General features: G+C 40.2%; 1 pseudogene; it reads left to right on the top strand.

Annotated features, from left to right (window-relative positions):
• Nucleotides 1-22,298: 22,298 nt before the first annotated feature.
• On the top strand, nt 22,299-22,927 carry LOC143665222 (dihydrofolate reductase pseudogene; annotated as a pseudogene).
• Nucleotides 22,928-72,089: the final 49,162 nt, after the last annotated feature.

Below are 72,089 nucleotides of genomic sequence, written 5' to 3'. Positions count from 1 at the left end.
CTGCACTAAGGGTTCTTTTTCTTACTCTATCAGAACTACCAAGTTTAGCTCAGGAAAGAAAATTTCCTAGCAGATGTGGAGGGGGAGGGGCTGGTAGACAGCCCTGGACCTCAAGTTGCACCCTTCTCTTTGAGTTCTTTCACTTTAATGCCTCTGGCCCCCAGAGGGACCCCTTAAATATTCTGTCTTAAGCGAAGATCAAAACCTTTCCCTGGGTTCCCCTGAGCCAAGCCAACACTGAATGGAGCTTTCAAATAATTTGCTATAAGTGTAAAGAGAACAGAGAAGAAATGAACACAGAAAATACAAGAAACTAGTAAACTGCCCAGTTCTATCAGCTCTTTCTCACTCTTGTCTCAAGGAGTCAGCTTCTCAGACACCTTGACTACAGCCCTCACTCCCTGGTCCAGCTTGTCCCTGTTCAAAGGGTGCTTGTCTTAATACTCATCATCCAGGAACTACCTGCAGGATTTCCCTTTTACCTGGGTGAGAAGGATCCGGGGCCTTTGTTTTAAAGAACCTCATTCAGGGGCTTCCGGGAAGAGGATGGACTAGAGTAGCTCGACATTAGCCCCAATATATGGAAAAGTTAGAGAAGGAACAGGAAATGACTGAGGCAGCAATTTGGGAGTGCGGATGACCTGGGAGAGCCTTCTCCACCACATGTGGCAGTCCTGGTTGCAGAGGCTGAGGAACTGAGAGGCAGAAAGCTGGAGCCTGGCATGGAGGCATGGAGTGGAGGAGCCCACCGGAGTGCACGAGACTAGGAAGTAAGACACGCTGTGTTGCTTCAGCATGCTACCCTCATCAGCGCAGCCCCATGACCAGCGACTCACCCCACACCCCACGCACTTGAGAACCCTATCACCCGCTCCCATTCCCCGTGCTCCAGGTGTCCCCACCCCCCCACCCCAAGTGCACCCAACCCACCTCCCCTGCACCCCTCCGGAGCACTGTTGCCAGCACGTAAAGGCTGTGGGCACTAACCTCCATACCTAGGCTACCCCTGCCCTCCCACCCATAGTGTCACACAGCCTCACCTGCCCTCTCTGAGCTCAGCACAACCGTTTATGGCACTCCCAGGCCCACGCAAGCACATTGGCCCCAATCACATCTTTCAGCTCTGGCAACCACACTGTACAGCAGTCCTAGAACAGCTCATGTACACAGCCCTCATCCTCACTTCCCAGCTCTGAGAAAGTGCCGACCTGCACAGCCGGATCACATCTACCCCCAATCCATGAAGGTGTAATGCCGACCTGCTGCCATAGCTCTACACATGTGCACAAAGGGCCCTGTGCTTTAGACCAACACACACCAGGGTTATGCCCCCAAGACCAGTGCACCCACACAACTACATCCTCCCTGGCCGCTGGGCACCCATGTTCACAAGCATCAGTGTAACATCCCCAACCTGTACCCATACCTGCCCTGAAGCAAATCATGGTACTGAGTGCTACACCTTGTGCCCTGCTCCCTGCTGTACAACCGTCCCACAAACACAAGGCCTTAGACTACTGAAAGAAATCAACTCCCAAAGTAAATCAATCAAGATATTTACATGTGACAAAGACAGCAGAAAATCGCTAAACATATCACAATGCAGACAGATATCGCCCTGCCTAAAGAACAAATTAAAAGACCAGAGGAGACAGTGTTGTTAAAAGACGTTGGAACAACTAATCAAAGATGTTCATACAACTCTACTTAATAAAATAAATGGGATAGCAAATGACATAAAGGAGATCAAGAAGATAGTAAAAGAGAACAAAGAGGAATCTGAAAGAACAAATAGAAAAATAGCAGAAATCACAAAGATTAAAGACTCTTTTCACTAAATAAAAAACATACTGGGGCACACAAACCAGATTTGAAGAGACAGAAGGAAAAATGAATGATATAGAGGACAGGATAATTGACTTCAAAGACTCAAAACAGCAAATGGCAAAAAATATGGAAAAAAAAGAATGGGAACTCAGGGAAATGATAGACAAAACAAAGTGTACAAATATAAGAATCACTGGTGTCCCAGAAGGAGTAGAGAGGTGGAAAGGACTAGGAAGAGTAGTTGAGGACATAATGGGGGGAAATTCCCAACGCTTATAAAGGACATAAATATGCAAATCAAAGAATCCCAAAGAACTCCAAACAGAATAAATCCAAATAGGCCTTCCCCAAGGCACATACACTAATCAGCCTGTCAAATGTTGAAGAGAATAGAAAATCCTGAAAGCGGCAAGAGAAAAACAATCTACTACATACAAGGGAAATCAATAAGACTGAGTTCAGACTACTCAACTAGTACCCTGGAGGTGAGAAGGCAGGGGTATAATATATTCAAGATCCTGAAAGAGAAAGACTTCCAGCCAAGAATTCTTTACCCAAATTGTCCTTCAAAATTGAGGGAGAGATTAAAGTTTTCACAGATAAAGAAGTCCTGAAAAAAATTGTCAACAAGAGACTGGCTCTACAAGAAATACTAAAAGGAGTTCTGGTGGCTGAAAAAAGAAGACAGTAGAGGGAGGTCTGGAGGAGGGCACAGAAGTGAAGAGTAGCACTAAAAGTAATTTAAATAATACAAAGAGAAAGAGGAAAAAGCATACATAGATCTGACAAATAAAATCAAAAAGATAAGATGGTGGAATCAAGAAACACCTTTTCAGTAATAAGTTTGAATGTTAACGGACTAAACTTAATAACTAAAAGATAAAGATTGGCAGAATGGTTTAAGAAACATAATCCAGCTATATGTTGCTTATAAGAGACTCATCTTAGACACAAGGATACAAATAGATTGAATGTGAAAGGATGGAAAAAGATTTTCCACACAAGTTGCAACCAAAAGAAAGCAGGAGTAGCTATACTAATATCGAATAAAACAGACTTTAAATTAAAGGCATCAGAAGAGAAAAAGACACAGTATACTAATTAAAGGGTCAATTCACCAAGAAGATATAAAATCATAAATGTTTATGCTCCCAGTCAAGGATCTCCAAAGTACATGAGACAGACATTGGCAAAACTAAAGGGAGCAACAGATGTTTCAACAATAATAGTAGGAGACTTCAATACACCACTCTCCTCTATAGATAGAACAAGCCAGACAGAAGACCAGCAAGGAAATAGAGAAGTTAATTAATTGATAAATGAATTAGACCTAACAGACATGTATAGGTCATTGCACCCCAAAGCACAAGGATATACATTCTTCTCTTGTGCTCATGGAACAAGCTCCAGGATAGATCATATGCTGGGACAAAACAGGTCTTCATAAATTTAGAAACATTGAAATTATTCAAAGCACTTACTCTGATCAGAATGGGATGAAGCTGGATCTCAATAACCACCAAACAGTGAGAACATTCACAAATATATGGAGATTAAATAATGTACTCTTAAACAATCAGGTTGTCAAAGAAGAAATTGCTAGAGAAATCAGTAGCTATCTGGAGATCAATGAAAATGAGAACTTATCAGAACTTATGGAATGTGGTAAAGGCTGTGCTGAGAGGGAAATTTATTGCTCTAAATGCCTATATTAAAAACAAGAAAGAGCAAAAATCAAGGACTTAATGGCAAACCTGGAGGAACTTGAGAAAGAACAGCAAACTAACCCCAAAGCAAATAGGATAAGAGAAATAACAAAGATTAAAGCAGACACAAGTGAATGGGAGAACAAAAGAACAATAAAAAGAATCAATAAAGCCAAAAGTTGGTTCTTTAAGAAAACAATAAAATTGATGGGCCACTAGTAAGACTGACAAAGAAAAAAAGAGAGAGGATGCACATAAACAAATCAGAAATGAGAAGGCGTGCATTACCACAAACCTGAAGAAATAAAAGAAATCATAAGAGGATACTATGAACAACTATAGGCCAGCAAACTAGACAACTTAGATGAAATGGACAAATTCCTGGAGACAAACAAACAAGCTACACTGACTCAGGAAGAAATAGAAGATCTCAACAAAACAATCACAAGTAAAGAGATTCTATCAGTCATAAAAAATCTTCCTACAAAGAAAAGCCCAGGGCCAGATAGCTTCACAGGGGAATTTTTTCAAACATTCCAGAAAGAACTAACACTAATCCTGCTCAAACTTTCCCAAAACTTTGAGGAAAAAGGAACTGTACCTAACTCATTAATGAAGCTAATATCATTTTAATACCAAAACCAGGTAAAGATGCTATAAGAAAGGCCAAATCTCCCTAATGAATATAAATGCAAAAATTCCCAATAAAATATTAGCAAATCGAATCCATCAGCACATTGAAAGAATTATACACCGTGACCAAGTGGGGTTTATACCAGGAATGCAAGGATGGTTCAACACAAGAAAATCAGGTAATGCAATACAGCACATTAACAAATCAAAAGGGAAGAATCACATGATCATCTTGATTGATGCTGCAAAAGCATTCAAAAAAATTCAGCATCCTTTTCTGACAAAAACACTCCAAAATATAGGAATCAAAGGTCACTACCTCAATATGATAAAGGGAATATATGAAAAGCCAATAGCCAGCATTGTACTCAATAGAGAGAGAGAGACCGAAAGCCTTCCCTCTAAGATCAGGTACAAGACAAGGATGCCCACTGTCACTACTATTATTCAACATTGTGCTAGAAGTTCTAGCTAGAGCAATCAGACAGGACAAAGAAAAAAAAAGGCATCCAAACTGGAAAGAAGGAAGTAAAACTCGCATTATTTGCAGATGATATTATACTATATTTGGAAGATCCTGAGAAATCTACAGCAAAGTTACTTGAGCTAATAAACAAATTCAGCAAGGTCGCGGGACATAAAATCAATACACAAAACTCAGTAACATTTCTATACACAAGCAACGACCTAGCTGAGGAGTCAGTTAAGGAAAAAATTCCATTCAAAATAGCAACTAAAAGAATCAAATACTTACGAACGAACTTAACTAGGTACATAAAGGGCTTGTACACTGAAAACTTCATAATATTGCTAAAAGATATCAAAGGAGACCTAAATAGGTGAAAAGACATTCCCTGCTCATGGATAGGAAGTCTAAATATAGTTAAGATGTCAATTCTCCCCAAGTTGACCTACAGATTCAACACAGTACCAATCCAAATTCCAACAACCTACTTTGAAGATTTGCAAAAGCTAACTACCAAAATCATCTGGAAGGGAAAGAGACCCCGAATAGCTAAAAGCATCCAAAAAAAGAAGAACGAAATGAGAGGATTAACAATCCCTGACTTTAAAAACCTATTATAGGGTGGGCCACAGTGGCTCAGTAGGTAAGAGTGCTTGCCTGCCATGCCCGAGGACCCGGGTTTGATTCCCGGTGCCTGGCCATGTAAAAAAAAAAAAAAGAAAAAACATATTATAAAGCCACAGTGGTCAAAACAGCATGGTACTAGCACAAAGCATTGACCAATGGAATTGAATCAAGAGTACAGAAATAGACCACCAAATCTATGGACAACTGATTTTTGACAAGGCCCCCAAATCTTCTGAACTGGGACAAAATAGTCTTTTCAATAATTGGGCATGGAAGAAATGGATATTGATAGCCAAGAGAACGAAAGACGACCCCTATCTTACACCCTACACAAAAATTAAGTCAAAGTGGATCAAACACCTAAATATAAGAACTAGCACCTTAAAGCTTCTAGAAGAAAATGTAGGGAAACATCTTCAAGACCTAGTATATGGAGGTAGCTTCCTAAACTTTACACCCAAAGCACAATCAACAACAAAAAAAATAGATAAATGGGAACTCCTCAAAATCAAATGCTTCCGTACCTCAAAAGACTTTGTCAAAAAGGTGAAGAGGCAGCCAATTCAATGGAAGAAAATATTTGGAAATCACATTTCAGACAAAGGTTTGATTTCCTGTATATACAAAGAAATCACACAAATCAACAACAAAAGAGCAAACAATCCAATTATAAAATGACTAAAGATATGAATAGACATTTTTCTGAAGAGCAAATACAGATGGCTCAAAAGCACATGAAGAAATGTTCATTTTCACTGTCTATAAGGGAAATGCAGATCAAGACTACAATGAGATACCACCTCACACCTATAACAATGGTTGCTATTAAACAAACAGGAAACTATAAATGTTGGAGAGCATGGTGAGAAACTGTGACACTTATGCACTGCTGGTGGGAATGTATAATGGCACAGCCACTATAGAAGACTGTTTGGCGGTTCCTTAGGACACTAAATATCGATTTGCCCTATGACCCAGCAATAGCACTACTTGGTAGACACCAAAAGAGCTGAAAGCAATGACACAAACAGACATTTGCACCCCGATGTTCATAGCAGTATTATTAACAATCACCAAAAGATGAAACAAACCAAATGCCCATCAACAGACAAATAGATCAACAAAATGTGGTATATATATATATATATGATGAAATATCACGCAGCAGTAAGACAAAATGATGTCCTGAAGCACATGACAAGATGGATGAGCCTTGAGGGCATAATGCTGAGTGAAGTCAGCCAGACATAAAAGGATAGATACTGTATGAGTCCACTTTTATGACCTGCAAAAAGGTATAATCAGAGGCTTATAATACAGAAAATAGGGGACTTAGAGATACATGGAAGCTAGAGATGGGTGAACCATTAGCTAAGGAGGTTGAACTCCAATGTAAGGGAATAGATAGGAGCAAAGGTGATTTTCTAGTGGGTTTAGAAGTAATATTACCATACTGAAGATGAACAAGATTGAAAGGGGTTGTATAGACCGACATGTCCCACTGACTAACACTAGAAACATGAATGAGTTCTCGTAAGTATTACTTCAAAGATATGATTCTTGTATAAAGAATGTATAAGTACAGGGTACAGGGTGAAAACTGCTATTGCATGCTATGAACTGTATTCAAAAGGAAACCATCAGTAATACCACAGCAACAGCAGACGTAAATAATGGGGTGAGGGACAAGTGTTGAGGGGAGTTTTAGATTTCCCATTTGGTGAGGGTGTGTTTATTGGTTTTCTGTCTCTTGGGAACAATGAAATTATCTAAAATTGAGAATGTTGATGGACTGTAGACTTTGAGCCCTGTACATGATGCCCGGTGAATGCAGGTGGCTGAAGAATGCATTGAGGGAGAAGTAGATTGGTGGACGATGGTGTATACTTATGAATGAAGGCTGTGCTGCTACAAAAAATGAGCAATGTCTTGAGACATGCAACAATGTGAATGAACATGTGGGACATTTGATGAGAATAAATAAGCCAGAAACAAAAGAACAAGAATGGTATGTTCACCTTTAGAAAATGCTTATAGGAAAACAGGGGCCTAGACTGTAAGCTTTCAGAGCAGACACAGTAAGTCTGGAGTGGTGATTATTATTTCTGGATTTTGAGAGGCTGTTTTATATATATAAACTGATATTTAGAGATAAGAATGAAGCTGAACAGGTTGAGGTTAAAGAATTCAGAACATAGGGGTAAGGAAGACAGTGTCTATATTTTAGAACCACACATACTCTTTGAGACTAATGGAAGAAAGGTTTATTTGACCTGGAACTGAAATTTTCTGTAGTGCATAATCAGATTCAACTTATCTGTATTGCTCATTTGAACAACTGAAACACAAGAAGCACAGAATAAGAAAGAAGTCTTTTAATACCTTATAGATTACTGTCATGCCTGGATACATCCTACAGTATGTTAAGCAGATAATCAAAAAGCATTGGCAAAGTCTCTTGAGGGATGGGAGAAAAATATGGAATTATTAAACCTTACCATCAGGAAATCCCCTGATACTGTGTCAAACTTTAGGGATACCCAAATCAATAGGCCATGCCCTCAATCTTGAGGCTTACTCTTGTGAAGCTTATGTAGGTAGCATAGACGCTTAGACTACCTATAGGCATGCCTAAGAGTTACTTCTGGAGGACCTCTTTTGTTGCTCAGTAGTGGCCTCAGTCTCTCTAAGCCCAGTTCTGCAAGTGAAATCATTGCCCTCCCCCCTACGTGGGACGTGACATCCAGGGGTGAAAGTCTCCCTGGTGACGTGGGAGAGGACTTCCAGGGGTGATTTCAGACCTGGCACCATCGGATCAACAATTACATCCTGACCAAAAGGGGGGAAAGATGTGTAATTAATAAAGTATCAGTGGCAGAGAGAGTTCAAATAAAGTTGAGAGGCTACTCTGGAGGTTGCTCTAATGCAAGCTTCAGGTAGACCTTTCTACCTATCATAACCTGTCAACCCCCAACCTGGACCATTCCAGCCAATTCTAAAAAATACCTAGGGCAATATGTAAGATTTCACAAGGGTTCCAGGCATTAGAGTAACTTTCCAGAAACGTACAACCCCTAGATGGGTCCCTAGTTGTGATAACTCCTGAAACCTAGCCCAGCCTCTCTAGAACATCAGATAGTTCCATCTCCCAACACTTCCAATATCAAAAATTTAGAATTGCCATAGCCCAAACAACCCCAGTGAGAGGTATGGAAAGATCAAAGGTGATGGTGGAATTATACATAGAAGATAGGATTTAAAAAATGAATATGAATGCTGAATCCTTAAATTGATATCTTCTAGTCTCCAGTATTTTAGAGCAGCTAGAAGTAAAAACCTAAAACTGTGAAATTGTAACCCATGTCAAAGTCTGCAATATGTTCTACAACTAATTGTGGTGCTGTGCTTTGAAATTTATAGCTTTTTTTGTATATATGTTATTCTAAAAAACAGAAGGGAAAAAATTCGGTTGTGATGATAAAAAAGTATTTAAGCCCTCTAGCCTCCTATATTCTGGAGCAGCTAGAAGGAAAAATATGAGAGGATCATATGGTAGCCCATGACAAACTCTTGGATCTGTCCTGTAACCACTTGTTGAAGAGTGCTTTGAAAACTACTGCTTTTTTTTTTTTATTTCTTTGCTTTGTATAAATGATATACTATACAATGAAAAAAGTAAAAAAAAAAAAAGCCTCTTTCAGACCTTCTCCACCCACAGCTCACCCAGAGCCTGCAATTCCCTCTCTAGACTTCTAGACCACCTAGGACCTCAGAATTCCTTGCCCAAAAGTCCTGCTTCCACGATCATCTCCCCTGCTAAGACATGTTCAAGCCCTAACCCTGGTTCTGTGGATCTCCACCCAATTTGTAAATGGGTCTTTGAAGATGTTATTAGTTAAGATGTGCCCAAACTGAATCAGCATGGACCTTAATTCAATATGACTGGAGTTCTTATAAGCAGAGGAAATTTGGACATAGTCACTACACAATAAATAGGGAGAGACAAGGCCATGTGACAGTGCAGAGATTGAGATATGGATTGCTGGTAAGCCAGTACCAGAATTTTACAGAGTTCAGAGAAAGCATGATCCTGCCAGCATCTTGATTTTACACTTCTAACCTCCAAAGCTGTGAGACAATAGATTCTTATTGTTTAAACCAACTAATCTGTGGTAGTTTGTTACAACAGCTCTGAGAAGCTAAGACACATAGCCATTGTGGGCATTTTCCAGGTCTGTTCATCCAAGAGCAGATTGGGTTGTAGTACAGCCTCTGTAAGACCAAGGGTTGGCCAAGGAGCAGATGTTGTGAGGATTTAGGGTTAGCCCTAATCAGTTTCATAGACACTTTCAAGAGTGGAATGAAATTTCCTTTGAGCATGAAGTGTAGTAAGACTTTTTAATAAGATCCCTACTTGCAGAGTTTTGTGGGTTGAATTGTATCCCCCAAAAGATAACCCCCAGTACCTCAGAATGCAACCTTATTTGGAAATGGGATTTTTGCAGATGTACTTAGTCATGATGAGGTCAGACTGGAGTAGGGTGGGTTCTTAATCCAGTATAATCCATGTCTTTAATAAGAAGAGAAGAAGAGACACAGAGACAATAGAGGGGGAGACAGTCATGTGAAGACAGATGCAGAGATTGGAGTTATGCATCTACAAGTCACGGAACGCTCGGGATTACCGGCTACCACCTCAAACTAGAAAGAAGCAAGGAAAGATTCTTCCCTAGAACTGTCAGAGAGAGTGTAGCCCTGTTAATACCTTGATTTCAGACTTCTGGCCTCCAGAACCATGAGAGAATACAATTCTGTTGTTTTAAGCCACCAAGTGTGTGGTATTTTGATATAGCAGTCTTAGGAAACTAATATACAGAGCTTCCCTAAATGATCTGTAAAACAGAGATAATCATAGTTACCTACCTCATGGGGCTGAGATGAGAATTAAGTGATTTAATGCAGAGCGGTTCTATAGTAAGTGCTATTCAAGTGTTGACTATTGCTGTATTTGTTATTTACCCTTTTAATTCCCATCCTTTCATAGTCAAATCTCCCATGTCCTTACTGGTAAGACTATAAAGATTTTGGAAACAATAGGATTGGACTGTAGACCCCCTTCTAACCTAGGGTGAAGGTTTTGGGGTAACCATGAGGGGTAAAGTTCTGACCAAGCTTGATCTCTGTGTCCCCAAAAGCAGCTCCCACAGATCTGTTAGTGACAGAAGGAAGGAACACCCTGCTTTCCCAGTTGGGTTCCTGGAAACCTCTAAGGTGCAACTTGGCACAAAGCAGCTCCTTCTCGGGGGGCAGCGATATGCCACAGATGCAGCCCAATGAGATTCTCTCAGTCTCGTTTTCAATTTAGACCTTGTAGTTGAAGAGGTAAATTGAGAATATTGATAAGCTCATTGGTTCACAGTTTAGTTGTTCTTGTTCCTCCTTCTGAAATTTGGTGTGGCAATAGCCATGGGTGGAGGGATGTCTGCCTCACATGACCATGCACAGGGGTTCTCAAGCCACTTTCAGATTATCATGTTGTCACCTTAAGGTTGGGAACTCTCTCTCTCTCTTTTTTGGTTTAGAATTTTATTTATTTAATAAATATATTATCTTCTTGAAATTTCTTTATTCCTTTGGCTAGATGCCAAAGGAATTGACATGGGCAGGCTCCAGGAATTGAACTCAGGTCTCCGGCATGGCAGTCAAGAACTCTGCCACTGAGCCACTGTTGCCCGCCCTGGCTAGATGCTTTTTTAAAAATATTTTTTATTGTGAAATATAACATACACAGAAAAGTGACAAATTTCAAAGCACAGTTTGACAAGTATTTATAGAGCAAATTTCAAAGTATAGTTTAACAATTAGTTACAGAGCAAATACCTAGCAAGGGTACAACAATGCCAATACCTTAGAAACCTCCTTTGTATCTGTTTCTGATCACAACCTCCTTTTTCAGGGATAGTTGGGAAATGACTACTATACCTTCTTCATGCTGAAAAAGGGTATTGACATAATGGGACAGAGAAATGCAACTGGTTGATGTTCTTGGAGAGAATGGTACCTCTGGGTTTCAGGGCTTATCTGGCATAAGAACAATCCAGAGGTTTTAAGTTTCTGAAAAAGAGGAACTTAATAGGTAAAACTTTCATAGAGTCTTAGATAGAGTCCAGCATATTCTTTAGGGTTTTCAGGAATACTGTTGGTTAGGGCTTGGCATATATTGCCAATTTGCAATATCTGGCTGAAGCTTGCATAAGAGTAACTTCTAGAAGACCTCTCAACTCTATTTGAAATCTCTTAGCCACTGATACCTTATTTTGTTTCACTTCTTTTCCCCTTTTTGGTCAGGTAGGTATTGTTGATCCAATGGTGCCAGGGCCAGTCTCATCCCTGGGAGTCATATCACACATTCCAGGGAGACCTACATCCCTGGAAGTCATGTCCCACGTAGGGGTGGGAGTCAGGGGTAGTGATTTCACTTGCAGACTTTGGCTTGGAAAGAGATGCTGCATCTGAGCAACAAAAGAGGTTCTCTGGGGGTGACTCTTAGGCATAATTATAAGTAGGCTTAGATTTGCTGTTACAGAAATAAGTTTCATAAGGGCAAGCCTCAAGACTAAGGGTTTGGCTTATTAAATTGGAAGTCCCTAATGCTTGAAAGAATATCAATAATTTCCCAGGTGGGCTATTTATAAAGTTGAAAAGGGAACAGACTTTTTTTTTTTTCTTTTTTTAAACTTTTTTATTAATTAAAAAAATTAACAAACAAAACATTTAGAAATCATTCCATCCTACATATATAATCAGTAATTCTTAATATCATCACATAGTTGCATATTCATCATTTCTTAGTACATTTGCATCGATTTAGAAAAAGAAATAAAAAGACAACAGAAAAAGAAATAAAATGATAATAGAGAAAAAGAACTATACGTGCCATACCCCTTACCCCTCGCTTTCATTTACCACTATTTCAAACTGAATTTATTTTAACATTTGTTACCCCTATTATTTATTTTTATTCCACATGTTCTACTCTTCTGTTGATATAGTAGCTAAAAGGAGCATTAGACATAAGGTTTTCACATTCACAGAGTCTCGTTGTGAAAGCTATATCATTGTTCAATCATCATCAAGAAACATGGCTACTGGAACACAGCACTACATTTTCAGGCAATTCACTCCAGCCTCTCCACTACATCTTGAACAACAAGGTGATATCTACTTAATGTGTAAGAATAACCTCCAGGATAACCTCTCGACTCTGGAATTTCTCAGCCATTGACACTTAGTCTCATTTTACTCTTCCCCCTTTTGGTCGAGAGGTTTCTCTCAATCCCTTGATGTTAATTCTCAGCTCATTCTAGGGTTTTTCTCAGTCCTTTGATGCAGAGTCTCAGCTCATTCCAGGATCTCTGTCCCACGTTGCCAGGAAGGTCCACACCTCTGGGAGTCATGTCCCATGCAGAGAGGGGGAGGGTGGTGAGACTGCTCATCATATTGGCTGGAGAGAGAGGCCACATCTGAGCAACAAAAGAGGCTCTCTTGGGGGTGACTCTTAGGCCTAAATTTTAAGTAGACTTGACCTATCCTTTGTGGGGTTAAGTTTCATATGAACAAACCCCAAGATTGGGGGCTCAGCCTATAGCTTTGGTTGTCCACACTGCTTGTGAGAATATCAAGAATTCAACTTGGGGAAGTTGAATTTCTCCCCACTCTCACCATTCCCCGAAGGGGGCTTGCAAATACTTTTCCAGTCACTGATCAAATCATTCTGGGATTCATCGGGGGATCACTCTGGACAAACCAACAAAATCTCAAGTGCTACCTGAGATTCCAAGTACTTATGACATTCAATCAAACTATCTACATGAGTTATATTAGGAAATGCTCTAGTCAAAATCTAAATTTTGTAACAAATAAACATTTTTTGCTTTAGTCTTACACATAATGTGACATTTTGAAGTATTAGTTATCATCTATTTTCAGCACCCTGCAATAATGACAATCCTTTGTTCTTCCTCATGCAAAAACATTTTTAAAATTTGTACATTGTACATTTCACTATTATTATACACTCTAGGAATTCCTAGATTATACCATCTTGATCTTTAACATCTATCTTTCTTTCTGATTTCATTTATGTCCCCAGCCCTCCTCCCTCTATCATTCTCACATGCAGCTTCATTCAGTGTTTTAACATAATTACATTACAGTTAGGTAGTATTGTGCTGTCCATTTCTGAGTTTTTGTATCCAGTCCTATTGCACAGTCCTTATCCCTTCAGCTCCAATTACCCACTATTTTACCCTATTTCTATCTCCTAATGGTCTTTGTTACCAATGACATATTCCAAGTTTATTCACTAATGTCGGTTCATATCAGTGAGACCATACAGTATTTGTCCTTTAGTTTTTGGCTAGACTCACTCAGCATAATGTTCTCTAGGTCCATCCATGTTGTTACATACTTCATAAGTTTATTCTGTCTTAGAGCTGCATGATATTCCATCGTATGTATATACCACAGTTTGTTTAGCCACTCGTCTGTTGATGGAGATTTTGGCTGTTTCCATCTCCTTGCAATTGTAAATAATGCTGCTATAAACATTGGTGTGCAAATGTCCATTTGTGTCTTTGCCCTTAAGTCCTCTGAGTAGATACCTAGCAATGGTATTGCTGGGTCATATGGCAATTCTATATTCAGCTTTTTGAGGAACCGCCAAACTGCCTTCCACAGTGGTTGCACCATTTGACATTCCCACCAACAGTGGATAAGTGTGCCTCTTTCTCCACATCCTCTCCAGCACTTGTCATTTTCTGTTTTGTTGATAATGGCCATTCTGTTGGGTGTGAGATGATATCTCATTGTGGTTTTTTTTTTTTTTTAAATTTTTTTATTAATCAAAAAAAAAGAAAAGAAATTAACACAACATTTAGAAATCATTCCATTCTACACATGCACTCAGTAATTCTTAGTATCATCACATAGATGTATGATCATCATTTCTTAGTACATTTGCATCGATTTAGGAAAAGAACTAGCAAAACAGCAGAAAAAGATATAGAATGTTAATATAGAGAAGAGAATTAAAATAATAATACTAATAATATATATATATATAAAAAGGAAAAAGAAAAAAACAAAAACAAAAGATACAAACACACAAACAAACAAACAAAAAACCATATTTCAGGTGCAGCTTCATTCAGTGTTCCAACCTAGTTACATTACACTTAGGTATTATTGTGCTGTCCATTTTTGAGTTTTTGTATCTAGTCCTGTTGCACAGTCTGTATCCCTTCAGCTCCAATTACCCATTATCTTACCCTGTTTCTAACTCCTGCGGGTCTCTGTTACCAATGATATAATCCAAGCTGATTCTCGAATGTCGGTTCACATCAGTGGGACCATACAGTATTTGTCCTTTAGTTTTTGGCTAGACTCACTCAGCATAATGTTCTCTAGGTCCATCTATGTTATTACATGCTTCATAAGTTTAGTCTGTCTTAAAGCTGCATAATATTCCATCGTAGGTATACGCCACAGTTTGTTTAGCCACTCGTCTGTTGATGGGCATTTTGGCTGTTTCCATCTCTTTGAAGTTGTAGATAATGCTGCTATAAACACTGGTGTGCAAATGTCCGTCTGTGTCTTTGCCCTTAAGTCCTTTGAGTAGATACCTAGCAGTGGTATTGCTGGGTCGTAATCCATTCTGCCATTCTATGTCTTTTGATTGGGAAATTCAGTCCATTAACTTTTAGTGTTATTACTGTTTGGATAATATTTTCCTCTACCATTTTGGCTTTTGTATTATATATATCATATCTGATTTTCCTTCTTTCTACACTTTACTCCATACCTCTCTCTTCTGTCTTTTCGTATCTGACTCTAGTGCTCCCTTTAGTATTTCTTGCAGAGCTGGTCTCTTGGTCACAAATTCTCTCAGTGACTTTTTGTCTATAAATGTTTTAATTTCTCCTTCATTTTTGAAGGACAATTTTGCTGGATATAGGAGTCTTGGTTGGCAGTTTTTCTCTTTTAGTGATTTAAATATATCATCCCACTGTCTTCTAGCTTCCATGGTTTCTGCTGAGAAATCTACACATAGTCTTATTGGGTTTCCCTTGTATGTGATGGATTGTTTTTCTCTTGCTGCTTTCAAGATCCTCTCTTTCTCTTTGACCTCTGACATTCTAACTAGTAAGTGTCTTGGAGAACGCCTATTTGGGTCTAATCTCTTTGGGGTGCGCTGCACTTCTCGGATCTGTAATTTTAGGTCTTTCATAAGAGTTGGGAAATTTTCAGTGATAATTTCTTCCATTAGTTTTTCTCCTCCTTTTCCCTTCTCTTCTCCTTCTGGGACACTCACAACACGTATATTTGTGCGCTTCATATTGTCATTCAGTTCCCTGATTCCCTGCTCAAGTTTTTCCATTCTTTTCCCTATAGTTTCTGTTTCTTTTTGGGATTCAGTTGTTCCATCCTCCAGTTCACTAATTGTAGCTTCTGTCTCTTTAGATCTACCATTGTAGGTATCCATTGTTTTTTCCATTTTTTCTTCTTTGTCCTTCACTCCCACAAGTTCTGTGATTTGTTTTTTCAGATTTTCTATTTCTTCTTTTTGTTCAGCCCATGTCTTCTTCATGTCCTCCCTCAATTTATTGATTTGGTTTTTGAAGAGTTTTTCCATTTCTGTTCGTATATTCAGCATTAGTTGTCTCAGTTCCTGTATCTCATTTGAACTATTGGTTTGTTCCTTTGATTGGGCCATATCTTCAATTTTCCGAGCATCATCCATTATTTTCTGCTGGTGTCTGGGCATTTGATCAGATCTCCCTGGGTGTGGGACCCAGCTGGTTGAAAGGTTTTTCTGTGGAATCTCTGGGCTCTGTTTTTCTTTTCCTGCCCAGTAGGTGGCGCTCGTGGCGGTCGTTTGTCTGCGGGGCAGTCGGCCCGGGAAACCGCGCGTGAAGGCGGGGATCGCTGGCCGTGGCTTGGGGGAGTGCCGGTCCAAATTGCCCAGCTGGCCCGAGACGCCAAGCGTGACGGGAGGGCCCCGCTATCCAATGTTCCCAGTCAGACAGGGGAGCCACGTGCGTGGAGGGGACCCCAGACGCCAGCCACCCCAGCCGGGAAAACGTGCACCCCTCGGGTATCTCACAGCAGTGGATTCTCCCTACCCGTTCAGCCGTTCCAGAATGGGGTACGCTGTCTTTTTTGGTCTCTGTCGTGACTCCGGGAGCTGTTTTGTATTGTTTCTGTTTCTTTAGTTGCTTTTCTGGAGGAGGAACTAAGACCCGCGCGTCTTACTAAGCCGCCATCTTCTCCGGAAGTCTCCGGGAACAGACTTTGACTAGTGATATGAACAAAGCTGATCTGGATAGGACTGGGATAGATCAGAAAACTGGGTAAAGGGTGATATTGTCCATATTTTAAAACTTCAACTCCTGTGGGAGACCAAAGGGATTTTTAGTTGGTGCAAAATTTATATTTTGGGTAGTACATTACCTAATTTAACTTGTACAGTCAGTTTAGTTGAACACCAAAGATACATAGAATCCTGAATAGGGTATAAGATTTTGTTGGTTTGTCCAGGTTAGCATGATGCCCCGCTATATCCCAGAGTAATTTGGGCAGTGAATAAAGAAGTATTTGTAAGTCCCCTTGAGGAACTGGGGAGAAAGGAGGAAATATTCAACTTTTCCATTTGGAGAATTTCTTATATTCTCTGTTCTAGTTTGCTAGCTGCTGGAATGCAATATACTAGAAATGGAATGGCTTTAAAGAGGGGAATTTAATGAGTTGCTAGTTTACAGTTCTAAGGCTGAGAAAATGTCCCAATTAAAACAAGTCTACAGAAATGTCCAATCAAAGGCATCCAGGGAAAGATACCTTGGTTCAAGAAGGCCGATGAAGTTCAGGGTTTCTCTCTCAAGTGAGAAGGCATGTGGCAAACACAGTCAGGGCTTCTCTCTTAGCTGGAAGGGCACATGGCAAACATGGCGCCGTCATCTGCTAGTTTTCTCTCCTGGTTTCTGGTTTCATGAAGCTCCCCAGGAGGCGTTTTCCTTCTTCATCTCCAAAGGTTGCTGGATTGTGGACTCTGCATCTCATGGCTATATCATTCTGCTCTCTCTGAATCTCTCATTCTCCAAAATATTTCCTCTTTTATGGGACTCCAATAAACCAATCAAGACCCACCCAAATGGGTGGAGACATGTCATCCCTTAATCCAGTTTAACAACCACTCTTGACTAAATCACATCATCCAGGGAGATGATCTCATTACAGTTTCAAACATACAGTATTGAATAGAGATTATTCTACCTTTATGAAATGGGATTTATATTAAAACATGGCTTTTCTTAGGGGGCATATTTCCTTTCAAATCAGCACATTTCACAAGCAGTGGGGACAAGCAATTCAATAGGCTGAGCCCTTGATCTTGGGGTTTGCCCCTATGAAACTTATTCTTGCAAAGGATACGCTAAGCCTACTTAAAATTTTGCCTAAGAGTCACCCCCAGAGAACCTCTTTTGTTGCTCAGATGTGGCCTCTCTTTCTAAGCCAACTTGGCAGGTGAACTCACTGCCCTCCCCCCTATGTGGAACATGATTCCCAGGGGTGTAAATCTCTTTGGCAACATGTGACAGAACTCCTGGGATAATCCAGGACCTTGCATCATGGGATTGAGTAAGTTTCCTACCAAAAGGGGGAGGGGAGAAATGAGACAAAATAAAGTTTCACTGGCTGAGAGATTTCAAATAGAGTTGAGAGGCTATCCTGGAGGTTATTCTTATGCATTATATAGATATGACTGTTTAGTTTATGGTGTATTGGAGTGGCTGGAGGAAAGTACCTGAAACTGTTGAATTGTATTCAAGTAGCCTTGATTCTTGAAAACATATAACTATATGGCTTTTACAATGTGACTGTGTGATTGTGAAAACCTTGTGTCTGATGCTCCTTTTATCTAGGGTATGGACAGATGAGTAAAAACAATATGGATAAAAAATAAATAATAGGAGGGAGAAGGGGTCAAATAAACTGAGTAGATGGAAAAACTAGTGGTCAATAAGAGGGAGGTGTAAGGGGTACAGGATGTATGAGTTTTTCCTTTTAATTTCTTTTTCTGGAGTGATGCAAATGTTCTAAAAATGATCATGGTGATGGATACATGACTATGTGATAACATTGTGAGCCGTTGATTGTACATCATGTATGGACTGTATGTGTGTGAAGATTAATAAATATATATATATATATAAAGAATTTCGCAGGTGGGGAAGTTTAACAGTTCCATATTTTTTCTCCAGTCCCTGATGGGACTTTGCAAATGCTTTTTTATTTTTCTGCCCCAAATACTCCGGAATGTATTAGGGTATTACATTAAGCTATACAGAATAACAAAATCTCATTTCCCATTCTAGGGCTCCATATAATTAAGTTGTTTAAATAAGCTGACCAGATAGGTTGTTAGGTAGTATACTACAGAAAATTTAAATTTTGAAAAAACAGTATCTCTTACTAGTAGTCAACGTGAGGGAGAGGTAAGGGGTATGGTATGTATCAGTTTTTTCTTTTTCATTTCTTTTTCTGGAGTGACGCAAATGTTCAAAAAAATGATCATGGTGATGAGTTCACAACTATGTGATGATATTGTGAGCCATTGTATGTTTGTATGTTAAGAATATTTGTATGTTTGTATGTTGTTTTATCAATAAAAATACAAAAGAAAGAATGTATGTTAAGTTTCATGCAGAAGTTGAAGTTTTAAAATACAGATATTATCATTCTTTACCTGTATTCTGATTTACCTTGCTCCTACCCAGAACAGTTTCATTCACATCTCTAACTGATGTCTGATCTCTTTTTCAGCTTCTTTAACAATTGCTGTATTGTTGACTTTCAAAGCTGCAGAACTCTAACTTTCAGTCTTAGGTTTTACACAGGTACCCAAAGTCCCAGAGAACTAGCAGCTTTTAGGCAAAATGCACAGAATCTCAGAATTTAGAAATAACAATTAAAACTCAGGAATAAATGTGACTCCTGTAAGAGCTTACAATCTACATCCTCATATCTTCATTCTTCCGTAGCTGTACAATATTCCATCACATGTATATAGCATAGTTTTTGCCCTTCTGCTCATCAGTCGATGGACCCCTCAGCCACCTCTATTCATTGGCAATCGTGAATAATGCCACCAATAAATCAGTGTGCAAATGCTGTTCATATCCCTGCTTTCAGTTCTTCTGTACATATTCCTGGAAACAGGATTGCATGATCATATAGAACCCTATACTTAGCCTCTGGATCCGCCACACTGCCCTCCAGAGTTCCCTATCAACACTGTATAGGTATACCTTTCTTGCCACATCTTCTCCAGCACTTGTGTCTTTCTGTTTATATATTTGAATCTCCAGACTTTTTTGAAATACATTCACATACCATGTATACTATTCAAAGTAGAAAATCAGTGTCTCATAGTATACTCATTTAGTTGTGCAATCATTGTCACGCTAAATTTTAAACAATTTTCATTGCTCCCAAGAGAAAAATAGCAGATACACACACACACAGAAATCCCAAAACACCCTTTATTTCTTATCTGTTCCCCTCCTCTCCAATTATTTACCTCTACTATTGATGTTTTATTAGTAAGGTATTACTATTAAATATAATCCACCCACACAATTGGTAGTTTTCCCCATATACAAAGAAGGTTGGGAACTCTTGATTTTAATTTTGTTTATGCCTTTGCTCTTCTCATCTATCCACAAGCAAAGAATTTTGTTCCTTCACACAAAAGGATGGTGCAAAGCTGACAGACCTACAATTGAGAAAGGTGTAGGTGAAGCTGGGAAATGCTGTACCATCAACATTAGTTCATCTGGCCTCTCAAAGATTTCTTAGTTCTCTGATTTCCAGGGGAGCTGAAGGATCTGGAGAAAGGAAAAGTTGTCTATCTCCAGAAAAGATTGGGGACCCAATGTGGAAGAAAAAGAAGAAGGTTAAGTGGAATAATGACTTAGCCAGTACTCAAATGTTTAGACTGGGTCTTGGCAGAAATCTATGCCTGTCTCCTTGGTTTCCAGAATTCTAAGGCCAGGTGACAGTCACAGAACTTTAAATCTCATTGCTCTTCATTGAAGAAAGAAATAGATAAATGGGAACTCCTCAAAACTTTTTGTGCATCAAAGAATTTTGGTAAGGAAGTAAAAAGGCAGCCTAGGGGTACAAAGGTGGCCCAGTGGCAGAATTCTCACCGGCCATACCGGAGACCCGGGTTTGATTCCCAGTGCCTGCCTATGCAGAACAAAAGAAAAAGGCAGCCTACACAATGGGAGACAATATTTGGAAACAACATATCATATAAGGGTCTAATATCCAGAATATATACAGAGATTGTTCAACTTGACAACAAAAAGACAAACAACCCAATTATAAAATGGGCAAAAGACATGAACAGACACTTCTCAGAAGAGGAAATACAAATGGCTAAAAGACACATGAGAAGATGTTCAACTTCCCTGGCTATTAGGGAAATGCAAATAAAAACCACATGAGAAATTATCTCACACTCACCAGAATGACCATTATCAATAAAACAGAAAATAACAAGTGCTGGAGAAGATGTGGAGAAAGAGGCACACTTATCCACAGTTGGTGGGAATTATAAATGGTACAACTGCTGTGGAAGCAGTTTGGCAGTTCCTCAGGAAGCTAAGTATAGAATTGCTATATGATTGAGCAATATCATTGCTAGGTATCTATTCAGAGGACATGAGGGCAAGGACACAAACAGACATTTGCACACCAATGTTTATAGCAGCATTATTTACCATTGCCAAGAGATGGAAACAGCCCAAATGTTCACCAACAGATGAGTGGCTCAACAAGTTGTGATATATACATACAGTGGAATAGTACACAGCTGTAACACAGAATAAAATCATGAAGCATTAACAAAAGTGGATGGACCTTGAGGACATTATGTTGAGTGAAATTAGCTGGAAACAAAAGGACAAATACAGTATGGTCTCACTGATACAAACTAACATTAATGAGAGAACTTGGAGAATTTCAGTTAAGAATAGAGGTTATCAGGAGATAGAAATAGGGTAGAGATTGGGTAATTGGAGTTGAAGGGATACAGATTGTGCAACAGGACTGATTGTAAAAATTCAGAAGTGAATAGCACAATATTACCTGATTGTAGCACAATAATGTAAGTACACTGAATGAAGCTGAATGTGAGAATGTAGAGGGAGGAGGGCTGGGGGCACATATGAAACCAGAAGGAAAGATAGATAATAAAGGCTGAGATGGTATAATCTAAGAATGCCTAGAGTGTACAATGACAGTGACTAAATGTACAAATTTAAAAATATTTTTGCATGAGGAAGAACAAAGGAATGTAAATATTGCAGGTGTTAAAAATAGATGGTCATTCATATTTTAAAACTTTAACTTATGTGTGAGACTAAAGCAAGAAATGTTTATTTGGTATAAAATTTATATTTTGACTAGTCCATTTCCTAATTTAACTTATATGGACAGTTTAATTGAACACTATAAGTACGTGGAACCTTGAATAGGGCATAAGATTTTGTAGGTTTCTCCAGGTTAGTACAATCCCCTGATAAATCCCAGAATGACTTGAGCAATGAATAAAGAAGTATTTGCAGAGTCCCTTTGGGGGCATGGGGAGAAATGGAGAAAAATTCAACCTCCCCATTTCAAAGTTTTGAGTTACTTAATTGACTGTATGATGCTATTATCTGAAGCATATTAATGAGGAAACTGAGGCACATGGAGTGTGAAGTGGCACGCAGAGGATGATTACACAGCAAAAAAAAAAAAAAAGAAGAAGAAGAAGAAATTTTAGCAGCCACCCAAGGAATTAATAAATGTAAGCAAACTATAGAATTCAGGTTCTTTATACTGCATACTGCATACTTATAGTATGCAGTCTACAAATATAATACAAGTTGGTGGTGGCAGTTCAGGGGGGCAGACAGCTGCATGGCTTAGCCCCTCCGCTCCACCACGCAGTTGCTGTGTCCGAGAGCATGGCCATGACAAGAGCCGCGACCTGCCCTGGCCCTGCTTAGGAATGAATGCAAGTATTTCCAAAGAATGACCACAACCTCTTCAGTAGAAGGTAAACAGAATTTGATGATTATGGGTCGGAAAACTTGGTTCTTTATCCCTGAGAAGAATTGGCCTCTAAAAGACAGATTAACTTAGTTCTCAGTAGAGAACTCGAGGAACCCCCCCCCAGGGAGCACATTTTCTTGCCAAAAGTCTGGAAGATGCCTTAAAACTTGTTGAGCAGCCAGAATTAGGAAATAAAATAGTCATGGTTTGGATAATGGGAGGCAGTTCTGTTGTATAAGGAAGCCATGAGTCAGCCAGACCATCTTAGACTGCTGGTGACAAGGATCATGCAGGAATTTGAAAGAGACATATTTTTTCCAGAAATTGATGGAGAGAAATGTAAACTTCTTCCAGAATACCCAGGTGTCCAGGTGTTCTTTCTGATGTCCAAGAGGAGAAGGGCATTAAGTAAAAATTTGAAGTGTCTGAAAAGAATATGCAAGGAGGTTTTTCTGACCTAATTTGTTCCCCCTGCCCCCCCGAAAATTTCATATTTTTACATTAGGAAAAAAGACTTTTGTTAACTTTAAATCTATAGATAATTGTTTCTAAGCATGGTGATTTTAGCATTCGTGAAATATTTCTTGCTACAACTGCTTTAATGCCCATCTCTCCAGGGTCAGAGTTAGGTCCCCAGCCCCTGCCTGGGGTAGCATGTCTGTGAAGACAGCCCAAAGCTGGAGAATCCCTGGTACCATGACTTGAAACTAGGACCCATAGAGATTGGAGCTAGCCAGATTAGTCCAAAGGGCAGGAAGGGATTACAAACAGAAGAACTACAACTCATATTTTAAAATCAATTCAATCAAAGTAGGGACTGTAAATTATTCTGATCATACCATCCTTCTGAAAAATATTCTGCTCACCCACATAGGAAATTAGTGAGTTGAGAGTTCCTCCTATATCCAGCAGGGGAAGGTAGGTAGGAGACTAACTTTTTGAGGATTAAAAGAGGAGAAAAGGAGGTCTGAGACCTTTAAAAATTCTGTTTTTCATCATCAGTGAGATTCAGAGTTGTTACGTAATAGAAAAGAATAGGCTATTCTTTACAGAAAGCTCAGTCTAATAACAAGCATAATGGGTAAAATCAAAGAAATAATGAACTGAGAGTAGATATTGCTAGCAACCAAAGCCAGTTTGCTAGAAAATAAGCTAAACAACATTAAAAAAAAATGAAACACAGTATTTTTTACCTATCATGTTAGCAAAGGTTTAGATTATTATGATATCCAAGAAAATAACATTTTCAGCATTATAAATTGGTACAGTCATTTTTAAGAATAAATTAGTGTATTAGTTAGGGTTCTGTAGAGAAACAGAATCAACAGGGAACACTGGCAAATATAAAATTGATAAAAGTGTCTCACATGACCATGTGAACGCAGAGTCCAAAATCCACCGGGCAGGCTGTGAAGTCAATGATTCCGATGGAGGGTCTGGACGAACTCCACAGGAGAGGCTCACCAGCTGAAGCAGGAAGAGAGGCTGTCTCTTCTGAATCCTCCTTAAAAGGCTTCCAGTGATTAGACTGAGCATCATTCATTGCAGAAGACACTCCCCTTGGCTGATTACAAATGGAATCAGCAGTGGATGCAGCTGACGTGATCATGATCTAATTCTATGAAATGTACTCATTGCCACAGACAGGCCAGCAGTTGCCCAACCAGAAAAATGGGTAAACCACTTGGCCAAGTAGAAACATGAAGCTGATCATGACAGTCTACCCCTTCTCAACTTGGCAGCTATATATATCACCTTAACCATACCTAATTTCTAAATAAAAAATATTAAAACACATTTTTTTCTTTCACCTAACAATACTTAACTATCCTGCATATAACTGGAAACACAGTACCTCTCCAGAATACAGTACAAGTCCTTGGGTAATATTCATTCTTAAACCTGATATCTTACAACTTAAATAGTATAACAGGAACAAAACAGCATCACAGTCCTCATTTCTGTAACTGATCACGTGGTTGTAGTTCATTTTTATCACTACCTTCTTCCACTCCCCATTCCATGTTCCTTTACCCTCAGTAAGCACTTCAGCTGGCCGTGGTTCTTTGCCTGGTTGGGGGGACCCAAACCTTCATTCCTGAAGTTTCAGACCCATTGGTAGTCCTGCCTGGATTGGGCTGTTGCAGTTTTCCATTGATTTTAATCACAGGGCATGGTAGTACTAAAAGACACCCTAGGGGATCTCCTGTATTCCAAGAAAACTCTTCTTTACCTCCATTGTGTAGTTGCAGTCCTATTTCCCACTGATAGTCATGGTCAATCACTACAGACAATAATGCAATTCCCTTCCTGGCTTGTTCATCCAGGGGCATAAGCAGCCCAAAGTGACCAGGTGGCAGTCTTAGATTCCAGTTCAATGGAATCTTTACTGTTTCTCCTGCTGGAAGCATGTCCCCTTTTGGAATTAACACCTGTAGACCAGCAGAGCTCAGGGTTACAGGGACAGGAAGCAAAAATTTTCCTAGTGGATCACTAGGGGTAATAGTAAGTTGTGCCACTCCCATTTCCACCCCTTGGTTCCTGGACCCATGGATCCTAGCTATGGGAGAAACAGCACCATACAGCAGATGCTGATTCAAACCATATATAGCTTCCTAGAGAACATTACCCCAGGCTTTCAAGGTATTGCCACCTAGTTGGCACCGTCATTGAGTTTTCAAAAGGCCATTCCACCGTTCTATCAATTCAGCTGCTTCTGGATGACGGAGAACATGGTTAGACCAGAGAATTCCATGAGCCTGTGCCCATTCCTGCACTTCATTTGCTGTGAAGTGTTTTCCTTCATCAGAAGCAATGCTGTGTGGAATACTATGATGATGGATAAGGCATTCTGTAAGCCCACGGATGGTAGTTTTGGCAGAAGCATTGCATGCAGGGAAAACAAAGCCATATCCAGAGTCTGTGTCTATTTCAGTTAGAACAAATCACTGCCCATTCTATGAAGGGAGTGGTCCAATGTAATCAACTTGCCACCATGTAGCTGGCTGGTTACCTCGGGGAATGGTGCCATATCGGGGGCTGAGTGTGGGTCTCTGCTGCTGGCAGATTGGGCACTCAGCAGTGATTATAGCCAAGTCAGCCTTGGTGAATAGAAGTCCGTGTTGCTGAGCCCATGCATAACCTCCATCCCTACCACCATGAACACTTTGTTCATGAGCCCATTGAGCAATGACAGGAGATGCTGGGGAAAGAGGCTGACTGGTATCCACAGAATGGGTCATCTTATCCACTTGATTATTAAAACCTTCCTCGGCTGAAGGCACCCTCTGGTGCGCATTACATGGGACACAAATATCTTCCTGTTTTTAGCCACTCATAAAGGTCTATCCACACATTTCTTCCCCAGACCTCTTTGTCACCAACTTTCCAATTATGGTCTTTCCAAGTCCCTGACCATCTAGCCAAACCATTAGCCACAGCCCATGAGTCAGTATACAAAGGCACCTCTGGCCAGTTTTCCTTCCAAGCAAAAAGAACAACCAGGGCGCTGCTCGAAGTTCTGCCCACTGGGGAGTTTTGCCCTCACCACTGTCCTTCAAGGACACCCCAGAAAGGGGTTGCAGTGCTACAGTTGTCCACTTTTGGGTGGTACCTGCATATCGTGCTGAATCATGTGTAAACCAGGCCTGAGCTTTCTCTTCCTCTGTCAATTCACTGGAAGGAATTCCCCAAGAGGCCATAGCGCTGGTCTGGGAAAGAGTAGGTAATGCGGCAGGAGTGCAGACCATGGGTATTTGGGCCACTTCTTCATGTAACTTACTTGTGCCTTTAGGACCAGCTCTGGCCCTATCTTGTATATACCATTTCTATTTTACAATAAAGTGCATGCCCAACTTTATGGCTCAGTGGGTCAGACAACACTCAGCTCATGATACGCAACTCAGGTCTCATGGTAACTTGGTGGCCCATGGTTAAGCGTTCAGTCTCTACTAAGGTCCAGTAGTAGGCCAAAAGCTGTTTCTCAAAAAGAGAGTAGTTGTCTGCAGCAGATGGTGAGGCTTTGCTCAAAATCCTAAGGGTCTGCGTTGTGATTCTCCTACAGGGGCCTGGCAAAGGCTCCAGACAGCATTTCTATTTGCCACTGACACTTCCAGCACCATTGGATCTGTTAGATCATACGGCCCAAGTGGCAGAGCAGCTTGTACAGCAGCCTGGATCTGTCGCTGAGCCTCCTCCTGTTCAGGTCCACACTTAAAATTAGCAGCTTTTCTGGTCACTCAATAAATGGGTTAGAGTAGCACACCCAAATGAGGAATATGTTGTCGCCAAAATCCAAAGAGACAACCAGGTGTTGTGCCCCTTTTTTGGTCATAGGAGGGGCCAGATGTGGCAACTTATCCTTTACCTTAGAAGGGATATCTCGACATGCCCCACACCACTGGACATGTAGAAATTTCACTGAGGTGGAAGGCCCCTGTATTTTTGTTGGATTTATCTCCCATCCTCTGACACACAAATGCCTTACCAGTAAGTCTAGAGTAGTTGCTATTTCTTGCTCACTAGGTCCAATCAACAAGATATCATCAATATAACGGACCAGTGTGATGACTTGTGGGAGGGAGAAATGATCAAGTTCCCAGCGGACAAGATTATGACATAGGGCTGGAGAGTTGATATGCCCCTGAGGTAGGACAGTGAAAGTATATTGCTGACCTCATCAGCGGAAAGCAAACTGTTTCTGGTGGTCCTTACTAATAGCTATTGAGAAAAAAAAGCATTTGCCATATCAATAGCTGCATACCAGGTACCCAGGGGAGGTATTGACTTGCTGAAGCAATGCTACCCCATCTGGAATAGCAGGTGAAATTGGAGTTACTACCTGGTTGAGCTTATGATAATTCACTGTCATTCTCCAAGACCTGTCTGTTTTCTGCACAGACCAAATAGGCAAGTTGAATGGAGATATGGTGGGAATCACCACCCCTGCATCCTTCAAGTCCTTAAGAGTGGCAGTAATCTCTGCAATCCCTCCAGGAATCCAGTATTGCTTCTGATTTAATATTTTGCTTGGTAGGGGCAGTTCTAATGGCTTCCACTTGGCCTTTCCCACCATAATAGCCCTCATTGCATGAGTTAGAGAGCCAATGTGGGGATTCTAGCAGTTGGTCAGTATGTCTATTCCAATTATACATTCTGGAACTGGAGAAATAACTACAGAATGGGTTTGGGGGCCCACTGGACCCACTGTGAGATGGACCTGAGCTAAAACTCCATTGATCACCTGGCCTCCATAAGCCCCCACTCTGACTGGTGGACCAGAGTGATGTTTTGGGCCCCCTGGAATTAATGTCACTTCTGAATCAGTGTCTAATAATCCCTGAAATATCTGATCATTTCCTTTTCCCCAATGCAGAGTTGTGTAAAAGACCATCGGTCTCCTCGGAGAAGACCTGGAGGAAGATAACAGCATAAATTTGTGGCAGTGTAACAGGGTTCTCCCCCGAAGGGACCTGACCTCCCCTTTATTCAAGGGGCTCTGGGTCTGTAAACTGTCTCAAGTTTGGAAATTGATTAAGGGGCCGTGATTTTATGTTTTTGTAATTCAGGTTAGACTTCTGTTCACTTGACCTAGAATGCTTTTGCTTATACAGCTCGAACAAGAATTTAGTAGACTGCCCTTCTATTGTATTTCTAGGTACCCCATGATTCACTAGCCAATCCCACAAATCTCTGCGAGGCATATAATTTTGACTCCTGCTTTGACTTTGCGGTCTATTATAATAGCCACGTCTACCCTGCTTTGGCACTTAAGTGTTGCCACCTGGCTTCTGTCAAATCGGGATCTGGTCATCCCCATTGTGTTTATGGATTTCAGCTCAGGGACAGCAGTTTCTGTGGTAATATCTGACCTACAGAGAAGTGCAACTACAGAGCTCTTCAGGATTGATGGCGCTAGTCTCACAAATTTATTTCTCACTGTTCTGGTAAAGGTGCATCCTCCGGACATTCCTGGGGTGTAAGAGCAGGATTTGCATGATAAAGCCACTCTAACATTCCAATCTCTAAGCTTCTGGAGCCCCTCATCTACATTATACCGGGAAGTTCTGGCATTTCAACTTCAGGTAATGTCGGCCACCTTTGGATCCATGTTTCAACCAACCATCCAAACAAACTGTTAATACCTTTTCTAACCCCTTGAACTATAACATTGAATGCAGAATCTCTGCTTAGTGGGCCCATATCAATACATTCAGCCTGATCCAGCCTTATATTCCTCCCACCATTATCCCACACCCTTAAAATCCATTGCCACACATAATCACCTGATTTCTGTCTATATAAATTGGAAAACTCACACAGCTCTTTTGGAGTATAACGTACCTCATGGGTGATACTTTGTACCTCACCTTTAGGGGCCTGTTGGGACTTAAGTCTAGTTATAGGTCTAGAAGAAATGAGGGGTGGTGGAGTGGGTCATGAAAAGAATTAGAAATATCTTCCAAGTCATTTGCTCCAGGGCTTTTATTTGCAGTTTCTTCTGGTGAAACAGGATTAATCACTCTAGGGCTAATCCCTTCAGGAGGAGGTTGGGTGGACATCTCCTCAAGGCAGGCTGGAGGTGGGGCAGCTATGTCCTCAGGGCAGACTTTAGAGGGTTATCTAGAGAAGACTCAGCATGACCTAGGGTTTCAACCTCACCCCCGACATCATTATCAATCCATATGTCACCATCCCATTTTTCAGGGTCCCACTCCTTTCCAATCAATGCCCTCACTTTAACAGCAGACACTATGCAACACTGAGATTTCAGTTTATGTTGTAAAGTTGCTACTCTAACAATAAGATTATGAGTCTGATTTTCAGAGATCTCAAATCTATGGCTACAAGAAATAAGATTTTCCTTCAGGATACTCATAGAAATGTCTACATCTGTCAGACGGTGCTTCAGCTTCTCGTTTGAAGCCTTAAGCCCATCCCTTTCACTCCTTAATGTAGCCAGTGTATCTAACAACAACCAGGCAACATCTCTATACCTCTTATTTCCACAAAACTCTGTAAAGGTGTCAAAAACATTATCCCCCAATGCCTGGCTTCAGCCAAGCGAAGCATTAGGAGAATCAAATGGTGATATTTTGACTATCTCTTTTGCCAACTCACTCCATGGATGGGAGTGTCATTCTGATTATAGGAATCAGAGTCCTTAGTGCCTTTGAGTCCAGTCAGAGTAGAAAACCATTCATAAAAACCCATTTTTAAGATTCGGTTTCTTCAGAACCACTCCTGGTACCAAGATGTATTAGTTAGGGTTCTCTAGGGAAACAGAATCAACAGGGAACATTGGCAAATATAAAATTTATAAAAATGCCTCATATGACCGCAGGAACACAGAGTCCAAAATCCACAGGGCAGGCTGTGAAGCCGATGATTCTGATGGAGGGTCTGGACGAACTACACTGGAGAGGCTTGCCGCCTGTTCTAGTTTGCTAGCTGCCGGAATACAACACATCAGAGATGGATTGGCTTTTAATAAAAGGGGATTTATTTTGTTGGTTCTTCAGAGGAAAGGCCGCTAACTTTCCACCGAGGTTCTTTCTTATGTGGAAGGCACAGGATGGTCTCTGTTGGTCTTCTCTCCAAGCCCCTGAGTTCCAACAACTTTCCCCAGGGTGACTTCTTTCTGCATCTCCAAAGGCCTGGGCTGAGCAGGAAGTGCTGAGATGAGGAATGCTGAGCTGATTAGCTTTGCTACATTGTAATCTCTCATTTAAACACCAGCCAATTAAGTCAAACGACATTCATTGCAGCAGACATGCTTCCTAGCCCACTGCAGATGCAATTAGCAACAGATGAGGTTCACGTACCATTAGCTTCTGTCCACAGCAACAAGACTAGGTATGCTCACCTGGCCAAGTTGACAACTGAATCTAACTAACACACCACCCGAAGCAGGAAGAGAGCCTGTCTCTTCTGAATCCTCCTTAAAAGGGTCCCAGTGATTAGACTGAGCATCACTCATTGCAGAAGACACTCCCCTTGGCTATTTACAAATGAAATCAGCCATGATGCAGCTGATGTGATCATGATTTAATTTTATGAAATGTCCTCTTTGCAACAGACAGGCCAGCACTTTCCCAACCAAACAGGTTCTACCACTTGGCCAAGTTGACACATGAACCTGACCATGATAATTAGCAATAACAATTAAAGTTCCAAAATGTTCATATCCTTGGAACCCAGAGCTTGTATTCCTAGAAATTAATCCTAAACTAAAAAAAAAGGGCATAGAGTCTTTGTTGAAGTCTTTTAAAATAGCAGTTTGGAAATACCCTAACGTTCATCAATAAAGAAGTATCTACAAATATATCTATAGAATGTAATATTCTTTAGCAGTTAAAAGGACTGAGGTACTGAAACAGAAAAATATCAAGGATTGCTAAACAAAAGAAGCAAATTATATATGATAGCCAAATTCAAAATACATAAATAAATACATATATGAAAAAACTATGTCGCAGGCTGTTGACAGTATCAGGAGTAGGGGTATTATTTTTCTCATTGGATATTTCTATCATAATTAGATTTTGTGTAACTTTATGATGTTTATTTTCATGAACAAACTGCTGAAGATAAGAAATTGAGCCCATTATGTTCAGCAGTAAAATTAAGATGCATAACATCCAGAGTATAAAGGAATTTCCTTAAATCTTCCATAGACGGTGAAAAAAAAAATAGATCAAAGGAATCAGTCCTTTATATTATTTATGAAATCATGACAGTAGTAAAAAATATAAAGGCACAAAAAAAGTTTATCTCATGGAAATGGGTGAATTTCTTGTCAAGTGATTCCATAGTCCCCAAATAATAAAGACTTAGAGAAGGTTGATGCTACAATGATACATATCCTCAAATCAGGATTTAAGTGTGTTGAGGAGGAAATTGGCATTTGTTCTTGTTATGAGATATTCTTGGGACAATCATGTAGCATTAGCCCAATATCACTGATGCAGTAACAGTTTTTCCTTCTTAGGAGAAGCAGATGAAATTAATAGAGGGTGACAACATATTTATTGTTCTTTGGCCAAGTATTACCAAGGTCTCTGGGCTTCTTCCCCCAAGACAGGTTGTGTTAAGAAATCCCTTGCCTGAAGCCTCTTTGTTTAGAAGTCCTGCTTGACTGATCTTTTATATTGCCTCCATAAATAAATTGGGCAGAAACTTCTCCCCTTGCAATTGTACTCCCAAGTACAATTTCTGCACCAGGGAAGGTGAGAAAGAAGTCAGAACTCCCTATTATTATAAGAATAGCCACTTGGCTGTCCACTTAGGGGCTTTGGCCAAGTACTGAAGTCCAGTGCTGTTTGATACTGAAGGCAAGGTAGATAATATTGGATATTTCTTGGCACTATGTTATGAATAAAGGGAGAGAGGAAACCCTTTGGCCAGTATCTTTTTTGAGGTCCTGCAACCATCTCATGGAAATCAGAAGAGTTAACGTGCTGTTTTGCTCAGTGAAAAGAGGCATTGCTAACCATGGCAGCCTCTAAAATAACCGTGTGTTTTGAGTGGCATTTAGTACTCAATAGGCACTTAATAAATATTCACTAATAACATTAGGCCACTCAGAACCAAAGAGGAAGGTAAGGCCATTTTTTTGGTTGTTTTATATGTGGGTAATTGATAAAAATAATTGCAAAGCTTTGAATGTTTAGCAGTGATTAGCTAAAGCCATCACCTCCAAGCCCTACCCACTTTGATAAACTCATTCCCATGAAAATACTCAGAACCTGAGGAACAGCAGGGAAAGAAGCCAATAAAAGCAGCTCAAAGAGTTTTACATTATCTCCATAAGCTTTCTAATCTAGCCATTTTGAATGATCTATGTAAATTAATTACACTTTTTAATTAGGTGATCTTTTAGCTTGCATATTGAAGTTTACCACTAATTATGGCATGGCAGGAGGTCACTTGATTGGTATGGGAAACAAGAGGCCTTTATTTCATTGAACTGAAACACTGAACAGTTGATGCTTAAGGAGGAAAAAAAACTGCAAAATATATGCCGGTTCTCAAAATTCAGACTGCTCTGCCCTTGTTCATTTTTTCTCCTGACTCAAATCCCCTTCTATGGCTCACTGGGGGGTTTTCTTTATAAATATCAGAATCACTTCTAAACACCCACTGACTCAAAACTATTATAATGGAGCAGCTCAAAAGCCTGAATTTTGCATCCCTAATGCTAGGGGGAGAAAACTTACCCTTTTGATATTAGTCACATTAAATGCCATTTAATTGCCAGTGCAGCTGTTTCCAGATGTGACTTTATTTTGTTTCTGCCAGACAGTCTGTGATATTCATTAGCTTCATCATTAAAAAAAGAAAAAAAGAAAAAAAAAGAAACTTGTGCTATACTTCATGGCAAGCAGGATAAAATATTCGTTAATTAAAAATATATACTGATCATTGTAGTGAACAGACTGTGTTTAATATCTTTAAAATATTTCTGAATGACATTTTATGGCCCTTTCCCCTTATCTAATCTTGCTTTGTCCAGCAGGATCCCAAATTTCCCCTCTTTTTTCCACATTTTAGTGACCCGAGCTGTGCAATAGGGAATCAGTGGGTGGGGAGTTATGCAAGAAGCATTTGCTGATTTAATGCAATCTTTAGAAAAATCAGGATTGCTAATTAAAAACTACAGAGTGAATAAAAGCCCTGACCCAGAGGAGTTCTATCTGCCACTCAGATGGGCCCTCATTTTCATGCCAGCTCAATCATCACAATCTTGGGAGCTCAGTTAATAGACTGCCGGTCACGTTCCCTCCTGAGCCAAGCACTGTGCGTCTGTGAGATGACCTGCCCACTTCCCCAAAGGGGAAAGGGTGTATTATTCCAGGGTCTTCATTCAGCTTCAAAAGCAGCATCTTCAAATCACGTCAAACAGGCGGTAGGAAGGGCACTAGCTTGGACATCCATCAGGAGGCTTGGGCTCCAGGCCTGGTTTTCCCAGCAAAGAGCTGGATGACTGACCAGCCCTCACTTTCCTGGTGGCTTCTACTTTGCTCATCTGTGAAATGAGGGACTCATTGGTACCCCTGCTCTGTAAACTTCCTTCCACTTCTAAGAGGTTGTAAATCTGCCAAAGTTTTTATCACATTCAATTCCTCGTGTTTTCGTCTACATGGATGGTAAGCTCTTAGAAGGCAGGAATCAGATTCAATTTGCTTTCCTGATCCCCAGCACCTAAAGACTGAGCATTGTAAACATGCAAGGAATATCTGTTGAATTAATGGAACTGAAAATCAAAACTATGGAGTAATACATTTTTTTTTAACAAGCGTGGTAGTGGTCGTCATCACAGATAACATTTTTTTGAGCACATGCTATAAGCTAGACTTTGTGCTAAATGTTTTATATGGTTTGTCTCATTTAATTGAAGGAGACAAGATCATATTTCCTTTCTCCTTCTGTGGCAAACACTGTTAAATACCTACCTAATATCCATTCACATCTTTGTTCTTACTAATAAAAAACTTCAATTTTGTCTGGGGCAGCAACATAGTCAGTGAAAAATAACTATCTCCTCTAAGCATCCTTGCTGCTTGGTGGCAAATCATATGCCCCTGTTCTGGCCAATGAGAGGTAAGCAGAAATCCACTGGGTGGGACGTCTACAAAAGCTGTTATTTCCTAGGTTAAAAAGGCACTGTCAGTTGGAATTTGCTTTTTGCCATTCCACTTTCTCTTACTTCTTTTTTTATGTTTTTTTGTTTTTTGTCTGTTATTTTTATTAGAAATTAGGGAGATATATGGTATTATTTGACTCTCATCTTTCTGGATTTTACAGTGTCAAGAGATCTTTAGAGTTAAAGAAAACAAAAATTTATTTAATTAGCAGGATAATTAGTTTCTCCTTAGCTTTCAAGAATGGCGCTCTGAGAGGACTTAGATTTAATATATAGTTTTATAATCTTCCCCCTTGCTTAGCTTGTTTCATGAAGTAAAAGCTAATAAATCTTACATGTAGTTGCAACTGAGGGATGTGTCATATGGAAGGAAATTAGGGAAATGATACTCTGGAGTCTTTCTATAATAGTGCCAGACCACCTGCATCAAAACCCCTGGTAAATGGTATTCCAAGCCCCAACCATCAGCATCCCTGTAAACTCTAAAGAATACCCAGGGCTCTATCTAAGACTCTATAATTATGTTTTTGGGGTTTTTTTTTAGCATTTTTTTTTATTAATTAAAGAAAAAAAGAAATTAACACAACATTTAGAAATCATTCGATTCTACATATGCAATCAGTAATTCTTAACATCATCACATAGATGCATGATCATCATTTCTTAGTACATTTGCATCGATTTAGGAAAAGAACTAGCAAAACAACAGAAAAAGATATAGAATGTTAATATAGAGAAAAAAATAAAAATAATAATAATAGTAAAAAAAAGACACAAACAAACAAACAAACAGACAAAAAAAAAAACCCTATAGCTCAGATGCAGCTTCATTCAGTGTTTTAACGTGATTACTTTACAATTAGGTATTATTGTGCTGTCCATTTTTGAGTTTTTGTATCTAGTCCTGCTGCACAGTCTGTATCCCTTCAGCTCCAATTACTCATTATCTTACCCTGTTTCTAATTCCTGCTGGTTTCTGTTACCAATGACATATTCCAAGTTTATTCTCGAATGTCGGTTCACATCAGTGGGACCACACAGTATTTGTCCTTTAGTTTTTGGCTAGACTCACTCAGCATAATGTTCTCTAGGTCCATCCATGTTATTACATGCTTCATAAGTTTATTCTGTCTTAAAGCTGCATAATATTCCATCGTATGTATATACCACAGTTTGTTTAGCCACTCGTCTGTTGATGGACATTTTGGCTGTTTCCATCTCTTTGCAATTGTAAATAACGCTGCTATAAACATTGGTGTGCAAATGTCCGTTTGTGTCTTAGCCCTTAAGTCCTTTGAGTAGATACCTAGCAATGGTATTGCTGGGTCATATGGCAATTCTATATTCAGTTTTTTGAGGAACTGCCAAACTGCCTTCAACAGTGGTTGCACCATTTGACATTCCCACCAACAGTGGATAAGTGTGCCTCTTTCTCTGCATCCTCTCCAGCACTTGTCATTTTCTGTTTTGTTGATAATGGCCTTTCTGGTGGGTGTGAGATGATATCTCATTGTGGTTTTGATTTGCATTTCTCTAATGGCCAGGGACATTGAGCATCTCTTCATGTGCCTTTTGGCCATTTGTATTTCCTTTTCTGAGAGGTGTCTGTTCAAGTCTTCTTCCCATTTTGTAATTGGGTTGACTGTCTTTTTGTTGTTGAGTTGGACAATCTCTTTATAAATTCTGGATACTAGACCTTTATCTGATATGTCGTTTCCAAATATTGTCTCCCAATGTGTAGGCTGTCTTTCTACTTTCTTGATGAAGTTCTTTGATGCACAGAAGTGTTTAATTTTGAGGAGCTCCCATTTATTTATTTCCTTCTTCAGTGCTCTTGCTTTAGGTTTAAGGTCCATAAAACCGCCTCCAATTGTAAGTTTCATAAGGCATCTCCCTACATTTTCCTCTAACTGTTTTATGGTCTTAGACCTAATGTTTAGATCTTTGATCCATTTTGAGTTAACTTTTGTATAGGGTGTGAGATATGGGTCTTCTTTCATTCTTTTGCATATGGATATCCAGTTCTCTAGGCACCATTTATTGAAGAGACTGTTCTGTCCCAGGTGAGTTGGCTTGACTGCCTTATCAAAGATCAAATGTCCATAGATGAGAGGGTCTATATCTGAGCACTCTATTCGATTCCATTGGTCGATATATCTATCTTTATGCCAATACCATGCTGTTTTGACCACTGCGGCTTCATAATATGCCTTAAAGTCCGGCAGCGTGAGACCTCCAGCTTCGTTTTTTTTCCTCAAGATGTTTTTAGCAATTCGGGGCACCCTGCCCTTCCAGATAAATTTGCTTATTGGTTTTTCTATTTCTGAAAAGTAAGTTGTTGGGATTTTGATTGGTATTGCGTTGAATCTGTAAATCAATTTAGGTAGGATTGACATCTTAACTATATTTAGTCTTCCAATCCATGAACACGGTATGCCCTTCCATCTATTTAGGTCTTCTGTGATTTCTTTTAACAGTTTTTTGTAGTTTTCTTTGTATAGGTCTTTTGTCTCTTTAGTTAAATTTATTCCTAGGTATTTTATTCTTTTAGTTGCAATTGTAAGTGGGATTTGTTTCTTGATTTCCCCCTCAGTTTGTTCATTGCTAGTGTATAGAAATGCTACAGATTTTTTAATGTTGATCTTGTAACCTACTACTTTGCTATACTCATTTATTAGCTCTAGTAGTTTTGTTGTGGATTTTTCCGGGTTTTTGACGTATAGTATCATATTGTCTGCAAACAGTGATAATTTTACTTCTTCCTTTCCAATTTTGATGCCTTGTATTTCTTTTTCTTGTCTGATTGTTCTGGCTAGAACCTCCAACACGATGTTGAATAATAGTGCTGATAATGGACATCCTTGTCTTGTCCTGATCTTAGGGGGAAAGTTTTCAATTTTTCCCCATTGAGGATGATATTAGCTGTGGGTTTTTCATATATTCCCTCTATTATTTTAAGGAAGTTGCCTTGTATTCCTATCTTTTGAAGTGTTTTCAACAGGAAAGGATGTTGAATCTTGTCAAATGCCTTCTCTGCATCAATTGAGATGATCATGTGATTTTTCTGCTTTGATTTGTTGATATGGTGTATTACATTAATTAATTTCCTTATGTTGAACCATCCTTGCATGCCTGGGATGAATCCTATTTGGTCATGATGTATAATTCTTTAACGTGTTGTTGGATGTGATTTGCTAGAATTTTGTTGAGGATTTTTGCATCTATATTCATTATAGAGATTGGCCTGTAGTTTTCTTTTTTTGTAATATCTTTGCCTGGTTTTGGTATGAGGGTGATGTTGGCTTCATAGAATGAATTAGGTAGCTTTCCCTCTGCTTTGATTTTTTTGAAGAGTTTGAGGAGAGTTGGTACTAATTCTTTCTGGAATGTTTGATAAAATTCACATGTGAAGCCGTCTGGTCCTGGACTTGTCTTTTTAGGAAGTTTTTTAATGACTGATTCAATTTCTTTACTTGTGATTGGTTTGTTGAGGTCATCTATGTCTTCTTGAGTCAAAGTTGGTTGTTCATGTCTTTCCAGGAACCCGTCCATTTCATCTAAATTGTTGTATTTATTAGCGTAAAGTTGTTCATAGTATCCTGTTATTACCTCCTTTATTTCTGTGAGGTCAGTGGTTATGTCTCCTCTTCCATTTCTGATCTTATTTATTTGCATCCTCTCTCTTCTTCTTTTTGTCAATCTTGCAAAGGGCCCATCAATCTTATTGATGTTCTCATAGAACCAACTCTTGTCTTATTGATTTTCTCTATTGTTTTCATGTTCTCGATTTCATTTATTTCTGCTCTAATCTTTGTTATTTCTTTCCTTTTGCTTGCTTTGGGGTTAGTTTGCTGTTCTTTCTCCAGTTCTTCCAAGTGGACAGTTAATTCCTGAATTTTTGCCTTTTCTTCTTTTCTGATATAGGCATTTAGGGCAATAAATTTCCCTCTTAGCACTGCCTTTGCTGCGTCCCATAGGTTTTGATATGTTGTGTTTTCATTTTCATTTGCCTCGAGGTATTGACTAATTTCTCTTGCAATTTCTTCTTTGACCCACTTGTTGTTTAAGAGTGTGTTGTTGAGCCTCCACGTATTTGTGAATTTTCTGGCACTCTGCCTATTATTGATTTCCAACTTCATTCCTTTATGATCTGAGAAAGTGTTGTGTATGATTTCAATCTTTTTAAATTTGTTAAGACTTGCTTTGTGACCCAGCATATGGTCTATCTTTGAGAATGATCCATAAGCACTTGAGCAAAAGGTGTATTCTGCTGTTGTGGGGTGTAATGTCCTATAAATGTCTGTTAAGTCTAGCTCATTTATTGTAATATTCAAATTCTCTGTTTCTTTATTGATCCTCTGTCTAGATGTTCTGTCCATTGATGAGAGTGGTGAATTGAAGTCTCCAACTATTATGGTAGATGTGTCTATTTCCCTTTTCAGTAATTGCAATGTATTCCTCACGTATTTTGGGGCATTCTGATTCGGTGTGTAAATATTTATGATTGTTAAGTCTTCTTGTTTAATTGTTCCTTTTATTAGTAGATAGTACCCTTCTTTGTCTCTTTTAACTGTTTTACATTTGAAGTCTAATTTGTTGGATATTAGTATAGCTACTCCTGCTCTTTTCTGGTTGTTATTTGCATGAAATATCTTTTCCCAACCTTTCACTTTCAACCTATGTTTATCTTTGGGTCTAAGATGTGTTTCCTGTAGACAGCATATAGAAGGATCCTGTTTTTTAATCCATTCTGCCAGTTTATGTCTTTTGATTGGGGAATTCAGTCCATTAACATTTAGTGTTATTAGTGTTTGGATAATATTTTCCTCTATCATTTTGCCTTTTGTATTATATATATCATATCTGATTTTCCTTCTTTCTACACTCTTCTCCATACCTCTCTCTTCTGTCTTTTCGTATCTGACTCTAGTGCTCCCTTTAGTATTTCTTGCAGAGCTGGTCTCTTGGTCACAAATTCTCTCAGTGACTTTTTGTCTGAGAATGTTTTAATTTCTCCCTCATTTTTGAAGGACAATTTTGCTGGATATAGGAGTCTTGGTTGGCAGTTTTTCTCTTTTAGTAATTTAAATATATCATCCCACTGTCTTCTCGCCTCCATGGTTTCTGCTGAGAAATCTACACATTGGGTCTTATTGGGTTTCCCTTGTATGTGATGGATTGTTTTTCTCTTGCTGCTTTCAAGATCCTCTCTTTCTCTTTGACCTCTGACATTCCAACTAGTAAGTGTCTTGGAGAACGCCTATTTGGGTCTGTTCTCTTTGGGGTGCGCTGCACTTCTTGGATCTGTAATTTTAGGTCTTTCATAAGAGTTGGGAAATTTTCAGTGATAATTTCTTCCATTAGTTTTTCTCCTCCTTTTCCCTTCTCTTCTCCTTCTGGGACACCCACAACACGTATATTTGTGCGCTTCATATTGTCCTTGAGTTCCCTGATACCCTGTTCAAATTTTTCCATTCTTTTCCCTATAGTTTCTGTTTCTTTTTGGAATTCAGATGTTCCATCCTCCATTTCACTAATTCTAGCTTCTGTCTCTTTAAATCTACCATTGTAGGTATCCATTGTTTTTTCCAGCTTTTCTACTTTGTCCTTCACTCCCATAAGTTCTGTGATTTGTTTTTTCAGTTTTTCTATTTCTTCTTTTTGTCCAGCCCATGTCTTCTTCATGTCCTCCCTCAATTTATCGATTCAGTTTTTGAAGAGTTTTTCCATTTCTGTTCGTATATTCAGCATTAGTTGTCTCAGTTCCTGTATCTCATTTGAACTATTGGTTTGTTCCTTTGACTGGGCCATATTTTCAATTTCCTGAGCATGATCCGTTATCTTCTGCTGGCGTCTGGGCATTTAATCAGATTTCCCTGGGATAAGACCCCGCAGGTTGGAAGATTTTTCTGTGAAATCTCTGGGCTCTGTTTTTCTTATCCTGCCCAGTAGGTGGTGCTCGTGGCGCTCATCTCTCTGCGGGTCCCACCAGTAAAAGATGCTGTGGCCCCTTTAACTTTGGAAAACTCTCGCTGTAGGGGGGGTCGCCAGCCGAAGCGGCTTGGGGGAGTGCCAGTCCGAATCTTCCAGCCGGCCCGGGGATCTGCGCGTGGGGAGGGTTGCCGGCCTCCGCGGCTTGCAGGAACGCCTGTCCAATTTCCCAGCTGGCTCGGGGCGCCAAGTGTGGTGGGGGGGTGCCAGACGCCGCGGCTTGGGGAAGTGTCTATCCACCGTTCCCAGCTGGACTGGGAAGCCACGTATTTGGAAGGGACCCCGGTCACCGTTCTCCGTGGCTTGGGGATCTCCGATCCAATTCTCCCAGCTGGTCCGGGGGGCTGTGCGTGGGGGTGGTGCCAGCTGCCGCAGCTTGAGGGGACCGCCTGTCCAATTCTCCCAGCCGGCCCGGGACGGAGGAAGGGAGGGACTCCGGCCGCCTGCCGCCCCGGCCCGGGGAAGCCCGCGCCCCTCAGAGATCTCACCGGAGCAGGTTCTCCCAGCCAGTCAGCTGTTCCAGAATGGGGTACGCTGTCTTCTTGGTTTCTGTCGTGGCTCCGGGAGCTGTTCTGAATCATTTCTACTTCTCTAGTAGCTGTTCTGGAGGAGGAACTAAGACCCGCACGTCTTACTAAGCCGCCATCTTCTCTGGAAGTCCCACTTTCTCTTACTTCTTGACTGTAGGGAGGTGGATCAGTCATCTTGCTACCATGAGGAAAAAGGCCACATGCAAAGGATGGTAGAACAGCAAATACTATGGAGCCTGGATCCTTGGTGACTTCCCTGAGTTGTGGCATTGGCCCTATACTGCACCTCCGAACTACTGATTATATGAGAAAGCCAAACTTCCTCTGCCTTGTCTACATTCTACCACAAGGACACAACAATGAATATTTTCCTGAACACAGAGCATACCTGACTTTTGTTTTTCTGTGCTCTGGCTACTCACCATAAGCCTTCTCATTCCTGAAATTGCCTACTTCTTCATGACTATCCATCTCTCTACTCAGCCTTTGTTTGACCACTTCCAATAGCTTCGCCCATCCTCCCACACTTCATGCCAAAACTTAGAAGCTAGAACAGGAAGAAGGTACTGTCTTTATTGCACTTGCTATTCACGTTCAATCTTTAGTACTGCGCTGGGTCACTGCTATTGATCATGGATTTATTAAGTTCCTGAACTTTGAGTAATTATTGCCTATCTTAACTTCTTTTATATTCTTTTACAAAAGATCTCTATAATGTTAGAAACCTAGTGATGACATAAAACACTAACAGACAATCACAAATACACATGGATTCTTTGAGTGTCAAAGCAGAATAAAAACAGGAATCATCTAGTGACCAGACTCTCTTCTAATGCCCCTTTTGATTCAGAGAGGTAAAGAAACTTATTTGAAAGTGCACAGGGAGCCAGTAAGAGTCAAGAGTATAAATAATTAACATAAGTGACTTCTCTGCTGAGCAGTCAGCAAATACAAACCACTACATTAGATGCTAAGAGTGAAAGTAGGGAGTGGGCTCAAAGATGAAGTACCCCTTAATCCTGCCCTCAAGGAAGTCACTATCTCTTAGAGGAAAAAATAAAAATCAGTAAATAACTAAAGATCAAAGTAGGAATAGGGCTTCCAGGTAAAGATGTGAAAATAGACCACATGTGTTGATCTCCTCTCTTTACTAAAACCCCATTAAGAAAATAGTAAATGATTTTTTAAAATTAACCCATAAGAACAGTGAAAACAGAAGAGATAAAAGTAGACGAAAAATTTAAGCACAGTTTTCAAGAAAGAAAGGTAGAAAAAGTAGTGGTAATTGACTTAGCATAACAGAGGATGTTATGACCTAAGTACACGCAGAGGACATGGAAAAGAGGGGGACCCTTCACCCTGAAGAGCACTGGTGGAGGGCAGGACTGCAAAGTCCCGTATCCTCTCCCATCCAACCCAGGTCAGATGAGCAGCTTTATCTTGCCATGCAACAGAAAGTTTATTCTGAAGAGAAACTGAACCTGAGACATTTTAGTTTTGGAAACCTATCAGAGAGGCCAGGAATGAGTTGGCAAGGAATTAAGTGAAAAGTAGGTACTTAACTCCCAACATCTCTTCCCAATCCCATAATTTCACCTCCCCTTCCCCCCCAACTCCTTCCCATGCCAGCAGACTGTTAGATTATTCTGAAAAACAGAAAAGTCCCAGAGAAAAAGACTTCACAAACTAAAACTTGGTGGTGGTGGTGGGATCGGGGTATCTCTCAAAGAAAAGTTCAGCTTTTTACCTGATCAACCCATAGTAAAACCCACTACTCAGCAAGCCCTGCAAGTGCACAAAGGAACTCCAGGTTGCTCTTGGGTGCCTCTTGAATACGAATGGGTAACCAAGGAGCATTAGGCACCTGAAGAAAGCTCCAAAGGGAAAAATGAAGACCAAATAAAGAGAATAAAGAAGATTGTAGGAGACTGGAACAGCACAGATAACAGAATAAAAATTTCAAGATAACCAGAATAACTAAATCGGAAAAAGGAGAAAATCCTGCATTAAAAAAAAAAAGCAAAAGATGCTATGTATAAAGAACAAAAAGAAATCAGCAAAGAGCTCTTGGAACTGAAAAACATGATATCTGAAAGAAAAAAGCTCAGTAAAAAGGTTGGAAGGTGGAATTGGTGAAATTTCCCAGAAAATAGCAAATAGAGAGATGGAAAATAGAACAAAGAATATCAATTAGAGCAGTGCTGTCCAATAGAAATATATTTCAAACCACATTTGTAACTAAAACTATTTTGGTTTTCAGCAGCCACAAAAAAAATTAACATAGACAAAATTAACTGTCAGAATCTATTCCGGTTAACCTAATAAATCCAAGATACAATCATTTCTACATATAATCAATACAAAAATTTATTAATGAAAGATTTTACTTTTTTTTCATACTGTATCAGTTAGGGTTCTCTAGAAACACAAAATCAAGGGGGAATACTCGCAAAAGTGTCTCACATGACCGCTGGAACGCAGAGTCCAAAATCCACAAGGCAGGCTGTGAAGCCGAGGATTCCGATGGAGGGCCTGGATGAATTCCATAGGAGAGGCTCGCCGGCGGAAGAAGGAAGAGAGGCTGTCTCTTCTGAATCCTCCTTATAAGGCTTCCAGTGATTAGACTGAGCATCACTCATTGCAGAAGACACTCCCCTTGGCTGATTACAAATGGAATCAGCAGTGGATGCAGCTGACGTGATCATGATCTAATTCTATGAAATGTACTCATTGCAACAGATAGGCCAGCACTTGCCAACCAGAGAAACAGGTATCACCACTTGGCCAAGTTGACACATGAAGCTGACCATGACAGTCTACCCCTTCTCAGCTTGGCAGCTATATATATCACCTTAACCATACCTAATTTCTAAATAAAAAATATTAAAACATATTTTTTTCTCTTTCACTTAACAATACTCAATTGTCCTACATATAACTGGAAACACAGTAACTCTCTCCAGAATATGGTACAAGTCCTTGGGTAGTATTCATTCTTAAACCTGATATCTTACAACTTAAATAGTATAACAGGAACAAAACACCATCACAGTCCTCATTTCTGTAACTGATCACGTGGTTGTAGTTCATTTTTATCACTACCTTCTTCCACTCCCCATTCCATGTTCCTTTACCCTCAGTAAGCACTTCAGCTGGCCGTGGTTCTTTGGCTGGTGGGGGGGACCCAAACCTTCATTCCTGAAGTTTCAGACCCATTGGTAGTCCTGCCTGGATTGGGCTGTTGCAGTTTTCCATTGATTTTAATCACAGGGCATGGTAGTACTAAAAGACACCCTAGGGGATCTCCTGTATTCCAAGAAAACTCTTCTTTACCTCCATTGTGTAGTTGCAGTCCTATTTCCCACTGATAGTCATGGTCAATCACTACAGACAATAATGCAATTCCCTTCCTGGCTTGTTCATCCAGGGGCATAAGCAGCCCAAAGTGACCAGGTGGCAGTCTTAGATTCCAGTTCAATGGAATCTTTACTGTTTCTCCTGCTGGAAGCATGTCCCCTTTTGGAATTAACACCTGTAGACCAGCAGAGCTCAGGGTTACAGGGACAGGAAGCAAAAATTTTCCTAGTGGATCACTAGGGGTAATAGTAAGTTGTGCCACTCCCATTTCCACCCCTTGGTTCCTGGACCCATGGATCCTAGCTATGGGAGAAACAGCACCATACAGCAGATGCTGATTCAAACCATATATAGCTTCCTAGAGAACATTACCCCAGGCTTTCAAGGTATTGCCACCTAGTTGGCACCGTCATTGAGTTTTCAAAAGGCCATTCCACCGTTCTATCAATTCAGCTGCTTCTGGATGATGGAGAACATGGTTAGACCAGAGAATTCCATGAGCCTGTGCCCATTCCTGCACTTCATTTGCTGTGAAGTGTTTTCTTTCATCAGAAGCAATGCTGTGTGGAATACTATGATGATGGATAAGGCATTCTGTAAGCCCACGGATGGTAGTTTTGGCAGAAGCATTACATGCAGGGAAAACAAAGCCATATCCAGAGTCTGTGTCTATTTCAGTTAGAACAAATCACTGCCCATTCTATGAAGGGAGTGGTCCAATGTAATCAACTTGCCACCATGTAGCTGGCTGGTCACCTCGGGGAATGGTGCCATATCGGGGGCTGAGTGTGGGTCTCTGCTGCTGGCAGATTGGGCACTCGGCAGTGATTATAGCCAAGTCAGCCTTGGTGGATAGAAGTCAGTGTTGCTGAGCCCATGCATAACCTCCATCCCTACCACCATGAACACTTTGTTCATGAGCCCATTGAGCAACGACAGGAGATGCTGGGGAAAGAGGCTGACTGGTATCCACAGAATGGGTCATCTTATCCACTTGATTATTAAAACCTTCCTCGGCTGAAGGTACCCTCTGGTGCACATTCACATGGGACACAAATATCTTCCTGTTTTTAGCCACTCATAAAGGTCTATCCACACACTTCTTCCCCAGACCTCTTTGTCACCAACTTTCCAATTATGGTCTTTCCAAGTCCCTGACCATCTAGCCAAACCATTAGCCACAGCCCATGAGTCAGTATACAAAGGCACCTCTGGCCAGTTTTCCTTCCAAGCAAAAAGAACAACCAGGGCGCTGCTCGAAGTTCTGCCCACTGGGGAGTTTTGCCCTAACCACTGTCCTTCAAGGACACCCCAGAAAGGGGTTGCAGTGCTACAGTTGTCCACTTTTGGGTGGTACCTGCATATCATGCTGAACCATGTGTAAACCAGGCCTGAGCTTTCTCTTCCTCTGTCAATTCACTGGAAGGAATTCCCCAAGAGGCCATAGCACTGGCCTGGGAAAGAGAAGGTAATGCGGCAGGAGTGCAGACCATGGGCATTTGGGCCACTTCTTCATGTAACTTACTTGTGCCTTTAGGACCAGCTCTGGCCCTATCTTGTATATACCATTTCTATTTTACAATAAAGTGCATGCCCAACTTTATGGCTCAGTGGGTCAGACAACACTCAGCTCATGATACGCAACTCAGGTCTCATGGTAACTTGGTGGCCCATGGTTAAGCGTTCAGTCTCTACTAAGGTCCAGTAGTAGGCCAAAAGCTGTTTCTCAAAAAGAGAGTAGTTATCTGCAGCAGATGGTGAGGCTTTGCTCAAAATCCTAAGGGTCTGCGTTGTGATTCTCCTACAGGGGCCTGGCAAAGGCTCCAGACAGCATTTCTATTTGCCACTGACACTTCCAGCACCATTGGATCTGTTAGATCATACGGCCCAAGTGGCAGAGCAGCTTGTACAGCAGCCTGGATCTGTCGCTGAGCCTCCTCCTGTTCAGGTCCACACTTAAAATTAGCAGCTTTTCTGGTCACTCAATAAATGGGTTAGAGTAGCACACCCAAATAAGGAATATGTTGTCGCCAAAATCCAAAGAGACAACCAGGTGTTGTGCCCCTTTTTTGGTCGTAGGAGGGGCCAGATGTGGCAACTTATTCTTTACCTTAGAAGGGATATCTCGACATGCCCCACACCACTGGACATGTAGAAATTTCACTGAGGTGGAAGGCCCCTGTATTTTTGTTGGATTTATCTCCCATCCTCTGACACGCAAATGCCTTACCAGTAAGTCTAGAGTAGTTGCTATTTCTTGCTCACTAGGTCCAATCAACAAGATATCATCAATATAACAGACCAGTGTGATGACTTGTGGGAGGGAGAAATGATCAAAGTCCCTGTGGACAAGATTATGACATAGGGCTGGAGAGTTGATATGCCCCTGACGTAGGACAGTGAAAGTATATTGCTGACCTCATCAGCGGAAAGCAAACTGTTTCTGGTGGTCCTTACTAATAGCTATTGAGAAAAAAAAGCATTTGCCATATCAATAGTTGCATACCAGGTACCCAGGGGAGGTACTGACTTGCTGAAGCAATGCTACCCCATCTGGAATAGCAGGTGAAATTGGAGTTACTACCTGATTGAACTTATGATAATTCACTGTCATTCTCCAAGACCTATCTGTTTTCTGCACAGACCAAATAGGCAAGTTGAATGGAGATATGGTGGGAATCACCACCCCTGCATCCTTCAAGTCCTTAAGAGTGGCAGTAATCTCTGCAATCCCTCCAGGAATCCGGTATTGCTTCTGATTTAATATTTTGCTTGGTAGGGGCAGTTCTAATGGCTTCCACTTGGCCTTTCCCACCATAATAGCCCTCATTGCACGAGTTAGAGAGCCAATGTAGGGATTCTAGCAGTTGGTCAGTATGTCTATTCCAATTATACATTCTGGAACTGGAGAAATAACTACAGAATGGGTTTGGGGGCCCACTGGACCCACTGTGAGATGGACCTGAGCTAAAACTCCATTGATCACCTGGCCTCCATAAGCCCCCACTCTGACTGGTGGACCAGAGTGACGTTTTGGGCCCCCTGGAATTAATGTCACTTCTGAATCAGTGTCTAATAATCCCTGAAATATCTGATCATTTCCTTTTCCCCAATGCACAGTTGTGTAAAAGGCCATCGGTCTCCTCGGAGAAGACCTGGAGGAAGATAACAGCATAAATTTGTGGCAGTGTAACAGGGTTCTCCCCCAAAGGGACCTGGCCTCCCCTTTATTCAAGGGGCTCTGGGTCTGTAAACTGTCTCAAGTTCGGAAATTGATTAAGGGGCCGTGATTTTATGTTTTTGTAATTCAGGTTAGACTTCTGTTCACTTGACCTAGAATGCTTTTGCTTATACAGCTCGAACAAGAATTTAGTAGACTGCCCTTCTATTGTATTTCTAGGTACCCCATGATTCACTAGCCAATCCCACAAATCTCTGCGAGGCATATAATTTTGACTCCTGCTTTGACTTTGCGGTCTATTATAATAGCCACGTCTACCCTGCTTTGGCGCTTAAGTGTTGCCACCTGGCTTCTGTCAAATCGGGATCTGGTTATCCCCATTGTGTTTATGGATTTCAGCTCAGGGACAGCAGTTCCTGTGGTAATATCTGACCTACAGAGAAGTGCAACTACAGAGCTCTTCAGGGATGATGGCGCTAGTCTCACAAATTTATTTCTCACTGTTCTGGTAAAGGTGCATCCTCCGGACATTCCTGGGGTGTAAGAGCAGGATTTTCATGATAAAGCCACTCTAACATTCCAATCTCTAAGCCTCTGGATCCCCTCATCTACATTATACCGGGCAGTTCTGGCATTTCAACTTCAGGTAATGTCAGCCACCTTTGGATCCATGTTTCAACCAACCATCCAAACAAACTGTTAATACCTTTTCTACCCCCTTGAACTATAACATTGAATGCAGAATCTCTGCTTAGTGGGCCCATATCAATACATTCAGCCTGATCCAGCCTTATATTCCTCCCACCATTATCCCACACCCTTAAAATCCATTGCCACACATAATCACCTGATTTCTGTCTATATAAATTGGAAAACTCACACAGCTCTTTTGGAGTATAACGTACCTCATGGGTGATACTTTGTACCTCACCTTTAGGGACCTGTTGGGACTTCAGTCTAGTTATAGGTCTGGAGAAATTAGGGGTGGTGGGGTGGGTTATAAAAAGAATTAGAAATATCTTCCAAGTCATTTTCTCCAGGGCCTTCATTTGCAGTTTCTTCTGGTGAAACAGGATTAATCACTCTAGGGCTAATCCCTTCAGGAGGAGGTTGGGTGGACATCTCCTCAAGGCAGGCTGGAGGTGGGGCAGCTATGTCCTCAGGGCAGACTTTAGAGGGTTATCTAGAGAAGACTCAGCATGACCTAGGGTTTCAACCTCACCCCCAACATCATTATCAATCCATATGTCACTGTCCCATTTTTCAGGGTCCCACTCCTTTCCAATCAATGCCCTCACTTTAACAGCAGACACTATGCAACACTGAGATTTCAGTTTATGTTGTAAAGTTGCTACTCTAATAATAAGATTATGAGTCTGATTTTCAGAGATCTCAAATCTATGGCTACAGGAAATAAGATTTTCCTTCAGGATACTCATAGAAATGTTTACATCTGTCATATGGTGCTTCAGCTTCTCGTTTGAAGCCTTAAGCCCATCCCTTTCACTCCTTAATGTAGCCAGTGTATCTAACAACAACCAGGCAACATCTCTATACCTCTTATTTCCACAAAACTCTCTAAAGGTGTCAAAAACATTATCCCCCAATGCCTGGCTTCAGGCAAGCAAAGCATTAGGAGAATCAAATGGTGATATTTTGACTATCTCTTTTGCCAACTCACTCCATGGATGGGAGTGTCATTCTGATTATAGGAATCAGAGTCCTTAGTGCCTTTGAGTCCAGTCAGAGTAGAAAACCATTCATAAAAACCCATTTTTAAGATTCTGTTTCTTCAGAACCACTCCTGGTACCAAGATGTATTAGTTAGGGTTCTCTAGGGAAACAATCAACAGGGAACATTGGCAAATACAAAATTTATAAAAATGTCTCATATGACCACAGGAATGCAGAGTCCAAAACCCCTGCCGGCTGTGAAGCCGATGGTTTTGATGGAGGGTCTGGACGAACTACACCAGAGCGGCTTGCTGCCTGAAGCAGGAAGAGAGCCTGTCTCTTCTGAATCCTCCTTAAAAGGCCTCTAGTGATTAGATTGGGCATCACTCATTGCAGAAGACACTACCCTTGACTGATTACAAATAGAATCAGCTGTGGATGCAGCTGAAGTGATCCTGATTTAATTTTATGAAATGTCCTCATTGCAACAGACAGGCCAGTACTTGCCCAACCAGACAAACAGATAACACCACTTGGCCACGTTGACATATGATTTTGACCATGACATATACTAAAACTTTCATAAGTCTTACAGTGCCCTTAATGCAGACTATCCACATTTCAAATGCTCAATATCTACATGTGGCTGGGACTACCATATTGGACAGCAAATATGCAGAAGATCAATGCAGGAAGTTCAATATCGGTATAATAGGAGTTCAAGCAAGAACAAAAAGAGGCGCATTCACCTCCCTCCTACTTTGGTTTGGTGAGCTCTGCCCCAGAGCGCAAAAATACCCCCCCCCCACTTTAAATTTCTGGTCTACCTTTCTTCTTTCTCACCCTTTCGCCTCCTAAACCTTTCATCTGGTGCCGGAAACCCGGGAGAGAAGCTCGGGTGCCGCCTGCCTGGCCAGAGGCGCCCCGGCTTCCTCTCTCCTCCATCCTCCACAAAGCCAGGGACAAGGGATCCTTTGGCCGCTGCTGCATCCACCACAGATTGGGTAAATCCTTTCCCTCCTAACCCTGCTGCTGGGTCTCATGGTTCCAAGAGAGCCTGTCCGTTAATTACTCTCTGAAAATCGTGAATTCATGTCAGGTTCTCTTCTGAGGGCTGAGGTGAACGGGGACGCCCTCAAGACTCATACCCTTTTTCCAGGACTCTAAAAGCCATGGGGATGCCCCACTTCTCGTTCCCTCCCAAATTCAGGTCCAGGACCTGAAAGGGGCTCAAACCAGGGTGAGACGTCCCCTGGGGAGATGAGCCCCCGCTCGTAAGAGCTCCAAGGACTCTTTCAGGGCGTTGGGACACCGACACCCCCTAAGCCAGCCCTTTCTCCTTTGAGACCTGTCAGTATGGGCAATAGGTCCTCTCTCATTGGCCTGAGGATGGGACTTTCAATTTTAATATCCTTACAAACCTCTGCAACTTTTGCCAGAGGCACGACAAATGGGCCGAAATTCCTTATGTCCAGGCTTTTTTCCTTCTGCACTCCCGCCCCTCCCTTTGTATCCTCCTCTCCCTCGCTCTAACTTCCCCTCCCTCCAGTGGCGCGCCAGTCGCCATCTTGCCTTGTGACATCTCAGTTGCCATCTCCTCCTTCTCTTCCTCCTCCTGTTCTGGCAATGTCCCAGCTGCCATCTTGCCCTCCTCTCTCCCCTTCTGCGCCGGTGGCACTCCTGTTTCCATCTTGCCTTTCTCTTCCTCTTTCTCCAACTATCCAACTACCTATACTAAAGAATTCCAGTATCAAGCTAACGCTGATGACCTCACCTGGCATGACATTCATGTAATCTGCTCTTCTTCCCTCACTGCAGATGAAATGGACCGCATTTTCAGTGCAGCCAGGGCTCATGCTAACCAGGTGCATATCACCAACCACAGCATGCTGGTAGGGGCCGAGGCAGTGCCAGACCAAGCGCCAGGGTGGGAATATCAGGTTGGTACTCCAGCGGGGAGGAACGGGCAGACTAGACGGGACAAAATGCTTACATGCCTCATAGCCGGCATGCAGAAAACTTCACATAAAGTAGTAAACTTCCATGAACTAAGGGAAATTACCCAGGGTCCTGATGAAAACCTGGCCGCTTTTGTACACTGGCTCACAGAAGCCCTCTCCCAATATACCTGCCTAGACCCTTACTTGGAGGCTGGTAAAACTGTTTTAGCCACACACTTTATAACCCAATTGGCTGCAGACATAAGGCGTAAACTTAGAAAAATTGAGGAAGGCCCTCAGGCCCGTATCTGTGACGTGGTAAACACAGCCTTTAAAATTTTTAATACTCATGATGAACTAGAGAGGGCAGAAAAGGAATCCCGGGACCGCCGAAAAGTGAATTTACAAACCCAATCCCTGATTGCGGCTCTGCGGCTCACTTCAATGGAGAAGAAGCCAGCTACGACTAATCCACCACCAGGAAAGTGCTTCAAATGTGGCCTTGAAGGACACTGGTCCTGCCAGTGCCCCAATCCTCGACCGCCCAAGGGACCATGCCCTCTCTGTGGTACAAAGGGACATTGGAAAAGTGACTGCCCCTCGGCGCCTGGCCGTGGAGGGGCCGTCCTTCCAACCCTAACCCACCGTTAGCAGTCCTGGGCCTGGCCACCGACGACTGACGACGCCCGGCCTCAGTGACCCCGATCACCCTCGTCGAGCCCAGGGTAACAATCAAGGTAGCGGGTAAGTCCACCTCCTTTTTAGTGGACACAGGGGCTACCTTTTCTGTCCTCACCTCTTACTCAGGTCAACTCCTTCCTTCCCAGGTCACGGTTATGGGCATAGACAGCTGTCCTTCACGCCCCTTAACTACTGGACCGCTTACATATTTAATAGAAGGGTACCCCATTACACATTCTTTCTTAGTAATGCCTTCTTGCCCCAGCTCAATAATGGGGCTAGGTCTTCTTGCCAAATTTGGAGCCTCGCTACACTGGATAAAAAACCCTCAAAAAAAATTCATAGCAAGTGCCAAACTAATGTCACTATCCACAATACCACCCATGCCCCTAAAGGACAATATTTCTGGTGTAATGGAATTATTACCAAGTGCCTTAACTCCACTGTCCCAGGACCGTGCTTCCTGGTAACTATTGTTCCTCAATTGACCCTCTATGGGGAGTCCAAACTAACTTGGCTACTGCCCTCTCCTCACTCAGAAGGGGCTGCCTTTCTTACTACCCTAGTAGGCATCAGCCTAACTGCTTCAATTGCAGCCTCAGCCACAGCAGGAGGGGCACTGGGACACAATATTTTAACCTCTCAAAGCTTCAGGTAGCCCTGGAATCAACATCAGAATCCCTTTCCTCTCACAGCGTCAACTTACCTCACTAGCCCAGGTAACTCTTCAAAATCAACGGGCCTTAGAGCTGCTGACAGCCGAAAAAGGAGGAGCGTGTATATTCCTATAAGAGGAATGCTGCTATTACGTCAATGAGTCGGGTCTGGTGGAAAAAAATATCCAAACTTTAAACAAACTAAAGGAGGAACTCTGCCACAGAAAGCAAGGAACCAACTGTGCCTTAAACTGGTTTTCTTCTCCTCTGGCGACATGGCTCCTCCCACTACTAGGACCAGTTATCCTAATCTGTCTCTTTTTTCTCCTAGCTCTCTGCCTCCTCAACTTCCTTCAGGGACGCATGAAGGAACTATCCCAGGTAGCAGTCAATCAAATGCTCCTGCATCATTATCATCACCTGCCTTCCTCACCAGATTCCTACAGCCAGCCTCCCCACTCCCCCGGCCATGACAGTTCCAGCCTATAACACCACACCACCCCATTACAGCAGGAAGTAGCCAGAAAGATCTTGATGCCCTATTATCACAAAAAGGCTGGAATGTTAGGTCGGGGGAATGGGGAAGGGTACTGTATCTTGAGCTGCGGAGGCTGTGTTGCCCCTCCCGACCTGACTTCCAGAATTAATGAACTGCTCCTTCCAGACGTCACCTGACCTCCATCCTTAAAAGTTGCCTGCACCAAAGCCCGCATGTGCACTCACCTCCCTCCATCTTGGGTTTGGTGAGCTCTGCCCAGGAGCACAGAAATAACCCCCCCACCTTTAAATTTCCTGGTCTACTTTTTTTCTATCTCACTCTTTCACCTCCTAAACCTTTCAAGTACATTTACACAATGCTTTGATGAGAGTCTATGAATGAATAATAAGGGCAAGAAGATCCATAAAAAATATGACATTGATGGAAAGGGAACTATTTTTCCCATCTCAAACAACACTACCTTAAAACTAATTTAATTTACTCTGAATGTTAATTCCTTTAGTCTCCCTTCCAGCAATGCTTTGTTCCTACCTCTGTTGTTACTGTTATTACATTATTTTATTTTTCCTCTCTGTATTTCTGTTTCCTCTATCAGACTGCAAACTGCAAATGTAATAAACCATGTCATTTGTTTTTATATCCTTAGTACCTACTGAAGTCCCTCATAATTTGACAACTAGTGGCAGCTTGTTTTCTGTCTTCTGAATGAATGAAATGCTTGTTGAATTAATGCGACAACAAATCAATGGAATAACAACTTCAAATGATCATTATAAAACTTCAAATAAATGTTCTTTTTCAAAAAATTAAAAAAAAAAAAAAGAAGAACAGGTGGGATTTTGGAAACAGGATCCAATGCAAGAAGAAGGCAGAAGACAGGTGTGTGACAGAAAGCTACTACTTCTATGTAGAACAGGGTGGTGGTGGGTGGGTGGGGTGGATAGAGTCTCCAAGTGGAAGGCTCATGTAAAAAAATACATGTAACGTGTTTAAGAGTTTGGAAAAATTAATTTGTTAGTGTTTGACAGATTTGTTAAAACACTTTGAAAAAATTAGCATATTGATTTATAGAAAACTAAAGAAATAAAAAATATTGAGGTTTTTATTAAATACAGGAAAAATACAGAGTTGCAGAAAAAAGAAAACATATAATAATCATAGTATGTTAATTGGCTTAAGAGAACTAAATCCTCACCTATCATTATAGATAGTCAATAAATGTTGAAAATTGAGAAGCCAAGAATGTAGCAGGTAAATTTGATGCACACTAACATTTGAGAACTATTGGATTAAACTATCATCCCAGGGTAACAGTTAATATAATAGGAAGTTAAATCCAAAAGGGATATTACTCATCATCTAATCACATACCTCATTCTATAGAAGAAACATGGAGACCCATAAAATTTAAATGATCCATCCACCAGGGTGACTTCTGCATTGGACTCAGAACCATCTTCTCCAAGACTTATAGTTGTGTGAGGTACTTAATAATCTTTGCTTTAAAAAACAAATATTCAGATATTCTGTTATTTATGGTTGAACACATTTTACTTGATCCAGGGATCTTTCAAAACTTCTGATATTTTTTCATTTTATTGCCTTCTTGAGATAACTTGGGCAGCTATGGCTTTATTACACATAATCCAAACTCAAAGATTTCTCTTGATAGGGGGCCAAGATGGTGGCTTAGCAAGGTGTGGGATTTAGTTCGTCCTCCAGAGCAGCTAATAAATAGCCAGGAACAGTACAGAACAACTGCTGGGGCCACGTCAGTAACCGCACACACAGTGTACCCCAGTCTGGATCAGCTGGATGGGCTGTGAGCCCCCCAGAACCATAAGTTCCCCAAGCTGCTGCAGCTGGCGCCCCTCCCCCACAGGCTGCCTTCCAAATGGGAAACGAAAGGGACTTTAGCAGCAACAGGGGCTGAGTACAACCAAGCTCCAACTGTGGAATTAATTCACAAATTCTGCTACTAAAAATAGGCCCCCAGCTCAGCTGAACCTCGAGTAAAAGTGGAGGTTGCTGGGTTTTGCCCCCGTGCAGAGGGGGCAGGGCTGACAGAAAAAGGAAAACAACAAAAACAGTTTTTTGGATCTGAAAAGGTCTGGGCCCTGAAGGAAAGGAAGCGGCACATAGGACCTGGAGATACACAGAGCAGTGTACCAACTTAAGCTCTTGATTGGCAAACTTGAGGAATGGTGGTCCGGTTCTGAAAAGGATTTTTCTCTTTCATTTTGGCTGCTGAGTTTCTATGGCTTGACTTCTGTTTGGATACAGCTGCAAGGCTTCTAGGGCTCCATTGCTCCAAGCATAGGCAGAATTAAGCTAGTTTGACTGTTTGTCTGGAGCCTGTGCCTTCCCCAGCTCAGGTGGAATCCCTCCCTCAAGGAGTTCAGACCTCAGGGTTTGGAAAAGTGAAGTGATTAAACCAGACTACAACCTCTCCTCTGTCTCCACCTCGCCCCAGCAGGGAGAGTCTGCTGAAGTTAAAGGTACAGCATCACCTTATGCTGGTGGGACCTGCAGGCAGCAAGAACCACATCCTGGGCAGGATAGGAAAAACTCAGAGTCCAGAGGCTTCATAGGAAAGCCTTTCAATCTGCTGGGTTTCAACCACAGGAAAAACTGATGCAGGTGACTCTTTCCTCCTGACAGGAGGTCAGTTTGGTCTGGGAAAATTTGACTGGGGTCTATAATACCTAAGCAGACCCTCCTAAGGGGGAAAAAAGGCACCATACAGGCAGGGCAAGAAACAAAAAGACAAGAACTGAAAAATTACCCTCTGTTAAACAAAACTTAAGCTAGAGGCCCAGAAAAAGCTGAACTGAAGGTCAAAGAACAGATAGACAACAAAGTCATCCAGCAAGAAAATCCTAGATAAAAAAGTGAAAACAATCTCCAGAATAAACTAATTAAGGTAATTAAATGCCTAGACGCCAGCAAAAAAATAACAAATCATACAAGGAAAATTGAAGATACAGCCCAGTCAACGGAACAAACCAACAATTCAGATGAGATACAGAAATTGAAGCAATTAATTCAGAATGTCTGAACAGACATGGAAAACCTCATCAAAAATAAAGTCAGTGAATTGAGGGAGGATATAAAGAAAGCAAGGAATAAACAAAAAGAAGAAATTGAAAGTCTGAAAAAAAATCACAGAACTTATGGGAATGAAGGACACAGTAGAAGAGATTAAAAAACAATGGAAAACTACAATGTCAGATCTTGAGAGGCAGAAGATAGGATTGGTGAACTGGAGGATGGAATACCTGAAATCTGACAAGCAAAAGAAAATACAGGGAAAAGAATGAAAAATATGAGCAGGGACCCAGGGAATTGAAAGACAGCATGAAGTTCACAAATATACATGTTGTGGGTGTCCCAGAAGGAGAAGAGAAGGGAAAAAGAGGAGAAAAACAAATGGACGAAATTATCACTGAAAATTTCCCAACTCTTATGAAAGACTTAAAATTACAGATCCAAGAAGTGCAGTGTACCCCAAACAGAATAGATCCAAGCAGACATACTCTAAGATGCTTACTAATCAGAATGCTAGATGTCAAAGAGAAAGAGAGAATTTTGAAAGCAGCAAGAGAAAAGCAATCCCTCACATACAAGGGAAGCCCAATAAGATTATGCATAGATTTCTCAGCAGAAACTATGGAGGTGAGAAGACAGTGGGATCATATATTAAAATTACTAAAAGAGAAAAACTGCCAACCAAGAATTCTATATCCAGCAAAATTGTATTTCAAAAATGAGGGAGAAATTAAAACATATTCAGACAAAAAAATCACTGAGAGAATTTGTGACCAAGAGACCAGCTCTGCAAGAAAAACTAAAGGGAGCACTAGAGAGAGATATAAAAGACAGGAGAGAGAGGTGTGGAGAAGAGTGTAGAAATGAAGACTATCAGTAAAGGTAAAAAGAAGGAAAATGAGATATGACATAAAATCCAAAAGGCAAAATGGTAGAAGAAAGTACTGCCCATACAGTAATAACACTAAATGTTAACAGATTGAACTCTGTAATCAAAAGATATAGACTGGCAGAACGGATTAAAAAACAAGACCCATTTATATGCTGTCTACAGGAAATGCATCTTAGACCCAGGATAAACATAGGTTGAAAGTGAAATGTTAGGAAAAGATATTTCATGCTTAGAAAAGAGCAGGAGTAGCTATACTAGTATCTAACAAATTAGACTTCAAATGTAAAACAGTTAAAAAAAGACAAAGAAGGACACTGTGTATTAATAAAAGGAAAAATTCAACAAGAAGACATAAAAATAATAAATATTATAAACAATCCAGAGTGTTCAAAAATATTGGAGCAAGGAAAACACTGAAAAGAGAAATAGACACATCTACCATAATAGTTGGAGACGTCAATTCCCTACTCTCATCAATGGACAGAACAACTGCACAGAGGATCAATAAAGAAACAGAGAATTTGAATAATACAATAAATGAGCTAGACTTAACAGGCTTTTATAGAACATTACACCCCACAACAGCAGGATACACCTTTTTCTCAAGTGCTCTTGGATTATTCTCAAGGATAGACCATATGTTGGGTCACAAAGCAAGTCTCAATAAATTTAAAAAGATTGAAATCATACAAAACAATTTCTGAGATCTTAAAGAAATGAAGTTGGAAATCAATAATAGGCAGAGTGCCAGAAAATTCACAAATATATGGAGGCTCAACAACACACTCTTAAACAACCAGTGGGTCAAGGAAGAAATTACAAGAGAAATCAGTAAATATCTCAAGGCAAATGAAAATGAAAACATTACATATCAAAATTTATGGGATGCAGCAAAGGCAGTGCTGAGAGGGAAATTATTGCCCTAAATGCCTATATCAAAAAAGAAGAAAGAGCAAAAATCGAGGAATTAACTCTCCACTTGGAAGAACTAGAGAAAGAACAGCAAACGAACCTCAAAGCAAACAAAAGGAAAGAAATAATGAAGATTAGAGCAGAAATAAATGAAATGGAGAACATGAAAACAATTGAGAAAATCAATAAAACCAGAAGTTGGTTCTATGAGAAAATCAATAAGATTGATGGGCCCTTAGCAAGGTTGACAAAAAGGAGAGAGGATACAAATAAATAAAACCAGAAATGGAAGAGGAGACATAACACTGACCCCACAGAAATAAAGGAAGTAATGAGAGGATATTGTGAACAACTTTATGCTAATAAACTCGACAATGTAGATGAAATGGACAATTTCCTAGAAAGGCATGAACAACCAATATTGACTGGCAAAGAAACAGAAGACCTCAACAAACCAATCACAAAGAAATTGAATCAGTCATTAAGAAACTCCCCCAAAAGAAAAGTCCAGGACCAGATGGCTTCACATGTGAATTCTACCAAACATTCAAGAAAGAATTAGTACCAATCCTGCTCAAACTCTTCAAAAAAAAACTGAAGAGGAGGGAAAGCTGCCTAACTCATTCTACGAAGCCAACATCACCCTCATACCAAAGTCAGACAAAGATATTACAAAAAAATAAAACTACAGACCAATCTCTCTTATGAATATAGATGCAAAAATCCTCAACAAAATTCTTGCAAGACAAATCTAGCAGCATATTAAAAGAATTATACACCATGACCAAGTAGGATTCATCCCAGCTATGCAAGGATGGCTCAACATAAGAAAATCAATTAATGTAGTACACCATATCAACAAATCAAAGCATAAAAAACAAATATCATCTCAAATGATGCAGAGAAGGCATGTGACAAAATTAGACATCCTTTCCTGTTGAAAACACTTCAAAGGATAGGAATAGAAGGGAACTTCCTCAACATGATAAAGGGAATATATGAAAAACCCACAGCTAACATCATCCTCAATGTGGAAAAACCGAAAACTTTCCCCCTAAGATCAGGAACAAGACAAGGATGTCCACTATCACCATTGTCATTCAACACTGTGTTGGAAGTTATTGTTAGAGCAATTAGACAAGAAAAAGAAATACAAGGCATCAAAATTGGAAAGGAAGAAGCAAAACTCTGCTTGCCGATAATATGATAGTATATGTCAAAAACCCCGAAAAATGCACAGCAAAACTACTAGAGCTAATAAATAAGTACAGCAAGGTGGCAGGTTACAAGATCAACACTCAAAAATCTGTAGTGTTTCTATACAATAGTAATGAACAATCTGAGGGGGAAATCATGAAAAAATTCCATTTACAATTGCAACCAAAAGAATAAAGTATTTAGGAATAATTTTAACTAAAGACACAAAAGACTTATAGAGAAAACTATAAGAAATTGTTAAAAGAAATCACAGGAGACCTAAATAAATGGAAGGGCAGACCGTGTTCATGGATCAGAAGACTAAATACAGTCAAGATGTCAATTCAACCTAAATTGATTTACAGATTCAATGCAATACCAATTAAAATCCCCAAAACTTACTTTTCAGAAATTGTAACCAAATACTATTATTTCAATAACCAAATTTATCTGGAAGGGCAGTGTGCCCCGAATAGCTAAAAGTATCCTGAGAAAGAAAAATGAAGTCGGAGGTCTCATGCTACCTGACTTTAAGGCGTATTATGAAGCTAGAGTGGTCAAAACAGCATGATACTGGCATAAAAACAGATATACTGACCAATGGAATCGAATAGAGTGTTCAGATATAGACCCTCTCATCTATGGACAATTGATCTTTGATAAGTCAGTCAAGCCAAGTCACCTGGGACAGAACAGTCTCTTCAATAAATGGTTCTTAGAGAGCTGGATATCCACATCCAAAAGAATGAAAGAGGATACATATCTCATACCCTATACAAAAATTACCTCAAAATGGATCAAAGACCTAAACATTAGATCTAAGACCATAAACCGTTAGAAGAAAATGTAAAGAAATGTCTTATAAATATTATAATTGGAGGCTGTTTCCTAGACCTTACAACCAAAGAACAAATATTGAAAAAATAAATAAATGGGAATTCCTCAAAATTAACACTTTTGTGCATCAAAGAACTTAGTCAAGAAAGTAAAAAGATAGCCTACACAATGGGAGACAATATCTGGAAACAATATATCAGATAAAGGTCTAGTATCCAGAACATATAAAGAGATTGTTCAACTCAACAACAAAAAGAACCAGGTACAAAATGGGCAAAAGACTTGAACAGAAACTTCTCAGAAGAGGAAATATGAATGGCCAAAAGGCACATGAAAAGATGCTCAACTTCCTTGGCTATTAGGGAAATGCAAATCAAAACCTCAATGAGATATGATCCCTCACCTACCAGAATGGCCATTATCAATAAAACAGAAAACAAAAAGTGCCAGAGGAGGATGTGGAGAAAGAGTGACGCTTATCCACTGTTGATGGAAATGTCAAATGGTGCAATCACTGTGGAAGACAGTTTGGTGGTTCATCAGAAAAGTAAATATAGAATTGCCATATGACCCAGGAATACCATTGCTAGGTATCTACTCTGAGGACATGAGGGCAAAGACACAAATGTACATTTGCACACCAATGTTTACAGCAGCATTATTTACAATTGCAAAGAGATGGAAACAGCCCAAATGTCCATCAACAGACAAGTGGCTTAACAAGTTGTGGTATACACATACAATGGAATATTATGCAGCTATAAGACAGAATGAAGTTATGAAGTATGTAACAAAATAGATGGACCTTAAGGACATTATACTGAGTGAGATTAGCCAGAAACAAAAGGACAAATATTGTATGGTCTCACTGATATGAACTAACATTAATGAATGAACTTGGATAATTTCAGTTAAGAACAGAGGTCATCAAGAGATAGAAATAGGGTAGATATTTCATAATTGGAACTGAAGGGATGCAGATTGTGCAACAGGACTGATTATAAAAATTCAGAAATGGATAGCACAATACTACCTAACTGTAAAACAATAATGTTAGAACACTGAATGAAACTGAATGTGAGAATGATAGAGGGAGGAGGCCTGGGGGCACAAAATAAATCAGAAGGAAAGATAAATGATAAAGACCGAGATGGCACAATCTAGGAATGTCTAGAGTGTATAATGATAGTGACTAAATGTACAAATTTTAAAATGTTTTGCATAAGGAAGTACAAAGGAATGTCAATAATACAGTGTGTTGAAAATAGATGGTAATTAATATTTTAAAACTTTAACTTATGTGTGAGTCTAAAGCAAAAGATGTTTATTTGGTATGAAATTTATATTTTGACTAGTGCATTTTCTAATATAACTTATGTGGACAGCTTAATTGAACCCCATAAGTACATGGAATCTTGAGTAGGGCATCAGATTTTGTAAGTTTGTCCAGAGTGATGCCTCAATAAATCCCAGGATTTGAACAGTGAATAAAAAAGTATGTGTAAAGTCCCCTTGGGAGAATGGTGAGAAGAGGGGAAAATTCAACTTCCCCAAGTGGAAAATTCTTGATATTCTCAAAAGCAGTGGGGAAAACCAAAGCAATAGGCTGAGTCCCCAATCTTGGGGTTTGTTCATATAAAACTTAACCCTACAAAAGATAGGCTAAGCCTACTTAAAATTAGGCCTAAGAGTCACCTCCAAGAGAACCTCTTTTGTTACTCAAATGTGACCTCTCTCTCAGCCAACATGACAAGCAAACTCTGTCCTCCCCCTCTCTACATGGAACATGACTCCCAGGGGTGTGGACCTTCCTGGCAACATGGGACAGAAATCCTAGAATGAGCTGGGACTCAGCACCAAGGGGTTGAGAAAATCTTCTCAAATAAAAGGGGGAAGAGAGAAATGAGACAAAATAAAGTGTTCATGGCTGAGAGATTCCAGAGTAGAGAGATTTTCCTGGAGGTTATTCTTACACATTAAATAGATATCATCTTTTTAGTTAAGGCATAACAGAGAGGCTGGAGGGAACTGCCTGAAAATGTAGGGCTGTGTTCCAGTAGCCATATTTCTTGAAGATGATTATATAATGATATAGCTTTCACAATGTGACTGTGTGATTGTGAAAACCTTGTGTCTGATGCTTCTTTTTTTTTTTAACTTTTTTTATTAATTAAAAAAATTAACAAATAAAACATTAAGATATCATTCCATTCTACATATACAATCAGTAATTCTTAATATCATCACATAGTTGCATATTCATCATTTCTTAGAACATTTGAATCCATTTAGAAAAAGAAATAAAAAGACAACAGAAAAAGAAATAAAATGATAACAGAGAAAAAAAAAGATTATACATACCATACCCCTTACCCCTTGCTTTCATTTACCACTAGCATTTCAAACTAAATTTATTTTAACATTTGTTCCCCCATTATTTATTTTTATTCCATATGTTCTACTCTCCTGTTGATATAGTAGATAAAGGAGCATCAGACACAAGGTTTTCACATTCACAGAGTCTCATTGTGAAAGTTATATCATTGTTCAATCATCATCAAGAAACATGGCTACTGGAATATAGCTCTACATTTTCAGGCAGTTCCCTCCAGCCTCTCCACTACATCTTGAATAACAAGGTGATATCAACTTAATGTGTAAGAATAACCTCCAGGATAACCTCTCAACTCTGTTTGGAATCTCTCAGCCACTGACACTTAGTCTCATTTCACTCTTCCCCCTTTGGTCGAGAAGGTTCTCTCAATCCCTTGATGTTAATTCTCAGCTCATTCTAGGGTTTTTCTCAGTCCTTTGATGCTGAGCCTCAGCTCATTCCAGGATTTCTGTCCCACGTTGCCATGAAGGTCCACACCCCTGGGAGTCATGTCCCACGCAGAGAGGGGGAGGGTGGTGAGACTGCTCGTCGTGTTGGCTGGAGAGAGAGGCCACATCTGAGTAACAAAAGAGGCTCTCTCGGGGGTGACTCTTAGGCCTAAATTTTAAGTAGACTTGACCTATCCTTTGTGGGGTTAAGTTTCATATGAACAAACCCCAAGACTGGGGGCTCAACCTATAGCTTTGGTTGTCCACACTGCTTGTGAGAATATCAAGAATTCAACTTGGGGAAGTTGAATTTCTCCCCACTCTCTCCATTCCCTGAAGGGGGCTTGCAAATACTTTTCCACTCACTGATCAAATCACTCTGGGATTCATCGGGGCATCACTCTGGACAAACCAACAAAATCTCATGTCCTACCTGAGATTCCAAGTACTTACGACGTTCAATCAAACTATCTACATGAGTTATATTAGGAAATGCTCTAGTCAAAATCTAAATTTTGTAACAAATAAACATTTTTTGCTTTAGTCTCACACATAAGGTGACATTTTAAAGTATTAATTATCATCTATTTTCAGCAGCCTGCAATAATGACATTCCTTTGTTCTTCCTCATGCAAAAACATTTTAAAAATCTGTACATTGTACATTTCACTATTATTATACAATCTAGGCATTCCTAGATTATATCATCTTGATCTTTAACATCTATCTTTCTTTCTGATTTCATTTATGTCCCCAGCCCTCCTCCCTCTATCATTCTCACATTCAGCTTTATCCAGGGTTTTAACATAATTGTATTACAGTTAAGTAGTATTGTGCTATCCATTTCTGAGTTTTTACAATCAGTCCTGTTGCACAATTTATATCCCTTCAGCTCCAATTACCCAATATCTTACCCTATTTCTATCTCCTGATGGTCTCTGTTACCAACAACATATTCCAAGTTTATTCACTAATGTCAGTTCTTATCAGTGAGACCATACAGTATTTGTCCTTTTGTTTTTGGCTAGTCTCACTCAGCATAATGTCCTCAAGGTCCATCCATGTTGTTACACACTTCATAAATTTATTCTGTCTTAAAGCTGCATAATATTCCATCGTATGTATATACCACAGTTTGTTTAGCCACTCGTCTGTTGAGGGACATTTTGGCTGTTTCCATCTCTTTGCAATTGTAAATAATGCTGCTATAAATATTGGTGTGCAAGTGTCCGTTTGTATCTTTGCCCTTAAGTCCTCTGAGTAGACACCTAGCAATGGTATTGCTGGGTCATATGACAATTCTGTATTCAGCTTTTTGAGAAACCGCCAAACTGCCTTCCACAGTGGTTGCAACATTTGACATTCCCACCAACAGTGAAAAAGTGTGCCTCTTTCTCCACATCCTCTCTAGCACTTGTCATTTTCTGTTTTGTTGATAATGGCAATTCTGGTGCGTGTGAGATGATATCTCATTGTGGTTTTGATTTGCATTTCTCTAATGGCCAGGGACGTTGAGCATCTCTTCATGTGCCTTTTGGCCATTTGTATTTCCTCTTCTGAGAAGTATCTGTTCAAGTCTTTTTCCCATTTTGTAATTGGGTTGGCTGTCTTTTTGTTGTTGAGTTGAACAATCTCTTTATAAATTCTGGATACTAGACCTTTATCTGAAATGTCATTTCCAAATATTGTCTCCCAATGTGTAGGCTGTCTTTTTACTTTCTTGATGAAGTTCTTTGATGCACAGAAGTGTTTAATTTTGAGGAGCTCTCATTTCTTTCTTTCTTTCTTTAGTGCTCTTGCTTTAGGTGTAAGGTCCATAAAACCGCCTCCAATTATAAGATTTATAAGATATATCCCTACATTTTCCTCTAACTGTTTTATGGTCTTAGACCTAATGTTTGGATCTTTCATCCATTTTGAGTTAACTTTTGTATAGGGTGTGAGATACGGGTCCTCTTTCATTCTTTTGCATATGGATATCCAGTTCTCTAGGCACCATTTATTGAAGAGACTGTTCTGTCCCAGGTGAGTTGGCTTGACTGCCTGATCAAAGATCAAATGTCCATAGATGAGAGGGTCAATATCTGAACACTCTATTTGGTTCCACTGGTCAATATATCTATCTTTATGCCAGAACCATGCTGTTTTGACCACTGTGGCTTCATAATATGCCTTAAAGTCAGGCAGCATGAGACCTCCAGCTTTGTTTTTTTTCCTCAATATACTTTTAGCAATTCGGGGCACCCTGCCTTTCCAGATAAATTTGCTTATTGTTTTTTTTTATTTCTGAAAAGTAAGTTGTTGGGATTTTGATTGGCATTGCATTGAATCTGTAAATCAATTTAGGTAAAATTGGCATCTTAACTATATTTAGTCTTCCAATCCATAAACACGGCGTGCCCTTCCATCTGTTTAGGTCTTCTGTGATTTCTTTTAACAGTTTTTTGTAGTTTTCTTTGTATAGGTCTTTTGTCTCTTTATTTAAATTTATTCCTAGGTATTTTATTCTTTCAGTTGCAATTGTAAATGGAATTCATTTCTTGATTTCTCCCTCAGCTTGTTCATTACTAGTGTATAGAAACACTAAAGATTTTTGAATATCGAACTTATATCCTGCCACTTTGCTGTACTCATTTATTAGCTCTAGTAGTTTTGCTGTGGATTTTTCAGGGTTTTTGACATATAGTATCATATCATCTGCAAACAGTGATAGTTTTACTTCTTCCTTTCCAATTTTGATGCCTTGCATTTATTTTTCCTGTCTAATTGCTCTGGCTAGAACTACCAACATGATGTTGAATAACAGTGGTGATAGTGGACATCCTTGTCTTGTTTCTGATCTTAGAGGGAAAGTTTTCAATTTTTCCCCATTGAGGATGATATTAGCTGTGGGTTTTTCATATATTCCCTTTATCATTTTAAGGAAGTTTCCTTGTATTCCTATCTTTTGAAGTGTTTTCAACAGGAAAGGATGTTGAATCTTGTCAAATGCCTTCTCTGCATCAATTGAGATGATCATGTGATTTTTCTGCTTTGATTTGTTGATATGGTGTATTACATTAATTGATTTTCTTATGTTGAACCATCCTTGCATACCTGGGATGAATCCTACTTGGTCATGATGTATAATTCTTTTAATGTGTTGCTGGATTCGATTTGCTAGAATTTTGTTGAAGATTTTTGCATCTATATTCATTAGAGAGATTGGTCTGTAGTTTTCTTTTTTTGTAATATCTTTGCCTGGCTTTGGTATGAGGGTGATGTTTGCTTCATAGAATGAATTAGGTAGCTTTCCCTCCTCTTCAGTTTTTTTTTGAAGAGTTTGAGCAGGGTTGGTACTAATTCTTTCTGGAATGTTTGGTGGAATTCACATGTGAAGCTGTCTGATCCTGGACTTTTCTTTTTAGGAAGCTTTTTAATGACTGATTCAATTCCTTTACTTGTGATTGGTTTGTTGAGGTCATCTATTTCTTCTTGGGCCAAAGTTGGTTGTTCCTGCCTTTCTAGGAACTTGTCCATTTCATCTATATTGTTGTATTTATTTGCATAAAGTTGTTCATAGTATCCTGTTATTACCTCCTTTATTTCTGTGAGCTCAGTGGTTATGCCTCCTCTTTCATTTCTGATTTTATTTATTTGCATTCTCTCTCTTCTTCTTTTGTCAATCTTGCTAAGGGCCCATCAATCTTATTGATTTTCTCATAGAACAAACTTCTGGTTTTGTTGATTTTCTCAATTGTTTTCATGTTCTCAATTTCATTTACTTCTGCTCTAATCTTTGTTATTTCTTTCCTTTTGCTTGCTTTGGGGTTAGTTTGCTGTTCTTTCTCCAGTTCTTCCAAGTGGACAGTTAATTCCCGAATTTTTGCCCTTTTTTCTTTTTTGATATAGGCATTTAGGGCAATAAATTTCCCTCTTAGCACTGCCTTTGCTGCATCCCATAAGTTTTGATATGTTGTGTTTTCATTTTCATTCACCTCGAGATATTTACTGATTTCTCTTGAAATTTCTTCTTTGACCCACTGGTTGTTTAAGAGTGTGTTGTTGAGCCTCCACGTATTTGTGAATTTTCTGGCACTCTGCCTATTATTGATTTCCAACTTCATTCCTTTATGATCTGTGTTAGGTAGATTCAGTTTTCAACTTGGCCAGGTGAGCATACCTAGTCTTGTTGCTGTGGACATAAGCCAATGGTACGTGAACCTCATCTGTTTCCAATTACAACTCCAGTCAGCTAGGAGGCATGTCTGCTGCAATGAGTGATGTTTGACTTAATTGGCTGGTGCTTAAATGAGAGATTGCAATGTAGCACTGCTAAGCAGCTCAGAATTCCTCATCTCAGCACTAGCAGCTCAGCCCAGGCCTTTGGAGATGGAGAAAGAAGTCACCCCGGGGAAAGTTGTTGGAACCCAGGGGCCTGGAAAGAAGACCAACAGAGACCATCTTGTGCCTTCCATGTAAGAAAGAACTTCAATGGAAAGTTAGCTGCCTTTCCTCTGAAGAACCAACAAAATAAATCCCATTTTATTAAAAGCCAATCCATCTCTGGTGTGTTGCATTCCAGCAGCTAGCAAACTAGAACATGATCTGAGAAAGTGTTGTGTATGATTTCAATATTTTTAAATTTGTTGAGACTTGCTTTGTGACCCAGCATGTGGTCTATCTTTGAGAATGATCCATGAGCACTTGAGAAAAAGCATTACACCCTGCTGTTGTGGGGTGTAATGTCCTATAAAAGTCTGTTAAGTCTAGCTCATTTATTGTAATGTTCAAATTCTCTGTTTCTTTATTGATCCTCTGTCTAGATGTTTTGTCCATTGATGAGAGTGGGGAATTGAAGTCTCCAACTATTATGGTATATGAGTCTATTTCCCTTTTCAGTGTTTGCAGTGTATTCCTGACGTATTTTGGGGCATTCTGGTTCGGTGCGTAAATATTTATGATTGTTATGTCTTCTTGTTTAATTGTTCATTTTATTAGTAGATAGTGTCCTTCTTTGTCTCTTTTAACTGTTTTACATTTGAAGTCTAATTTTTTGGATATTAGTATAGCCACTCCTGCTCTTTTCTGGTTGTTATTTGCATGAAATATCTTTTCCCAACCTTTCACTTTCAACCTATGTTTATCTTTGGGTCTAAGATGTGTTTTCTGTAGACAGCATATAAAAGGATCCTGTTTTTTAATCCATTCTGCCAGTCTATGTCTTTTGATTGGGGAGTTCAATCCATTAACATTTAGTGTTATTACTGTGGATAATATTTTCCTCTAACGTTTTACCTTTTGTATTATATATATCATATCTGATTTTCCTTCTTTCTACACTCTTCTCCATACCTCTCTCTTCTGTCTTTTCGTGTCTGACTCTAGTGCTCCCTTTAGCATTTCTTGCAGAGCTGGTCTCTTGGTCACAAATTCTCTCAGTGACTTTTTGTCTGAGAATGTTTTAATTTCTCCCTCATTTTTGAAGGACAATTTTGCTGGATATAGGAGTCTTGGTTGGCAGTTTTTCTCTTTTAGTAATTTAAATATATCATCCCACTGTCTTCTAGCTTCCACGGTTTCTGCTGAGAAATCTACACGTAGTCTTATTGGGTTTCCCTTGTATGTGATGGATTGTTTTTCTCTTGCTGCTTTCAAGATCCTCTCTTTCTCTTTGACCTCTGACATTCTGACTAGTAAGTGTCTTGGAGAACGCCTATTTGGGTCTAATCTCTTTGGGGTGTGCTGCACTCCTTGGATCTGTAATTTTAGGTCTTTCATAAGAGTTGGGAAATTTTCAGTGATAATTTCTTCTGTTAGTTTTTCTCCTCCTTTTCCCTTCTCTTCTTCTTGGACACCCACAACACGTATATTTGTGCGCTTCATATTATCATTCAATTCCCTGAGCCCCTGCCTATATTTTTCCATTCTTTTCCCTATAGTTTCTGTTTCTTTTTGGATTTCAGATGTTCCATCCTCCAGTTCACTAATCCTAACCTCTGTCTCTTGAAAGCTACCATTGTAGGTTTCCATTGTTTTTTTCATCTCTTCTATGGTACCTTTCATTCCCATAAATTCTGTGATTTGTTTTTTCAGACTTTCCATTTCTTCTTTTTGTTCATTCCTTGCCTTCTTCATATCCTCCCTCAATTCACTGATTTGGTTTTTGATGAGGTTTTCCATGTCTGTTCGTATAGCCTGAATTAATTGTTTCAGCTCCTGCATCTCATTTGAACTATTGGTTTGTTCCTTTGACTGGGCCATATCTTCAATTTTCGTTGTGTGATTTGTTATTTTTTGCTGGCGTCTAGACATTTAATTACCTTAATTAGTTTATTCTGGAGATTTCTTTCACTTATCTTACCTAGGGTTTTCTTGCTAGATGAGTTTGTTGTCTATCTGTTCTTTGACCTTCAGTTCAGCTTTTTCTGGGCCTCTAGCTTAAGCTTTTCTTAACAGAGGGTAATTTTTCAGTTCTTGTTTTCTTGTTTCTTGCCCTGCTTGTAAGGTGCCTTTTCCCTCCCCACCCTTAGGAGGGTCTACATAGATATTACAGACTCCAGCTGGGTTTTCCCAGACTAAACTGGCCTCCTATCAGGGGGAGGGAGTCACCTGCATCAGTTTCCCTTAGGGTGAGACCCAGAAGGTTAAATGACTTTCCTGTGAAGTCTCTGGGCTCTGTTTTTCTTACCCTGCCCAGTATGTGGTGCTTGTCTGCCTGTGGGTCCCACCAGCAAAAGATGTTGTGGCTCCTTTAACTTTGGAAGTCTCTCCCTGTTGGGGGTATGGTGGAGACATAGGAGAGGTTGTAGGCTGGTTTTAATGGCTTCAAATTGCCAAGCCCTGGGGTCTGAATTCCTTGAGAGAGGGATTCCACCTGAGTTGGGCTTCACCCCTCCCCTGGGGAAGGCACAGGTGGGAGACAGCCCTGAAAGCAGTCCGTTTCTGCCTATGAAGTTGTAGCCCGAGTAGTCCCACTGCTGAATCCAGAGGCTGCCAAGTCTCCATAGAAACAGCCATAAAAACCTCCATTTCATCCCCTTTCCTCTTTTTCATTTAGCCCAATAAGCAACCTCTGCCTGACCAGGTTCGCCTGAGCTGGGGGTCTATTTTTAGTAGTTAGAATTTTTTTATTAATGCCACAATTGGTGTTTGGTTGAATTCAGTCCCTGCTACTGTTAGAGTGTCTTTACTTTCCCTCTGGGAAGCCACCTGTGGGGGCGGGGTGCCGTCCACCATCCGCCACGGCTTGGGGAACTTACGGTTGGGAAACTCGCAGCTGGTCCAGCTGGTCCAGACTGGGGTACGCTGTGTGTCCAGTCACTATTGTGGCTTGGGGAGCTGTTCTGTACTGTTTCTGGTTATTTAGTAGTTGTTCTGGAGGACGAACTAAAATGTGCACATTGCTAAGGCGCCATCTTGGCTCCTTCATCACAAAGCCTGATGCTCCTTTTAACTACCTTATGGACAGATGAATAAAACATATGGATTAAAAATAAATAAATAATAGGGGGAACGAATGTTAAAATAAGTTTAGTAGATTGAAATGCTAGTGATCAATGAAAGGGAGGGGTAAGGTACGTATGAGGTTTTTTTTCTGTTTTCTTTTTATTTCTTTTTCTGAATTGATGCAAATGTTCTAAGAAACGATCATGATGATGAATATACAACTATGTGATAAAAAAGAATATTCATATTGCATGTTGATTGGTTTTATTAATAAAAATTAAAAAAAGATTTCTCTTGATCCCTTCCTGTTGGCTCCCATAGAACCTTCCATGACCTCTCTCACAAAACTGGGTCCATGACATTGTAAAAGTAAATTACTGGATCACAGGCTACTCAACTTTATCTCCCTAGAGCCAAGCGTGGTGCCTGACATAGACTAGACATACCATAGGTACTGAATTAATGACTGTGTCATGATGGATAAATGATGACTTCTGTTTTCATATTACAAATAAGCCTGCAACTGCTGCTTCTCTTTTGCTTTGCATACTGGTCCAGCTATTTTCTCATTCAAAAGTGTGCTAGCTTCCCAGTCTACTTATAAATAATTTAGTAATTTCATCTTTAATTTAGCCTTTCCCCTACAGAAACATGCAGGATTTGCTCTGAATCATAATTTTCCCACCACCTCTGGGATGTCCATATTTCTTACATTGGTAGAAGTGGATGTGAAAGGTGAATATTCAGAAGATAACAACCCCTAGTTGGAATTAACCTGCAAATTGAACTGTGTTCTGCCAAGGGTCTTGAGAGAGCCCAAATTTCCTCATGTGGGTGTGCTGGTTTGAAAGGATGTATGTCCCCTGGAAAAGCCACGATTTAATCTAAATCCCATTTCATAAGAGCAGAATAATCCCTATCCAATACTGTATGTTTGAAACTGTAATCAGATCATCTTCCTGGAGATGTGATTTAATCAAGAGTGGTTGTTAAACTGAATCAGGTGACGACATGTCTCCACCATGGGTCTTGATAAGTTTGGAGTCCTATAAAAGAGGAAACATTTTGGAGAATAAAGGAGATTCAGAGAGAGCAGAGAATGCTGCAGCACCACGAAGCAGAGAGTCCACGAGCCAGCAACCTTTGGAGATGAAGAAGGAAAATGACTCCCTGGGAGCTTCATGAAACAGTAAGCCAGGAGAAGAAGTTAGCAGATGATGCTGTGTTCACCATGTGCCCTTCCAGATGATAGAGAAACTAACTGTGTTCGCCATATGCATTCTCACCTGTGAGAGAAACCCTGAACTTCATCGGCCTTCTTGAACCAAGGAAACTTTCTCTGGATGCCTTAAATTGGACATTTCTGTGCACTTGTTTTAATTGGGACATTTTCTCAGCCTTGGAATTGTAAACTAACAATTGATTAAATCCCCCTTTTTAAAAGCCATTCTGTTTCTGATATATTGCATTCCAGCAGCTAGCAAACTAGGACATGGGGTTTTGGAGGAAAGTGAGAGGATGGTGAAATCAGGGCACTGAAGCCAGCTGCCTTGCAGGACTGACCAAAGTCTCTGGTAAGTGTACTGAAAAATAACCCCAGAGCCAACCCAAGGCTATGACATCAATGCCCAGGATTCTAAATCTTTAAAAGGAGGGTTCACAGAGTGATTTGAACGGTGAATAAAAAAGTATTTGCAAAGTCCCCTTTGGGGAATGGTGAGAAAGGGGAAAATTCAACTTCCCCAAGTTGAAATTTTGATATTCTCACAAGCAGTGAGGACAACCAAAGCAATAGGCTGAGCCCCCAATTTTGGGGTTTGTTCATATGAAACAACCCCACAAAAGATAGGTCAAGCCTACTTAAAATTAGGCCTAAGAGTCACCCCCAAGAGAACCTCTTTTGTTGCTCAGATGTGGCCTCTCTCTCCAGCCAACACAACAAGCAAACTCACCACCCTCCCCCTGTCTACATGGGACATCACTCCCAGGGATGTGGGCCTTCCTGGCAAAGTGGGACAGAAATCCTAGAATGAGCTGAGACTCAGCATCAAGGGATTGAGAAAACCTTCTCTACCAAAAGGGGAAGAGTGAAATGAGACTGTCAATGGCTGAGAGATTCCAAACAGAGTCCAGAGGTTATCCTGGAGATTATTCTCATGCATTAAGTTGATATCACCTTGTTATTCAAGATGTAATGGAGAGGCTGGAGGGAACTGCCTGAAAACGTAGAGCTGTGTTCCAGTAGCCATGTTTCTTGATGATGATTGTATAATGATACAACTTTTACAATTTGACTGTGTGATTGTGAAAACCTTATGTCTGATGCTCCTTTTATCTACTTTATCAACAGATGAGTAAAACATATGGAATAAAAATA

The sequence above is a fragment of the Tamandua tetradactyla genome, chromosome 21, assembly GCF_023851605.1.
Source record: "Tamandua tetradactyla isolate mTamTet1 chromosome 21, mTamTet1.pri, whole genome shotgun sequence".
NCBI classification, from domain to species: domain Eukaryota; kingdom Metazoa; phylum Chordata; class Mammalia; order Pilosa; family Myrmecophagidae; genus Tamandua; species Tamandua tetradactyla.
This window is presented reverse-complemented; position numbering and strand designations above follow the sequence as displayed.